This window comes from Crinia signifera, unplaced genomic scaffold, assembly GCF_055691185.1.
Source record: "Crinia signifera unplaced genomic scaffold, ASM5569118v1 HAP2_SCAFFOLD_210, whole genome shotgun sequence".
Taxonomy (NCBI): domain Eukaryota; kingdom Metazoa; phylum Chordata; class Amphibia; order Anura; family Myobatrachidae; genus Crinia; species Crinia signifera.
The window spans coordinates 46,053-118,141 of record NW_028142103.1 but is presented as its reverse complement, the minus strand read 5'-3'; the positions used below and the strand labels follow the sequence as shown (position 1 = coordinate 118,141).

The 72,089-nt window shown below is 48.0% G+C and overlaps 1 long non-coding RNA gene across 4 annotated transcripts; it reads right to left on the bottom strand.

Annotated features, from left to right (window-relative positions):
* Positions 1-13,220: 13,220 nt before the first annotated feature.
* LOC146053815 (uncharacterized) lies at positions 13,221-53,606 on the bottom strand. Of its 4 annotated transcripts, none has more exons than XR_014467831.1 (5): positions 53,490-53,606; positions 49,913-50,048; positions 47,313-47,452; positions 38,891-39,019; positions 13,221-15,846 (listed from the first exon to the last, which is right to left on the bottom strand). It is a non-coding gene; the product is annotated as an uncharacterized LOC146053815 (long non-coding RNA). The 4 variants fall into 4 exon arrangements; XR_014467829.1 differs by lacking the exon at positions 53,490-53,606 and adding an exon at positions 50,280-51,104; XR_014467830.1 differs by lacking the exon at positions 53,490-53,606 and adding an exon at positions 50,546-51,104.
* Between the last annotated feature and the right edge of the window lie 18,483 nt (positions 53,607-72,089).

Here is a 72,089-nt window from a genome sequence, read left to right as displayed (position 1 = left end):
ACCCTCTCTCTCTTCACCCTCTCTCTCCCATTCCCAGCAGTCACCTCTCTGGTCACATCCCCCTGTGTTGCTGTATAATGCCCCAATCCCAGCAGTCACCTCTCCGGTCTCATCCTCTGGTGATACTGTATAATGTCTCATTCCCAGCAGACACCTCTGGTTACATTCTTCTGATGTTACTGTATACTGTCCCATACCCAGCAGTCACCTCTCCGGTCACATCCCCCGGTGTTACTGTATAATGTCCCATTTCCATCCCCCCGTGTTACTGTATAATGTCCCAATCCCAGCAGTCTTCTCTCCTGTCACATCCCCAGGTGTTACTGTATAATGTCCCATTCCCAGCTGTATCCTCTCAGGTCACATCCCCCGATGTTACTGTATCATGTCCCATTTACAGCAGTCACCTCCCCCGGTGTTACTGTATAATTCCACATTCCCAGCAGTCACATCTCTGGTCACATCCCCCGATGTTACTGTATAATGCCTCATTCCCAGCGGGCACCTCTCCGGTGTTACTGTATAATTCCCCATTCCAGCAGTAGTCACCTCTCTGGTCACATCCCTCGGTGCTAATGTATAATGTCCCATTCCCAGCAGTCACCTCTCTGGTCACACCCCCCCCCCCATTGTTACTGTATAATGCCCCATTCCCAGCAGTCACCTCTCCGGTCTCATCCTCTGGTGTTACTGTATAATGACCCATTCCCAGCAGTCACCTCTCCGGTCACATCCCCTATTGTTACTGTATAATGCCCCATTCCCAGCAGTCACCTCTCCGGTCACATCCCCCGGTGTTACTGTATAATGTTCCATTCCCAGCAGTCATCTCTCTGGTCACAACCCCCGATGTTACTGTATAATGTCCCATTCCCAGCAGTCACCTCCCCCGGTGTTACTGTATAATGACTTATTCCCAGCAGTCACCTCTCCGGTCAGCAGCTGGATGATTTTGTTGGTGAGTTTCAGGATCTTATGGTCATTGTCTCTCTCATTTATCAATGAGTGAGGTTAAGGCACAGTCTTGGAATCCTGGGTCCTGATCCCTCTTCTGAACACATAGGGACGGCTGCTGCTGGGTGTCTCACATTCACCGTCCTTCTTCGGTGGCACATAATCCTAATGGTCCACAGCTGTGGCGTCCACTAGTGGCACTGAGGGTGGGTTTCAATAGTGTTCCCCTAGGGCCACCTAAATTTAAATGCTTTTGCGTCTAAATTTAGATGTACCCCTTCACCTTAGTAAATCCAGACGCATTTGCGTCTGGGTTTACAAGCCCCAACACCTTTGCGGCTTGCAAGGCGCCTGTATTCTAACGCTTTAGCGTCTGAATCCAGGCTTTCCGGCTTCTTAGCGGCTATCTATGTGACTCGAGATTCAAACGCAGTTGCGTCTGAATCTCGCGTACAGTTTAGAAGCGCCGGCATCGCTGTGCCGGGGTGTGCACTTTAACATACCCCCGTTGTCAGCGGTGCCCAGGCGCTGCCTATTTCACTGTGGAACTACAAGTGCCACAGTGACATTGACCTGTCAGCGCTGCTGCTGCTGGCCGGCAGCTACGCTGTTTACATACAGCTAGAGCGGCACAAGCTCAGTCAGACAGAGCTAGAGCGGCACGCGCACGGTTAATCAGAGCCTCTGGCAGGCTGCCAAGTTTCATAGCTAGAGCGGCACGCGAGCCTCTGCACTTCCGGCGCCGTGAAACTACACAAGTACCATAGACGCTGTGCGCATGCGCACAGCATCTATTCTACTAGATTGGGGGTCTCCCAACTGCCACCCCCCGCAGCGGGACAATGCCTGCCGTGGGTGGGACAGCGGGACAGGACCCGAAAATCGGGACTGTCCCGCTGTAATCGTGACAGTTGGGAGGTATGGTATAACCATCCAGCAAGCAATCCCGTACATGTACTTGGTGTCACCTGAACGCAGCAGTGATCCCAGCCTATATACAGTATGCCCAGTTTTCCTACATCTGCACTAATGGCTACGTGCAGTTTGCTAGCCTGTACGGTTTGGCGCACCTGTATCTCACCACATTGGCATGCCGGGCACATATTTACCATTACACTCACATGTGTTTATTATCATAGAACATAGCAAAGCGCGCATAGCTACTGCAGCAGAGAGAGAGAACATATGGTATACACACAGAGGCTTTCCATAGATTATAATCTGGTCTATATACACCTGTGTCACACTTTGGGAAAGCAGATAGATAATATACAGTGTATAATAATGCAGACAGCACTGGGGCTGAGATATTACAACCTGAGCCATAGAGTAGCGCTGCTGAGGATACACTGGTATGCCCATACACATAGATATCCCCAGTAGCACCATACAGCAGCCCTGTGGGAGTCACATACATGACCAACATACAGACTGAGCTCCAGTCCTCACCCACAGGTTGCTCAATGCTCAGGGGGTGTTCTGCACATGTGCACTTACCAGCCGCTTCTTCTACGCAGGGGCAGAGCGTCCATGGCGTCCCAGTCAGTGACTGCCTCCATCAGAGCAGCCGGGGCAGAGTGCTCATGTAGGGGGAGCAGCAGTGATGACGATGCAATATGTGCCAGGTGTAGTTCCAGCAGCTGCCAATAGGTGGCGATGGTGCGGCACAGCGTGAATGACGTCACTGCATTGTAGCTACGAGATACACGGACAGTCCGTGTATGAGTGGCTGGTACAGTGGCGTGTACCGTTAGTTCAGCGTCTGGGACAGCCACTCAGGCTGAGCCACCACGGGTTCGAATCCTCCTCCAGTGTCTGCTGTTTCAGGGGCGTGGGGTGTAGCGCCTTCGGATCCGGGAGCAGCCTGAGTTTTTGACTCATCCACTGATACCACAATATTTTCTGCTCAAACTACATAATATTAATAATTAGCCACCATATATAACCAGGAGGAATAACTTTAAGTGGGGGCAGGACGGAGACTGTGTACAGACCAATTACCATTACGGCTGCTCTGATGGAGGCAGTCACTGACTGGGACGCCATGGACGCTCTGCCCCTGCGTAGAATATACAGTTTATTCATTGGCACAAAACAGCAAAATAGGTTAAAATTAAAAAAGTGCATTAAGAAAAAGTGAATAGAAATTGGAGCTGTGTGTCCGTGTCGCTGTACACTTATACAGTGCCCGTGTCAGCAGATTTCCACATACACAATTTTCTTTAATAACTCATGTCGACCTATTCCTGTGTTGACCTTTTTCATGCAGCCTTTTGGATTGTGTCGACCATTTTCAGCGTCAATTTAAACCAGGTCGATCTTTTTCATATGTAGACCTTTTCACTGCAGACCAATAGATCTAATTACTGTCGACTTAATGACCCTCACCCCTGGTCACAGCATCTATAAACTGTTATGTAGGACAGGAGACAAGTCCCGAAAACGAATAGCATTCCTCCCAACTGTCCTGATTACAGTGGTACGGTCCCGCTATTTGGAGCCTGCCCTGATGTCCCTTGAGGGGAGGTGATCATGACTGCTCTGCTTTGTGGGGCAGCCGGTGATTGCTGGATAGGTGCAGTAAGGAGAGACGGGGCTGGGTACGCTGACAAAGAAGATGGAAAACCCGGGGCCTCGATGCCCGGTCCCGCCCCGTTGCACATAGCCCCGCCCCTTTCCAGGGCCAGCTGCATGCAGGTCCCACTGATCTATTGGTAAAAGTTGGAAGGCATGTTTGATGTTCTGTGTATACAATACATTCCTTTTTCTTTTTTAATAGTAGGATCGGCAGCAATTAGCTGTATGCTCTGGCCTTCGTCTGCGGATCTTCACCTCCAATGAAGTGTATGGCCTTTGTCAAACATACATAAAAAAAAAAAAAAAATGATACCCGATCTATTGTCTGCGGGCGCGGCCTGACGGGCAACCCGTACAGACAGACGTGATTCTAGTCTGGCTCTAAACACAGATATTTCTCCATTCCCTGGAGAGAAATTGGCCTCACACCCCTTGCTGAAACAGGTAAGGATCATATGGTCGACCTAAAGATTGTCGACAGTCATTAGGTCAACATACTGCAAGGTTAACATGGGTCAAGGTCAACAGGTCATTTGGTCCAAAAAAGCATTAGGTCGAAATGGTCTAGCTCAACATGGGGTTTTGTACCCGAATGCCGACACAGTCAACATGGACACAGGATTAAGTGCACCGCATCCCCTCGCATGTCTGGCTGTGCTTGGCACTCTATGTTATTCTCCTACCACACCCTAGTGCAGGCATTCCCAACCACGGTCCTCAAGGCACACCAACAATACAGGTTTTAATGATATCCAGGCTTGAGCACAGGTGACTTAATAAGTACCTGTGATTTGGATTAATCCATCTGTGCTGAAGCCTGGATATCACTAAAACCTGCACTGTTGGTGTGTCCTGAGGACCGTGGTTGGGAACGCCTGCCCTAGTGGATGGTAGGGCATGAAATTCCGCCTGTCGGCACATGTCGGCTCAAAAAAAAAACCAAAATTCCAGTGAAAAACCCAGTCGACCTAGACCATGTTGACCTAATGACCTGTCGACCTAGACCCATGTCGACTTTGCAGTATGTCGACCTGATGACTTTCGACCATCTGATACCGCTGATACCGGTTAATAGATAGAGGTTATCAATCCGCACGGCCTGTAATTGGTATAGCTATCTCACCCCTGCATTACTATATTAAGTATCAATTGGTAATGGGGGAGGCGCACCCAGGAATATGTATTAGACTTGGAAGCAAAGAAAGATAAAGTATTCCTACAAGGGGCAATCTAGGTTAGCATATATTAATGTTCTGATTAATGTTATAGGTACATTAATAAAGTGACCCAAGAAACAGAGAATTGGCTAAAACATGATGTTTATTGATTCATTTATTAAGGACAGCGAAATATTAAAAACATAAGTGAAAAGTGATAAATGTGAAATAAAGTGCATTAGAAAAAAAATTAAAATAAGTCTGTTACGTGTGTGTTATCGGTCATAGCATGTGTGTCTGTAATACTGTTATTAATCTCCACGCAAATATCAATTATTGCTCTAATTAGGCAGTCTTGTAAATTCATTATCAAAGGGACATGTGCACGTTTCAAGATGACGGGTGCAGCAAAATTGTTAGGAATAAAGGTGCGTACACACGGGGCAATATGATCGCTAGCAATATATTGCTCAGCAATCATATTGCCCAGTGTGCCGTTTTCATCTGCGACCAGAGATGGTCGCAGATGAAAATTTAAACACTGCTGGGTGAAGAGGCAGGGGATGTCGCTGGTCGGAGGAGCATGCTCCTCCGACCAGCGACCATTCAGGGGCTGAAAACGCGAGCGCGCACCCGGCGATTTATCGCTGGTGCACACTCCAATCACTGGCAATATGGTTGCTCAGCGACCATATTCCCAGCGATTTCAGCCCCTATCGCCCCCGTGTGTACACAGCATAATCGCCCCCGGATGACGTCAGCGAACCGGGACCAGGGCGGTCTTTTTGTATGGGCTTAATGGGCACTTGCTCTGGGGCCCCAGGTGTATAAGGGCCATACTCTGATAGCTGAGGATCCCCTTTTTCCAGGGATACCAGAATTTTGAAAATCGGCCCTGGGGAAATGGAGATATCCAACTTCAAAGCAGCAGTCCACATCTGACCTGTTAATTGCACTTCCCAGTCAGAATTCTCAGGTTCTCTCTGACTAAGGCTGGTTTCACACACTCCGGCTCCTGCCGGACGGTGAAATCCTGCACAGCCAGGGAGCCGTGCCGCACACACTAGTTGTGAATGGACACTATTGTGTCCATTCACACGGGACGGCAACGGCCCGGCCGCACGGTTGCAGCCGAATCCCGCCACTGGAAGGGACGGCTGCCGGGCTGTGGCCATCCCTTCCATGATAAACTAGTGTGTGAGGCACGGCTCCCTGGCCGTGCGGGATTTCACCGTCCGGCAGGAGCCGGAGTGTGTGAAACCAGCCTTAAGGTGCCCATACACGTCTCGATGCGGGCGTGCATTTTGAGCTTAAATAGCAAGCATCGCATGCCTTGTACATGCGTTGTGCATGCAATGCGATGAAAAGCAAGTACAAAAAGTATGTGCAGCACATACTTTTTGTACAGTGCGATGAGATGCCGCGGGAGCGCGCATCTCAAAGCACACATTGCACCCGCCGCATTGGAATGTGTATGGGCACCTTTAGAGTTTTTCTGAGGAGGGTAGAATAAGGAGAGTTATGGTAGACCTACCTTTGTTAACTCCCTTTCCTTGAAGTCCATGGGAACCACAGGGGACATCGGGGTTGTAGGTGGATCCAGGGGGTCCGAGGCACCAATCAGCGAAGCTTTCAATGTTTTCCCAGGATGCCCGGGCCCTCTCCCCTACAGCCCCGCCTCCAGGCTCATCCAGCCAGTTTTAAGTAACAAGCCGTAAGCAGGAAGCGGAGAGAAGAGAAAGACAGGAGGCACACATGCCCATAGACTCGTACAAACCTAAGAGTTAACATGAGCCAAATATGGTCATTACAGGTCACATAATGATAATACCACTCCTAGGGATACCTCAGTAGCAAATTAAAGGGAGGGCGCCCTGTGGTTCCCATGGACTTCAAGGAAAGGGAGTTAACAAAGGTAGGTCTACCATAACTCTCCTTTTCCTTTTCAGGGTCCATGGGTCCCACAGGGGACATCGGGGATGTCACAAGCCGTATATTCAAGGGAGGGTATTTGCCTGAGGTGCCAGAAGAACCCGACGACCAAAGGAAGCATCCTGGGAGGCGAACGTGTCAAAAGCATAAAATCTGGTGAAAGTATGGACAGATGACCACGTTGCAGCCTTGCACAGTTGTTCGGCAGAAGCTCCTCTGCTTGCTGCCCAAGAAGGACCAACCGCTCTGGTAGAATGTGCTTTGATTGATACAGGGATAGGTAACTTTGCCTGTTGATACACTTGATGGATGGCCATACGAATCCAGCGGGCAATGGTCTGCTTAGTGGCAGGCCAGCCTTTTTTGTGAAAACCGTACAGTACAAAAAGAGAGTCGGATTTCCTGACTGCTCTGGTACGTTCCACATATGTAGTCAGAGCCCTGACTACATCCAGAAGACGTTCCTGCTGGGTTAGATTTTCAGATGTAAAGGCCGGAACCACTATTTCCTGATTCAGATGGAACCTGGAAACGACCTTAGGGAGGTGTGACGGTGTGGTTCTCAGGACCGCCCTATCCGCATGGAAGATAAGGAAAGGAGGTTTCCAGGACAGGGCCGAAAGATCAGAAACCCTCCTAGCCGATGAAATCGCGAGGAGAAAGACCGTCTTAATCGTAAGCCACTTAAGATCCACTGAGTGTAAGGGCTCAAAAGGAGGCTTAGTCAATGCCTGCAATACTAACGTAAGGTCCCAAGGCATGGTAGGAGGAGTATATGGCGGCTGCACATGTAGTACTCCTTGAAAGAAAGTGCGGACATCTGGCAGAAGCGCAATTTTCCTTTGGAACCAGACCGACAGGGCTGAAACCTGGACTTTTAATGATGCCAGCCTCAGTCCCATATCTAGGCCTTTCTGCAGGAAAGCCAAGATCCTGGCTATCTTAAAGACTTTAGGATTGTACTTTTTCAAAGTACACCAAGAGAAAAACGTGTGCCAAATCCGGTAGTAGATTCTGGACGACGATGGTTTACGTGCCTGAATCATAGTCCTAGCCACTCTAGAGGAAAACCCTTTCTGTTTCAGTAAGGTAGGTTCAAGCGCCACGCCGTCAAAGACAGGCGCTGAGGATCCGGGTGCAGGCAGGGGCCCTGGGACAACAGATCCTTCCGAGATGGCAACGGAATGTGTGGCAGGTGTGACATTTGTAACAAGTCCACAAACCAAGGCCTGCGTGGCCAGAATGGGGCTATCAAGATCAGATTCCCGCGTTCCACTTTGAATTTCCTGATGATCCTTGGGATCATATTGACTGGAGGGAAAACGTACGGGAGATGAAATCTCCATGGAACTGTGAGAACGTCTGAGAAGTCGGCTAGAGGATCCCTTGTCCTGGAGCCGAACCTCTCCACCTTGCGGTTGTGCCTGGACGCCATGAGATCCACGTCCGGCACGCCCCAACTGTCTGTCAGAGAGGCAAAGACCTCCGGATGGAGAGACCACTCCCCCGGATGAATGTCCTGACGGCTTAGGAAGTCTGCTTCCCAGTTCAGGACACCCGGGATGAAGACAGCTGAAAGTGCCAGTAGATTGAGTTCCGCCCACAAAAGAATCCTGGAAACTTCCCGCAGGGCCGCCACGCTGCGGGTGCCCCCTTGGCGGTTTATGTACGCCACCGTCGTGGCGTTGTCGGACCGGACCTGTACTGGTTTGCCCTGTATCAGGTCCCTTGCTCCGAGAAGCGCGTTGTACGCTGCCCTCAATTCCAGAACGTTTATAGACAGCCTGGATTCCTGCACTGTCCATACGCCTTGCAAGGACTGGGATCCTACTACCGCTCCCCAGCCTCGCAAACTGGCGTCGGTTGTGAGGACTAGCCATTCGGTGAACCAGAATGGTCGGCCTGATGACAGGTGCTGCGGGAGTAGCCACCACTGGAGGGACTCCCTGACTTCCTAAATGAGTTGGAAGGAGGTGGTCCTGATATGCTGGGTCAGACCGTCCCACCTCTTCAAAATGAGACCCTGAAGAGGGCGAGAGTGGAACTGGGCCCACTCGACCATGTCGAAAGTGGACACCATCCGACCTAGAATTTTCATTGCCCAATGAACTGTGACTCGTGGGCTGGCGAGGAACTTGCAAATGTGCTGGTGTAAGGCAGCACCTTTGTCCTCTGGAAGAAAGAGCCGGAGGTCCTTGGTGTCCAGAAGAGCTCCCAGGTGCAGCATGCGTTGCGAAGGAAGCAGGGTGGACTTTTCCCAGTTCAGGAGCCACCCGTGGTCCTGTAAGGTCGTAATTGTCGTCTGCAGGTGCGACAGGAGGATGTCTGGCGACTTCGCCACCAGCAAGAGGTCGTCTAAGTAAGGGAACACCCGAATGCCCTGCTGGTGTAAGAGCGAGGCCATTACTGCCATGACCTTCGTGAATATCCTTGGGGCAGTGGCCAGTCCAAAAGGCAGAGCCCTGAATTGAAAGTGCCTGTGTAGAATGGCGAACCTCAGGTACTTTTGGTGCGCTGGGAGGATGGGGACATGTAGGTATGCATCCCGAATGTCCAGGGACACCATGTAATCCCCAGCCTCCAGCGCCAAGATTATTGATCTCAACGTTTCCATTCTGAACTTGGACACTCTGACTGACTTGTTTAGCGCCTTTAAGTTCAGAATGGGTCTGAATGTCCCGTTTTGTTTTGGGACCAGAAAGAGTGTTGAGTAAAACCCCTGTCCTCTTTGGTGTGTAGGAACGGGGACAATAACCTGAGAACGTAACAGGGACTGCAGAATCCTTTGCAGGTGATCTGCTTTCACAGGATCGTGCGGGAGGCCTGTACAAAAGAACTTCTTGGGAGGTGTCCTTTTGAAAGAAATGGAGTAACCCCGAGACACCACTTCCCTCACCCAGGCGTCCTTTGTCGTGGACAGCCACCGTTGGGAGAAGAGAAGGAGTCTGCCTCCCACCTGGGGCTCTCCCTGTGGGAGGCCCGCCCCGTCATGCGGAAGGCTTGTCAGGCTTGTTTGGGGCCTGTCTGGCAGCCCAGGCCTGCTTTGGTTTTGCCTTACCAGGTTTGCGGGAGGGGGAAGGCTTCGTAAAGGGCTGACCTCTGGCCTTGCCCTGTGGACGAAAGGACCGAAAGGCAGGCCTAGACTTCTGAGGAAGAACCGTTGGGAGGCAAGCAGTTTTGGCCGCCGCCAGAGAGGCTACTATTTTATTAAGTTCCTCTCCGAAAAGAGTTTCACCCTTAAAGGGTAGTAACTCCAGGGTCTTCTTGGACTCTAAGTCCACTTTCCAGGGCCGGAGCCAGAGGATGCGGCGTGCTAGTACAGAACTAGCTGAGGCCTTGGCTGCTAGTGTGCCAGCATCCGACATGGCGTCCATTATATAGTAAGCTGCTTGCTTGATATGGGAGATACACATTTTGGCATCCTCAGATGCATCCACTGTAAGCTCCTCCTCCAAGGTCTGAACCCACGGAAGGATGGCTTTAGCTGCCCAAGTAGCCGCTATAGTAGGCCGTTGAACTGCGCCAGAGTAGGCAAAGGTGGCTTTAAGAGCCTGTTCCAGACGCCTGTCAGTTTGGTCTCCTAGATTGGATCCAGATGACACAGGCAGCACCGATGGCTTTACCAGTCTGGTAACATGGGGATCCACTGAGGGTGGTATTTCCCATGGTTTGCAATCCTCTGGTGGGAGGGGGTATTTGTTTAAGACCCTCCGTGGAATGCTGGCCTTTTTGCCTAACTCCTCCCACTGATTGGTCCTAATTTCAGTTAGGTAATCAGAATGTGGGAACTGGGCCTTAAGAACCTTTTGTTTTTTAAAAACATCTTTTGTTTTAGCGACAGGTTCAGGCTCCTCAGGGTCATACAATAAAACCGCTTTAATGGCATGTATCAGGGCTGCCACATCAGGAGTCTCAGCATGAACGGCAGGAGTGTCCACAGGCATGGGGTCATCCTGAGTATCATCCAAAATGATGTCATCCCCTGTATTATCGACATCATCTCCCCCATCGCCACCATCATCAGAATCAGTGTCATCCCGTGTATCTGCCAGCAACGGGGTCAACGGGGATCTACTGGGCTGTATGGTCTGGGGCAGCAGCTTTTGCATAGCCACCGTAGTCTGTTGCAAGGTCTGCACCGTGGTCGACAGGGCATCCACCCAAGGTGGAGGGGTCTGGACTACAGGGGGAGCAACAGCAGCGGGCAAGCGATCCACAAGAGTACCCAGCAATTGTTGGAAAGCTGCCCATGGGGGTTGTTGTACTGTGGCAGTGGACTGCGCAGGGGATATGCAGTTGACACACAGGCCATCCTGAACAACATCCATATCAGACAGGCCTGCAGCACAGCCCTTGCAGGACAAGAGCTGAGGAGATTCTGTCTGCTGACGCCCTCTTTTAGACATGGTGTACAAAACACACTGACAAGGAGAGCTGACAGTGCACAATAGGATAATTCACTAAGGAAAACCTAGAGTGATATCACTGAGTGTTGTGACCAATGAGTATTGCCTCAATATCAGAGGTGAAGGGACAGATCACTGGACAGAAGCAATGAAAAAAACTAGCACAGGTCACACACACACTATAGTCAGAAAAAGACTACCTCACCCTGTGTCAACCGCTTGACTCTATGGAGAAAAGTGGGAATAAGGGTGGCTGTGAAAGTGGCTACTGAACCTGTAGGCGATTTCACAGGGGAGAAGAGTGCCCGCTCTCTGGAAGTGCTGCTGCAGAAATGGCGCCTGTCCGAGAGAGGGGGGCGGGCACTAAGGTCACGGCTAATAGGGCGGCAGATCTCTGTGAGAATGGCGCCAAAGCCGGGGGAGGGGCTGCAGACCCGACGCCGCCTCCCCTTGCTGGACTTCCCCCACCGGGGATGTTAGCCAATAATGGGGACCCCTCTCCCCGGTCTGCGCTATTCCCCGGTGGTCTAGTGGGGTCCCGGGCCGAGGCCTGTACCCACGCCAGCTACCGCGTGCGTCTCCCACGCTGGCGCGGTACAGCAGCGATTTGCGCTCCAGGCGGAGCCTAACCTGCCCTCTGATCCAGCCACGCTGCCCGGGGTAAACCGACGGCGGTGCTAGGCGTCGCGGTATTCCCCCGCCGAGGTCCTCCGTGACGTGACGTCATTGGATGGAGCCGGCGCCGGGAGGGTGATGCGGCCGCACGCTCCGCCGTCAGTGACTGACGGCGGGGAGCAGCCTCAGCCGCGAAGCGGCTTCTGCCGCCGAGGCGGCAGATTTAAAAAGTAAAAAATAAAAAGTAAAAATAAAATAGCTTTGTGGGGTTACCTCAGTGAGGTAACCCCCGCTGATAGAACAGGTGCGTCTGCTTCCTGCAGGCACCAAATAAAAACTGGCTGGATGAGCCTGGAGGCGGGGCTGTAGGGGAGAGGGCCCGGGCATCCTGGGAAAACATTGAAAGCTTCGCTGATTGGTGCCTCGGACCCCCTGGATCCACCTACAACCCCGATGTCCCCTGTGGGACCCATGGACCCTGAAAAGGAAAGGTAAGGGTCCCAGTGCATTGCTTTGCCCAGGGGCCTACACTGCTGTTACGACGGATTCAGTATGAAATCCCGGCGGTCGGGATCCCGGCATTCAAAATCCCGACGCCGGAATCCCGAACGCCGAAATCCTGACAAGGGGGGCACGTGGATCGCCCCCCCTTGCGGGCTCGCTGCACTCGCCACGCAGCAGGCCCGGTGCCTTGCTACGCTCGGCACGCTAATTTATTCTCCCTCCAGGGGTGTCGTGGACACCCACGGAGGGAGAAAGTGTCGGGATTTCGGCGGTCGGGATTCCGGCATCGGGATTCTGAACGCCAGGATTCCCTCCAACGGGATTTTAACTGCATCCCGTTAAGACAGCCCTGGCTGGGACTGAACCGTTTCAAAGTCCCGGTGCGACCCTGCATTTTGCGATGTGAAAGCTGTATCAGTGTGTCCGGTCATGTACTTTGACTATTCATGATCCAGCACTGAGATTGACTTATTTGTGAAGGCAGGAGAAATATTTTCATGGTCGCCAACCATCGAAGGATTTCTCCTGTAGCAGTGGAATACGAGGGCAAGTGTCTTTGTTACACATCCCCTTGCATTGTAGGGAGGGGAAACGGTGGGAACCGGTATTCGGCAGGACGGCCTCTCTAGCAATCAAGCACATCCCCTGGTGTTACTGTATAATGTCCCATTCCCAGCAGTCACCTCTCCGGTCACATCCCCCGGTGCTCCTGTATAATGCCCCATTCCCAGCAGTCACCTCTCCGGTCACATCCCCAGGTTTTACTGTATAATGCCCCAATCCCAGCAGTCACCTCTCTGGTCACATCCCCAGGTTTTACTGTATAATGCCCCAATCCCAGCAGTCACCTCTCTGGTCACATCCCCCGGTTTTACTGTATAATGCCCCAATCCCAGCAGTCACCTCTCCGTCACATCCGCCAGGGTTACTGTATAATGCCCCATTCCCAGCAGCCACCTCTCCGGTCATATCCCCCGGTGTTACTGTATAATTTCCCATTCCCAGCAGTCACCTCTCTGGTCACATCCCACCGGTGATACTGTATAATTTCCCATTCCCACCAATCACCTCTCAGGTCACATCCCCCTGTGTTACTCTATAATGCCCCATTTCCAGCAGTCACCTTTCTGGTCACATCCAACGGTGTTACTCTATAATGCCCCAATCCCAGCAGTCACCTCTCTGTCACATCCGCCAGGATAACTATATAATGCCCCATTCCCAGCAGTCACCTCTCTGGTCACATCCAACGGTGTTACTCTATAATGCCCCATTCCCAGCAGTCACCTCTCTGGTCACATCCCCCGGTTTTACTGTATAATGTCCCAATCCCAGCAGTCACCTCTCCGTCACAACCGCCAGGGTTACTGTATAATGCCCCATTGCCAGCAGCCACCTCTCCGGTCACATCCCCCGGTGTTACTGTATAATTTCCCATTCCCAGCAGTCACCTCTCTGGTCACATCCCCCGGTTTTACTGTATAATGTCCCAATCCCAGCAGTCACCTCTCTGTCACATCCGCCAGGATTACTCTACAATGCCCCATTCCCAGCAGTCACCTCTCTGGTCACATCCCCCGGTTTTACTGTATAATGTCCCAATCCCAGCAGTCACCTCTCCGTCACATCCGCCAGGATTACTTTATAATGCCCCATTCCCAGCAGCCACCTCTCCGGTCACATCCCCCGGTGTTACTGTATAATTTCCCATTCCCAGCAGTCACCTCTCTGGTCACATCCCCCCGGTGTTACTGTATAATGTCCCATTCCAAGCAATCACCTCTCCAGTCACATCCCCCGGTGTTACTCTATAATGCCCCATTTCCAGCAGTCACCTCTCTGGTCACATCCAACGGTGTTACTCTATAATGCCCCATTCCCAGCAGTCACCTCTCCGGTCACATCCCCCGGTGTTACTGTATAATGTCCCATTTCCAGCAGTCACCTCCAACGGTGTTACTGTATAATTCCCCATTCCAAGCAGTCACCTCTCTGGTCACATCCCCCAGTGTTACTGTATAATGTCCCATACCCAGCAGTCACCTCTCCGGTCACATCCCCCGGTGTTACTGTATAATGTCCCATTTCCAGCAGTCACCTCTCCGGTCACATCCCCCGGTGTTACTGTATAATGCCTCATTCCCAGCAGTCACCTCTCTGGGGTTACTGGATAATGCCTCATTCCTGTATAATGTCCCATACCCAGCAGTCACCTCTCCGGTCCCATCTCCCGGTGTTACTGTATAGTGTCCCATTTCCAGCAGCCACCTCTCCAGTCACTTCCCCCGGGTCACTGTATAATGCCCCATTCCCAGCAGCCACCTCTCCGTTCACATCCCCCGGTTTTACTGTATAATGTCCCATTCCCAGCTGTATCCTCTACGGTCACATCCCCAGGTGTTACTGTATAATGTCCCATTCCCAGCTGTATCCTCTACGGTCACATCCCCCGGTGTTACTGTATCATGTCCCATTTCCAGCAGTCACCTCCCCCGGTGTTACTGTATAATTCCACATTCCCAGTAGTCACCTCTCTGGTCACATCCCCCGATGTTACTGTATAATGCCTCATTCCCAGCGGTCACCTCTCCGGTGTTACTGTGTAATTCCCCATTCCCAGCAGTCACCTCTCCGGTCACATCCCCCGATGCTAATGTATAATGACCCATTCCCAGCAGTCACCTCTCTGGTCACATCCCCTTTGTTACTGTATAATGTCCCATTCCCAGCAGTCTCCTCTCCGGTCACATTCCCCTGTGTTACTGTATAATGCCCCATTCCCAGCAGTCACCTCTCCGGTCTCATCCTCCGGTGTTACTGTATAATGTCCCATTCCCAGCACACACCTCTCTGGTTACATTCTTCTGATGTTACTGTATACTGTCCCATACCCAGCAGTCACCTCTCCGGTCACATCCCCTGGTGTTACTGTATAATGCCTCATTCCCAGCAGTCACCTCTCAGGGGTTACTGGATAATGCCTCATTCCTGTATAATGTCCCATACCCAGCAGTCACCTCTCCGGTCACATCTCTCGGTGTTACTGTATAATGTCCCATTTCCAGCAGCCACCTCTCCAGTCACTTCCCCCGGTGTTACTGTACAATGTCCCAATCCCAACAGTCACCTCTCCTTCACATCCCCCGGTGTTACTGTATAATTTCCCATTCCCAGCAGTCACCTCTCTGGTCACATCCCCCCCGGTGTTACTGTCTAATTTCCCATTCCCAGCAGTCACCTCTCTGGTCACATCCCCCCGGTGTTACTGTATAATGTCCCATACCCCATAATCCTAAGTGAGGAGAAAAATGTTAAATCAACTGCACTGATGGTATAGCAGCTCTCATAAATGCAAAGGTTCTGAGGGGTAAAAAAGAGCGCTGGGATTAGTTTATACGAGTGACACGTGTAAAGTAAAAATTTATTAGTCAAATAATGTTTACACTCCTTTTTTGTCGCGCTTTCCCTACTAACCCTAACCTTACAGAGGCAGCGGTATTCCTCAGCTCAGTTGCTGTCCGCTTCTGGGTGGAATCTTCTGTTGCGGCTTTGGTCCCGGGACGCGGCTTGCTGACGTCAGCGACTGGCGTGTCGGTACTTCGGGCAGCAGCAAGATGGCTTCTCCTCTCCTTAAGTCTCCAACCCGTTTCATGCCTCGCTGGGCACTTTGTCAAGGTGGGGTGACTGATAGAAGTTGCTCCCTGTATGTAAGGAAATGAAGTAGAAATTCACATCCAATTTTAACATTTTGTGTATTTCAAAAATGTAAAGAAATAAAAAGTTTGGACATTTTCCGAGCAACAATCTGGTTGGAACAAATATTTTAACGACATATTGGGTGTCACGAACGGTGAAACGGTGTCAAGGCATGCATTATATGTAATAGTAGAGTGCAAGACTAATAAAAAGACTAATAAAGAGATTACATCGCCATATGTGCCAAAGTGGTTTGTGCAAAAGGCTAGTGAACAGCTAACGAACCCAATACACCAATCATGTCCAAACTATGGCCCGCCAGCTGTTGTGAAACTGCAAGTCCCATCATGCCTTGCCACAGCTTTGCTATTAGGGAATACTAAAACTATGGCAAGGCATGCTGGGATGTGTAGTTTCAAAACAGCTGAAGGGCCACATTTTGGACATGCCTGCAACATAAGCTCAGTGACAAACGAGCTTTAAAATCAAAGTCAATTGTTTGGTGACCCGACTCCCAGGCTGCACCTCACCTGGATTTCTCCTCGCACCCTTCACGCACAGTAGGGCAATAAGCTGCATCTAGTTTATTTAGGGCGCAAAAATGCAGCCGACAAGACCAGGACAAGTGCTGCGAACAATTCATTAGCTCCCACTACATTAGGCAAGAGCTACGGGTGCACAAAACAATTGAATCACCATTATATGTTGTTTAGCACCTTACATAAATTATATATATATTTTTTATTATTATTATTTTAATATGCAGTACAGTAAGACCAGCAACCCTTACCACCAGCATAGCTCTGCTCCAACACTCATGAAGCACCGCCTACATGTTTTGATTGGCCCACAATCCAATCAGTCAAAGAAAATGGATCACCATCAATAGGTAAAAACATTGATGGTCATCCATTGCATAGTATGCCACAATCAATGGGCAGTTGCACTATTGTCATCAATTGCAAAGACGTCCATCCCTAAAGCTGTGCACACACAGTGCAAGTGAGCCTTTGTGCTAAGTTTGCAGTTAAGCACAGATGGCTCAGCATTGTGTGCTGAACAATCTGTCACGGCCAGTGTTCTCTGGTGTGAGAACACTGGCGATGACTAGATTTATAACTGGATGCAAATGTGTAAATCTAGTCAGGCAACAGCGACGCGCGGGACCGCGCAATCGTCATCACCAGAGGGTATACACGTGGAGTGATCCTTTTCTCATTTCTAAGCGATCTAGTCAGATCACTTAGAAATAAGCCTCATATCCCCCTGGGCGGGATGTATTAATGTACATCGCCAGCCGCCGCGATGCTACCGCATATGTATTAACATATGCGGCTAGCATCGGGGTGCGGTGACGGAGACCCCCGCGATACCTGTAATGTGGTGTGCGGGGGTCTCCGTCACATCCTGGCGGCTGTCAGTGTCCCCCTGCCTCTCCTCCTCCTCCCTACAGCCGGATGTCCTCCCGGCTGTGACACCTGCTGGGGGAGGAGTAGATCGATGGAGGATGGGAGGGGGGGTCACAAGGACGGCGGGCGGCGATAGAAGCCCATAGGCATCTATAGGGTATCGCCACCCAGAGGTGGCGATACCCTGCCAGGCGGAGATGGGGCGGACGGGTAATGGTACATAGGAAAATGCGGTAAAACCCCCGTTTTATCACATTTTCCCTTTAGTACATCCCGCCCCCTGTGTGTATGCCCCATTAGGATAGTAGATAATACAGTATACACTTTAGACTACAGTATAACTAATGTGACAATAATCCCTGTATAACCATCCAGCAAGCAATCCCGGCGGGTGACATGTACTTGGTGTCACCTGAACGCAGCAGTGATCCCAGCCTATATACAGTATGCCCAGTTATCCTACATCTGCACTAATGGCTACGTGCAGTTTGCTAGCCTGTACGGTTTGGCGCACCTGTATCTCACCACATTGGCATGCCGGGCACATATTTACCATTACACTCACATGTGTGTATTATCATAGAACATAGCAAAGCGCGCATAGCTACTGCAGCAGAGAGAGAGAACATATAGTATACACACAGAGGCTTCCCATAGATTATAATCTGGTCTATATACACCTGTGTCACACTTTGGGAAAGCAGATAGATAATATACAGTGTATAATAATGCAGACAGCACTGGGGCTGAGATATTACAACCTGAGCCATAGAGTAGCGCTGCTGAGGATACACTGGTATGCCCATACACATAGATATCCCCAGTAGCACCATGCAGCAGCCCTGTGGGAGTCACATACATGACCAACATACAGACTGAGCTCCAGTCCTCACCCACAGGTTGCTCAATGCTCAGGGGGTGTTCTGCACATGTGCACTTACCACATACTTGCCTACTTTTGAAAATTAGTTTCAGGGAGATTATAGATTGCACTGAAAAGCATTGTGCAGAGCACACTTGAGGGGGCGTGTCACAATCTACCCAAGGGGTGTGTCTATCTCCATATATGGGTGTGTCTACTGTGACCAAGTGGTGTGTCCTGCAGCGGCACATAAAAACGAAAGTACAAAGCGCAGTACTGGCTACACACTGATCTCTCAGCTACATTACACGGAAGGGCTACTCCCTGACATCACAGCTACATTACACAGCATGACTGACATCACATAGCAGGGCTACTCATTGACATAACACATGAGGGCTCATGCTGACATTACACAGCAGAGCATAATACTGACATATACATCATTATATAGAGTATATGTGACATACTATACATTTGGTAGACTTGTGGTTTTTTTTTTTTTTAAACAGGGCACCTTGGGGGGGTTTAAACTAGACATCTCCTCTGCAGGTCCCACCCTATTAGAATATGAGACAGGCGGAATCAGGCACAAACAGAGAGAAGTGAAAGAGAGAAAGCGTGTGTGTGCGTGCGCACGAAAGAGAGAGATAGAGAATGTCAGGGGGGGGGGGTAGGTAAATGAAGGAAACGTGAGGAGGAGAATGAGAGAGTGTCAAAGTGTGTGAAAGATAAGAGATAAATAATTTGGCTGTCAGGAAAAGTGAGGGAATGGCAGAAAGAGTGAGAAAGTGTCAAGGATAAAGAGAGGGTGAGAGAGAGAGTTCCCAGGACTGAGAGTTGCTGGAGATGATATAATTGGGGTGAAAGAGAGAGTGAGTGTCACGGACAGAGAAAGGGGCTGAGAGAGAGGGGAGAGAGAAATGGGGTGATAGAGGGTGTCAGAGGGGCATGAGAAGAAGGGGGTGACAGATGATGTCAGGGATATAGAGAAGGGGGATAAGAGAGAAGGTGTCATGGATAGAGAAAGGTGCTGTGAGAGAGGGAAGGAAGAAAGAAAGAAAGAAAGAAAGAAAGAAAGAAAGAAAGAAAGGGGATGAGAGAATGTCAGGAATAGAGAGTGGGTGAGAGAAGGTGTAACGGATAGAGGGCTAAGAGAGAGAGGGGGGAGAAAAAGAGAGGGTGTCAAGGATAGAGAGATGGGGGATTGAGAGAGAGAGAGGGAATAGAGAGAGGGTCTCAGGGATAGAGAGAGGGGGGGGGGTGAGAGTGAGAAGGCGACGGAGATAGAGAGGGGGTGAAAAGGAGAGGAGAGTAGGAGGTGAGAGAAGAGACCGAAAGGGCTGAGAGAGGGTGTCCAGTATAGAGAGGGGGAAGAGAGAAAAGGATGTCAGGGATAGAGGGTGAGATGTACTGTACTAAGCCTTGAAAAGTGATAAAATGGAGAGTGATAAACCACCAGCCAATCAGCTCCTACCTGTCATTTTTCAAACTATGGCATGTAGGAGCTGATTGGCTGGTGGTTTATCACTCTCCATCTTATCACTTTTCAAGCTTAGTACATTTGGCCCAGGGAGGGATGTATTAATATACATCGCCGCCCCTCGCCTGCCAGCCGCCACGATGCTACACATATGTACTAACATATGCGGCTGGCATCGGGTTGCGGTGACGGAGACCCCCGCGATACCTGTGATGTGGTCTGCGGGGGTCTCCGTCACATCCCGGAGGCTGTCAGTGTCCCTCTGCGTCTCCTCCTCCCCCTGCAGCCGGATGTCCTCCCTGCTGTGACACCTGCTGGGGGAGGAGGAGATCGATGGAGGACGGGAGGGGGGGTCGCGCGGACGGCGATAGAAGGGGTATCGCCACCCCTTCCAGTCGTAGATGGGGCAGAAGAGAGCACTAACCAGGCAGCATGGAGGTGACTGTGAGGAACTGCTGCCAAGTTGCGTCCATGTTGGAGTCATGTCCTGGGAAAGGAGACAGCAATGAAGAATGTACATCTAAAATAGACGAACCAGAGGCTCTAACCTCAGTGCCGTGGGTAAAGGGGGATGTGATGAGAGTTAGCAGGAGAGGGATACATTTGTGGAGTGGGTAGGTGGTCAGGGGGATGTGAGGAGAAAGTTAGGAGAGGGGTACCTGTGAGGGAGGGGTGTCAGGAGTGGGATGTGAGCCTGTAAGCATGGTGACTGACACACTGCTTGGGGAGGGGCCACGTGCTGTGTTCTTCCCACAGGACTACCAGCTATCCTTTCAATCCCCATCCCCATTTATTCTAAACTTGCGCATGCGCAATCCACATTGTAAGAGGGGGCAGCTTTGGGGAATACTGGCACTGCGCTTGGGCTAAAAGCAGGAGCCTCCTGCAAAATGCAGGAGGGAAGGCAAGTGTGCCCCCCATATAACACACCGTAGTACATTATAACACCCAGTACATTATACACCCCCACCCCATATTGGACCTAGTACATTCACATATACAACATAGTATATTATACACAGCTCCCCTCCCCCATATTGCACTCAAAACACACAGCACATAACACAATACTAAATTATACACAGACCCCCCACAACCAGTGAGCACACGTTATATTACACACACACCTGACCCCCCCATACACACATTATATACAGCCCCCATTCCCACAGCACTCACTTGGCTGTGTTCTTCCTTCCAGGCAGTGCAGGAAGTCATCACATTACAGGCAGAAGACGAGGAGCCTGTAGCTGGACTAGAGCAGCTGCAGCCTGCAGGACTGACACACACGGAGCCTCAGTGTGGGGGCGGGGCCAGCCTCAGGAAGCCCCGGTTGCTATTTCTCCTTCTCCCAGTGCACAGACAGACAGTCTGGACTTCCTGTCTGTGTGCCCAGCAGCTCGGCCCCCGGCGCTACCAACAACTACCCAGCGGTGCGACTTCCCGATACAGGCCCCACCCCCCGGCCAGTTCAGGACGCGCGCATGCGCAGTCCAAATTCAATGGAGGCTTACAAAAAAACCGGGAGGAAGGAGGGGGATTGCGGGGCAGCGGGAGGCTCATGCAAAAATCGGGAACCTCCCGCTGAATGCGGGAGGGTAGGCAAGCCTGCTGTGACTGCTGACACATATTCACACGCACAATATTTGTTTTCACTTTATTCCTTTAAGAGAGGGCACCAAATTCCAGCTTGTATCCAGGTGACCGGGATGAACTTACACCCCTGCCCAGCGATTTCATCGGTGGCTGGGAGCCGACTTCGGCAAGTGCAGAAAATGTAAACAGTATGCCCCAATAAAACTGCATTTAGAACTACAGTAACATTACCTTTTTAGCAGGTCTGTTAAGGTGCCCATACACAGTGCGATGCGATGGCGCTCCCACAGGCATCGCATCGCACAGTACAAAAAGTATGCGCTGCACATACTTATTGTACTGCTTTCTGATTGCATCACACGCAAAACGCATGTGATGCGATCCAGCCCATAACGGGTGCAATAATCGCGCCGTGTATGTGCGGCACTGCTGAGGTGGTGGGCGGAGAGAGTTCCGGCAGGTCGGGAAAAGACGGGCAGCGTGTGAGCGGTTGTTCAGACGCTGCCCGGCATTAGACTGCCCATGCGCAATCCCGAAATTGGAGTGGAATTGAAATCTCAGACATTTTGGGGACCAATCCCGGGATCCCAGGATTGGCCACCCTAGACTAATGTAAACAAGCGTTACATGGACGTGTGTCATTATATAGGTATAGTAGCCGTCCTTCCGCCCCTCACAGCAGTCATATAAAGCTGCTACGTGTGTACTTCCGGCTATACTGAGCAGACCCACTCACGGACAGGTTAAGGACTATGGGCCAGATGTACTAAGCTTCAAAAGTGATAAAATGGAGAGGGATAAACAGCCAGCCAATCAGCTCCCACCTGCCATGTCACACGCTGTGTTTGAAAAATGTCAGGCGGGAGCTGATTGGCTGGCTGTTTATCGCTCTCCATTTTATCACTTTTGAAGCTTAGTGCATCTGGCCCTATAACCGGTCTGTGTCTGCTGTCACCAAGCTATTCTCCTCTGATTTAACATAACATTAGTTATCTGGCCTCCCTTACTGGACAACCAAGGGGAAAACATCACCAGGCTAATAAAAATGATCACACACACACACACACACACACACTGAATAGGTTTGCATGCATTAGGTGGACCACTGAAGGTCGACAAATTTAAAAGGTCTAAACATGTCACAATTCAATGAATGTGGTTTTGGGCACCTACAGCCTGTGTACATTTCACATTTGTAAACTAATCAGCAGCAATAGTTAGCTTAATTCACCAGAATACAGATCTCCATAGCTGATTATATAAATGCCAGTAACAAATATGGCCGCCTGGCCTCAGTGTGTTGGCAGGATCAGCCATGTTGCTGTCCCAACTGTAGCAATTTGTCAGTTGGTGTACCTGAGACTGAAGAGAGAAGCTGCTTCTGGAAGAGAGAGCTAGTTTGCTGCGACAGCTAGTGTTGTACTCCCAGCAGATTTCTACAGGATCCCGCTATTCAGAGCCCCATAACACCTGAGCTTTACTGGACATTGTTTGTTGTGGTTATTGTGCTTATATTTCAGATCGAGATGAGCAGAAGAGAGTTACCGCGGCTCCAGGAGGACCAGAGGAGATGGAGCCGCCAAGGAGATCAAGGTAAGTGAGCTATTGGGGCAGTTAGTCCAATCTAAGGGGGCAATTTATAACAGCAGGGAGAGAGATAAAGTACCAAACTACCAGCTTCTGTCATTAATAATAATAGGAGTTGTTTGGCTGGTACTTTATCTCTCCCACTTTACCTTTCTACATGCCATGATATCTCTCTGCCTGTGTGGCATGCGGGCGGCAGTTGGGGTTAGCTGCACATGAGCTGTATGTAATACCCTCACTTTGTGGGAGATTCATGAAATCTTGGAGAGAGATACAGGGCACAATCTTTAAATCCATTTTAGACACTTAAAACCTATTGCTTATGATAAATGGTGCTGCAGCAAACCAGCACCCAAATGCCATTTTTCAAAAACATGACAGGAGCGGATTGGCTGGAGCTAAAACTTTTGATAAATGGGCCCCAAAGAGGTCTATGTACTAAGACTTGGAAAGAGATAATGTGGACAGAGATAATCTACCAACACGCCAGCTCCTAACTAACATTTTCAAACACCTCCTGTAACATGGCAGCGAGGAGCTGATTGGCTGGTACTTTATAACCAAACCCTTTATCCCAGGCTTAGTACATAGACCCCAAAGTACCAATAATCAGTCCCTAAATGTCATTTTCAAACCTTCTGTAACATGGCAGTGAGGAGCTGACTGGCGGTACTTCATAACTAGACACTTTATCCCAAGGTTAGTACATAGGCCTCCAAAGCCCCTGGCATTTTCAGGCTGACAGGGAGATGCGGTAAGCTTTAGCGACTGGTAGAGATAAAGTACCTTTACCTTTAGCCCCTAACTGTCATGTTACAAGCTCGGTTTTTGCAATAGTTCAGTCTTTATTCATTGCTATGGGAGGTGCTACCCACAGCTTCAGCTGGGACCTACAACACCTAGCAAGCCTTCTCGTAGGTGCACTAAGGATCCTTTTACTGAATCATAAAATATCACTTTTATTAGTATATAAAATGTAAATAGCATCCTGGGGAAATATTCACTGACCTTCACTCTGATTCCTTCCTAATGCCTGATGTTACTCTGGGTATGGGCTGATTGCACTAAGGTCAACATACATTGGGTCCATCACTGAAGGTTGACACGAGCCAAGGTCGACATAACAGTGGACATTATCACACCACTCAACATTTCATCTGGCATTCCCTCTGTATTTATCTGTAATTTGTCAGCTTCACCGGTTTGGGGATCTCACGTTTAGCACCGATAAATACGGTATATAGAATGTTATTTGCATTATTTTAAAAGCATATAAAGGTGTTTTTCCTGCTTGATATTATATGAACCATTGTCAGTTTGGAATATTTAATTTATGTTTTCATTTGTTACACACTGTTATACTTTTTTGGGTACTTGTTTCCTAGCACGGCGCCCATTGCATCGTATACCATAAGCCTTACAATGGTATGCGATGCGACGCGATGGCACCCGATGTTATACAATTTAAAATCGTATACCATTGTATATGGCATACAATGGCATGGGATACGATTTTAAATTGTATAAGCACCCTAATGGGTGCTTTCAATGTTAAATGGCCCCCTATAAGATTATTAATTGTATAAGCACCGTAATGGGTGCTTACAATGTTAAAAGCACCCCCACTATCAATGCCAACCACACTATCAATGCCATCCCAAAGCATGGCGAGCGCAATACAAGTAAAGTAATACGCTTCGGGCTCAGTGGCTCGCTGCGCTCGCCACACTATATAAAATCAACTCCACGCCGACGTGGATACTGGGGGTATGAAAAGGTCGGAGGACGCGTACCGCCGCCGCTCGCCACGCTTCGGGTTGGCGTTGATAGTGGGTGTGGCATGGGGGTGCAATTAACATTGTAAGCAACCATTAGGGTGCTTATACAATTTAAAATCGCATCGCATGCGGCTATATGGCATGCGATGCGATAGAATGCATAAGATGCCATACGATTGAAAATCGTGGCGCCGTGCTAGGAAACAAGTACCCTTTTTTGTAATCCGTTTGGCTATAGTAATGGGGGGTTGGGATCATTTGGTCTACAGCATGATGGTCGACACCATTAGGTCAACATGGGAAAAGGTCGACATGGTTCTAGGTCGAAAGGTCATTAGTTCGACAGGTGATTAGTTAGACAAGGTCTAGGTCGACAGTCAAAAGGTCGACATGGAGTTTTTCACTGTTTTTTTTTTACCTGAATATCAACACAGTCGACATGGACACAGTTTAAAGTGCACCGCATCTGTCCAACTACTGACCTTTCGCCCTAGAACCATGTCAACCTTTTTCGGTACTTGTGTATTTTGGCGGCGCCCATCGCATCGCATACCATAACGCATACGATGGTATGCGATGCGACGCGATTTGCTTCAATAGTGTGCGATGGCATACAATTTTCAAATTGTATGCCATTGTACATGGCATACAATGCCATACGATGCGATGCGATTAAACATTGTATAAGCACCCTAATGGGTGCTTACAATTTTAAATGCACCCCCACGCCACCCCCCCACTATAAACGTAAACCCGAAGCGTGGCGAGCGCAGCGAGCCCGCGAGGGGCGGCGGTACGCATCCTACGACCTTTTCATACCCCCACTATCCACCTCGGCGTGGAGTTGAGAATAGAATAGTGTGGCGAGCGCAGCGAGCCCCGCGAGGGGACGCGGATACCTGTGAAGCCCACGAAGGGACGCGTTTACCTGTGAAGGTATCCGCGTCCACTCGCCACGCACCATTAGGGTGCTCAAAAGCACCCTTTAGGGTGCTTATACGATTTTTCATCGTATAGGGGGTCAAAATCCAGTACATGGCATGCGATGCGATGCGTTCATCGTACGATGTACATCGGGGGCGCCGCTATAATACACAAGTACCCCTTTTTCTATGTCGACCTAGACCCATGTTGTCGAACATGCTGTAGACCAAATGACCACATGCCAGTAACGGGCTGATACAGCAGCCATATCATTTTTCAAAACTTTATTATTTCGTTTAGCATGACCACTGCTCCGGGAGAGATTCTAATTTATTATACCACTGTAATATATGATATGAATAGCTTATTCTAAAAGGTGCAAACACACGAAATGATGTTGGAAACGATGTTGGAAATGATCCAACATGGTTTCAGATGGTTTCAAATCGTTCAACGTGCGTACACACGAAACGATTTGAAACACTTCACAAAAAATTGGCCTATGATCTTCCTGCATGCTAGGAATATCATAGACCAATCCTAATGATCGGCTGGTGCAAGGAACGATTTGAATAGGCTGTTCCTATTGAGATCGGGATTGTCCACATCTTGCTTCAAATCTTTCAGTGTGTATGCACCTTTACTCTTGTCCATTAGTGGTCATGCCCGAGTTCAATCATGTTTGAGCTGAGCTCTTAAAAAGGTGCCATTGCCTCCTGAACCGCCCATATTGTTTAAGTCATCTGTGTATCAGTAATCATTGCCAGACATTTCAGCAAGATATAACCGGCAATACTCTGCTACCTAGTTACACATATTATTCATATAGTGGTCAGATCGCACAATAGAGCACAAACACTACAATCCGTTAAGGCAGCACGCTCCAGGTAACAGTCAGGCTGCGGCTCTTGCTAGAGCGGTATAGCCCAGTGAGGGCTGACTTTGACACTCCAGCTTTGTTGGACTACACATCCCAGCATGCCCTGCTAGTTTTACCAATTGGCTATGCTAAAACTGATGCAGGGCATGCTGGGATGTGTAGTTCAACAACAGCTGGAATGTCAAGGTTAGCCGTCACTGGTATAGACTGTCAGGGTAGCCCTCTTATAAGGGTTTAGGGATCACAGATCGCAGATCCTGACCACAAAGTGGTTGGGATTGGTAAATCAGGTTCAAGTGGACATGGTGCATTATTAATCACTGACCCATGTGACACAGGCCGACTCCATGGTACACTTATGGTGGTTCTGTATGGTAATCACTGGGTTCTGGTCTGGTACTATCAGGCTCTTTCAGAGGTTCTTAGAGGCCCAAAGAAACACACATTTTTGAGGTCCCCACCATCTTATTCTTAAACAAAAATAATAATAACATTTGTCATGTTAAATTGATTTGAATGCTTACCTTTAATAAAATGTACATATAAATTCTGTATACATATACTGATGTAGTGGATTATTGGCGATTTCAAGTTCTAGTTTAGACACTAGGTATTCATCTAGTTGCCAAAATAGCAAATAGACAAATATAAAAAAAAAAAACCTCACAAAAATAACTCTAGAAATAAGGATTTCCAGTTAGAGGCATGAATAATACCCATGCCACCCCATCCACACATACTATATCTGGTAGGCACTGGCTATTATTGCTCTGTAATGTTATCTTTCTAACAAACGATAATACCCCTTTCACACCAGAAAATGCAGGGAACCACCCAGGAATTCGGCCCAGGGATCATGCCCCGGTTGGCCCCTTTCACACCAGAAAAGTCTCTGCGTTTTCTGGTGTGGGAAGGAGGCAGAGAGGAGGCCGTCAGAAGGCAGGGGTAGCTGGGATGGTGGCGGAGGCCGGTGAATAGTACTCACCCTGGGTTGCTGGTCCTCGGTGCAAGCCGGTGATCCACACAGGTCAGACAGCAGGTGCAGATGACGCAGCTCTCCGGCGGGAGTAAGGGCACCGGAGAGCTGCATCATCTTCATCCACCTCCTGTCCTGTCATCTGCGCCCGCCGCCTGTGTGGATCCCCAGCCTGACCATCTGCACCATGGACCAGTAACCAGGGTTAGTAATCCCTACCCCATTCAAAACGGCCAGGACCTTGGGTTGAACCCGTGAACAACCCTGCTTGGTTGAAATCCTGGCAAATTTTCCCAGGAGTTTGGCCCGGGAACCTAACAAACCAGCGCTACCCGGGAAATTAGGCTGGTGTGAAAGGGGTATTACAAAAACTCACTTGAAATATAACCCTGATATTCTGCCTCTCATCACTGACAAATCATAATTATGAGGTTGTTGATATTCTGCCATCGAAAAAACGGTTCCGCAGTATCCCGGTACGTACAAAGCGCATGCTAAACAGTTTTTTTTCCAACTGCTGTTAATATGCTGAATGATAAACAATGAAATGGGATATGTTTGTGCAGGTACTTGTGTGTCATTTTTTGTTGACAGTGCATTGTTGTAGTGTATTGTTGACACAATAAAGTATTATATTCAGAATGTGATTGCTGTAACTCAATTTGCTGATCAGCAATTGCTTTGAACATGTTATTTATTAATAATACCGTAGTTATTTAATAATTATCTAGTAATTATAGCTACAATATAAAGGTATATCTTTTCAGACGATTCTACGCAGACCGTTTTTGTGGAGAGGCTGCGCTCCGAGCGCCAAAGAAGATCTCGTCAGGAAACCAGTGACGAAACATCTCAAAGGGAGAACAGAGCCCGAAGCCGTTCACCCATTTTTATCCCTGGTCCCAGGGAACTTCATCGAGCCTCTGATCCTCCAGCTGATCATCTTTAGAATTACGCAGACCTCGTAGACGAGCTCAAGAGGGAGTATTTCAATGACAGGATGTTGGAGATGCACGAGCAGATTCCAGAGTCGACCATCTTTGTTGAGATCAACGCGCAAGACTTCCTGTCGTCTGAAATGGTGTTCATCGGTGAGCTTAACCAACCAGCCATGATTGTAGAGGTCAACGGACAGCATATCCTGGCCATGGAGGTAGACAGCGACAGTCGTAACCCCCGAATACCTGCAGATACGTCTCACCAGGGAGAATGTCGCACCCTGGGATTTGGAGATCAGCGCATTTCCATCGTGCACTATTGCTGAGGATGAAGAGCCGCAATTCTGCGTGATCTGTATTATGGAGTTCCAAAATGGAGAGCGGGTGTCAGTTCTGCCCTGTGGCCACAGATTTCATCCGAGCTGCATCTACGTGTGGACGGACTCAAATCCCAGCTGTCCTGTGTGCCGCAGACAGTCCACTCGGTGGCCGGTCCTGTGTCGTATCTCCTGAATACACCGAGAACATGAAGATCTTCTCCACCGTACATCGTGGTAATTCCTTCTATCTCTCTCCTCACAGGTGTTATCCCATTTTGGGTTTTCTTCTCTCTCTTTTCTTTACACTCTTTTCTGTCTATCGCACCATCACAACCGCTCTATCCCATCCCATCAGCTTTCAGCTGCCTCTATTACACTCCACCCACACTCCTGCAGCCTAGGGCTGACACGACTTGGGAGCATTTTGCCACTCGTCACCGTTAGCGGTGAGGGTCCCGAGGGATTTTCCCTGTTATCTCCTGAATACACGGTGACACTATTGGCTCGTGTTCTCCGTGCAGGTTTATCAGGAATTTCAGGTTTTTACCTCGGGCCAAGTCGTCTCACCCCCTCCTACCCCTCACTTAGCATTAGTCATGTTAGTATTTGGTTTTACTACACTCCACACACACTCCTGTGGCCATTTTGGGTTTGCTTCTCGCTCCTCTTTTCTTTACACTCTTTTCTGCTTTCTGCACCATCACAACCGCTCTATCCCATCCCATCAGCTTTCAGCTGCCTCTATTACACACCACCCACACTCCTGCGGGCTAGGGCTGACACAACTTGGGAGCATTTTGCCACTCGTCACCGTTAGCGGTGAGGGTCCCGAGAGATTTTCCCTGTTATCTCCTGAATACACGGTGACAATATTGGCTTGTGTTCCCCGTGCAGGTTTATCAGGAATTTCAGGTTTTTACCTCGGGCCAAGTCGTCTCACCCCCTCCTCCCCCCTCACTTGGTATTAGTCAGGTTGGTAATTATTTTTACTACACCCCACCCACACTCATGCGGCCTAGGGCTGACACGACTTGAGAGCATTTTGCCACTCGTCACTGTTAGCGGTGAGGGTCCCGAGGGATTTTGTCCTGTTTTTGCCTGAATACACGGTGACACTATTGGCTCGTGTTCTCCGTGCAGGTTTATCAGGTTTTTCAGGTTTTTACCTCGGGCCAAGTCATCTCACCCCCTCCCCCCCCCCCTCACTTGGTATTAGTCATGTTGGTATTTGTCTCTTTTACACTTCTCCAACACTCCTGCGGCCGATGGCACAGAAACTCAAATACTAAATTAGCATATTGGGCCCGAATCATAATCCAAAGCTGTAGTGGCACATTCAGTAAAGTACTGATATTTGGTACCCTGCGCATGTGTTGGACCCATACTGCCCATGTACAGTATGTGTCCACAACATTGGTTGAACTATGGCATCAGACAGTCAGTGATTGATAGTCTGATGCTGCTTGGGGATGGCATGGGGATGGAGGTTGTTTGTGAAAGATGGGGCCAGGATCTACTTCGGAGGACTGAGATTTTCAGACCTGATCGGAGCAGATTCCATGGTCGGCTTGCATGACCCAACTGGGTCGGAGCTGGACAAAGTTGTCACAGGAGATCGGATACTGCAGCCCAGGATGCCGTTCCGATCAGTAACGCAGCAGGAGGTGCAATGCCTATCATTGTATATAGGTCTATTCGTCAGGTGGTGTGGGGGTGGGCTAGCGGTTTGGGGTTGGGGCCGCCTGTGTCGACCAGTCAGCTGCTCCATGCACTAGTTTTTATAGTGTAATCCTGCTTGATCGGCAGGGCGGCTCCTTCAACGATCTGCTTCCCCACTTTCTACACCACATCACGAATAGACAAGACTTGGGAGCATTTGCCACTCGTCACCGTTAGCGGTGAGGGTCCCGAGGGATTTTCCCTGTTTTCTCCTGAATACACGGTGACACTATTGGCTCGTGTTCTCCGTGCAGTTTTTTCAGGTTTTTCAGGTTTTCACCTCGGGCCAAGTCATCCCACCCCCTTACTCCCTTGGCATTAGTCAGGTTGTTATTTCGATAGTTCTGGAGATGTGGACATTTTGATTGTAGGCTAGCTAGGGGCTGACTCTTTTAGCCTGGATTCCCCACCCACCCTAGCCCAAACTTTTTTTTTCTTTTTTCTTGCCTGTTGGGGTTGGTCAACCTCTCTGTGGCGGGAAATAACGTCAGTCCAGTGGCTAATGCGCTGCTTTATGGAGGAGCGCTCTCTTTTCAGGGTGTGGTATGACTGTCCAACAATCGGGATCATGACAGTCAGTTTACCGACATCGGAATCCCGACTGCCAGTTAGTGCTCTGACAAGGGGGTGAGCGCAAAGAAGCCCCTTGCAGGCTCGGTGGCTCGCCACAGGTTCTATTCTCCCTCTATGGGGGTCATGGACCCCACAAGGGAGAATAGACCCTGTCAGTTGGGATCCCCCATGTCAGAGCACCGGCAGTCGCAATTCCTATGTTGGTACACTTACCGTCAGGATCCCGATTGCCGGGCAGTCATCCGGCACCCCTCTTTCTAATACACTGATCTAGTGTGACCTACCCTACTGGGGGTCAGGGCCACTGACTGTCTAGTTGGCCTATTGTGGTGTACTGGCCAATTGGCTTATGTCACTGGTAAACTGACCGTTCTTTCTCTCTGCCACCATAGTTATTTAAAATGTTACAAAATAAAAAGGTTGACTGATTTTAATGGCATTACTGTTGTCCGTGTCGTTATTTTAGATAAGTTAGATTTTATCCACTAGCAAATATGGTTAATGTGTGAGGTCACACTCAATCTCACATCTGCCGACAGGAAGTTTCATTAATAATATTACACCATCCAGCCCATACTAATGTTTTATTGCTAGAATCCCCTAATATCTGGGAAATCCTCTTCATTTTTGGAAGTTAATACAATGGGTGAGATTTAATAGGATGAGAGATTCAAAAAGTGAGAGATTTGGTAAGAAATCTCCAGTTTTCTAAAGTGGCAATCATTTACACGGCAAAATCAAACTGGTTTTGCAGTGTAAATGATTGCCGCTTTAAAAAAACCTGGAGATTTCTTACCAAATCTCTCACTTTTTGAATCTCTCATCCTATTAAATCTCACCAATATGTTATCATCAGGTGACATATATAGCATCAGGTGACATATATAGCATCAGGTGACATATATAGCATCAGGTGACATAAGTGGCATCAGGTGACATATATAGTATCAGGTGACATTTTAAATACTTTAGCAGGAACCGATGGATCGGAAAAACAGAACCAAAATCTAGTCCAGGCATTCCCAATCACAGTCCTCAAGGCACACCAACAGTGCAGGTTTTGTAGATATCCAGGCTTGAGCACAGGTGACTTAATTAGTATCTGAGGGATTCTAATTAAACCATCTGTGCTGAAGCCTGGATATCACTAAAACCTGCACTGTTGATGTGCCTTGAGGACCGTGATTGGGAATGCCTGATCTAGTCTAATGCAGGGGTAGCCAACTCCAGTCCTCGAGAGCTACCAACAGTGCGTGTTTTCCAGGTTTCCTCATAGAATCACAAATGAAGTAATTAGCTCCACCTATGGATCTTTTAAAATGTGTCATTGAGTAATGCGTGCACCTGTGCACAAGCTAGGTGCTCTGAAAAATGTGAATTGTTGGTAGCTATTGAGGACTGAAGTTGGCTACCCCTGGTCTAGTGTGTACGCACAATGCTGATGATGTGCACTCACACAACTTGTCAGCAATGTAACATGGAGCCTGCACCCCCACCGTCGCTCGTTGCGGCTGGCATTAACAAAAGTGTGTATGCACTAGCCGATGCCAGCACCCCACCGGGTCCCATCTCGGAGGATGCCGCTGGGTACAGACATCATCCAGTGCGTATACAGCTATATACTGACTTGTGTTATAGTCTAGTAGCTTTACTTCCATGCCTCATAGCAGTCACATAAAGCTGCTCAGCATGTACTGTACTTACTGTAGCAGTCACATAAAGCTGCTCAGCATGTGCTGTACTTACTGTAGCAATCACATAAATCTGCTCAGCATATGCATTACATACTGTAGCAGTCACATAAATCTGCTCAGCATGTACTGTACTTACTGTAGCAGTCAAATAAAGCTTCTCAGCATGTACCGTACTTACTGTAGCTGTCACATAAAGCTTCTTAGCATGTACCGTACTTACTGTAGCCGTCACATAAAGCTGCTCAGCATGTGCTGTACTTACTGTAGCAGTCACATAAAGCTGCTCAGCATGTCCTGTACTTACTATAGCAGTCACATAAAGCTGCTCAGCATGTGCTGTACTTACTGTAGCCGTCACATAAATCTGCTCAGCATGTGCTGTACTTACTGTAGCAGTCACGTAAATCTGCTCAGCATGTACTGTACTTACTGTAGCAGTCACATAAAGCTATTCAGCAAGTACTGTACTTACTGTAGCAGTCACATAAAGCTGCTCAGCATGTGCTGTACTTACTGTAGCAGTCACACAAATCTGCTCAGCATGTACTGTACTTACTGTAGCCGTCACATAAAGCTGAGAGCATATACTGTACTTACTGTAGAAGTCACATAAAGCTGCTCAGCATGTGCTGTACTTACTGTAGCAGTCACATAAAGCTGCTCAGCATGTGTTGTACTTACTGTAGCAGTCACATAAAGCTGCTCAGCATGTGCTGTACTTACTGTAGCAGTCACATAAAGCTGCTCAGCATGTGTTGTACTTACTGTAGCAGTCACATAAAGCTGCTCAGCATGTACTGTACTTACTGTAGCCGTCACATAAAGCTGACAGCATGTACTGTACTTACTGCAGAAGTCACATAAAGCTGCTCAGCATGTGCTGTACTTACTGTAGCAGTCACATAAAGCTGCTCAGCATGTGTTGTACTTACTGTAGCAGTCACATAAAGCTGCTCAGCATGTGCTGTACTTACTGTAGCAGTCACATAAAGCTGCTCAGCATGTACTGTACTTACTGTAGCAGTCACATAAAGCTGCTCAGCATGTGCTGTACTTACTGTAGCAGTCACATAAAGCTGTTCAGCATGTGTTGTACTTACTGTAGCCGTCACATAAAGCTGACAGCATGTACTGTACTTACTGTAGCCGTCACATAAAGCTGACAGCATGTACTGTACTTACTGTAGAAGTCACATAAAGCTGCTCAGCATGTGCTGTACTTACTGTAGCAGTCACATAAAGCTGCTCAGCATGTGTTGTACTTACTGTAGCCGTCACATAAAGCTGACAGCATGTACTGTACTTACTGTAGCCGTCACATAAAGCTGACAGCATGTACTGTACTTACTGTAGAAGTCACATAAAGCTGCTCAGCATGTGCTGTACTTACTGTAGCAGTCACATAAAGCTGCTCAGCATGTACTGTACTTACTGTAGCAGTCACATAAAGCTTCTCAGCATGTACTGTACTTACTGTAGCAGTCACATAAAGCTGCTCAGCATGTGCTGTACTTACTGTAGCAGTCACATAAAGCTATTCAGCAAGTACTGTACTTACTGTAGCAGTCACATAAAGCTGCTCAGCATGTGCTGTACTTACTGTAGCAGTCACACAAATCTGCTCAGCATGTACTGTACTTACTGTAGCCGTCACATAAAGCTGAGAGCATATACTGTACTTACTGTAGAAGTCACATAAAGCTGCTCAGCATGTGCTGTACTTACTGTAGCAGTCACATAAAGCTGCTCAGCATGTGTTGTACTTACTGTAGCAGTCACATAAAGCTGCTCAGCATGTGTTGTACTTACTGTAGAAGTCACATAAAGCTGCTCAGCATGTGCTGTACCTACTGTAGCAGTCACATAAAGCTGCTCAGCATGTGTTGTACTTACTGTAGCAGTCACATAAAGCTGCTCAGCATGTGCTGTACTTACTGTAGCAGTCACATAAAGCTTCTCAGCATGTACTGTACTTACTGTAGCAGTCACATAAAGCTGCTCAGCATGTGCTGTACTTACTGTAGCAGTCACATAAAGCTGTTCAGCATGTGTTGTACTTACTGTAGCCATCACATAAAGCTGACAGCATGTACTGTACTTACTGTAGCCGTCACATAAAGCTGACAGCATGTACTGTACTTACTGTAGAAGTCACATAAAGCTGCTCAGCATGTGCTGTACTTACTGTAGCAGTCACATAAAGCTGCTCAGCATGTGTTGTACTTACTGTAGCCATCACATAAAGCTGACAGCATGTACTGTACTTACTGTAGCCGTCACATAAAGCTGACAGCATGTACTGTACTTACTGTAGAAGTCACATAAAGCTGCTCAGCATGTGCTGTACTTACTGTAGCAGTCACATAAAGCTGCTCAGCATGTGCTGTACTTACTGTAGCAGTCACATAAAGCTGCTCAGCATGTACTGTACTTACAGCTATACTGAGCGGACCGACTCATGGACAGATTAGGTCCTATATATCGGACTGTACCTGCTGTCACCATACTATTTATTCCCTGATTTAGCACATTACAGATATCTGACCTCACTTACTGGATACCCAGGTAAGTCACCAAGCTACGGTCAGGTGCTGCCACGGTGACGGGTCATCACAAATCAGTAAGCGAATATTCAGAATATGTTATTGATTGTTCTGCACAGATAACAAGGCTTCCCCCATGGACATTGGAATGTGGGTAAATGAGAAAAAAAAACAATTGAAAATTTGGTCTATTAAATAACTGAATAATATGTATATTGTCACCGGGAGAGGGTGTAAATCTGACTCATCCGCGCCATTGCTGAATTCCATATGGTAATGCGGGAGTCTCCCGTGTACACTAACAATCCACACGTGAAAGCCTGTCCCGCCCACTGCAGTCATCATTAGTATCTGGGCTCGGACCCACTTCATGTTGGGTACAGAAGATACGTCTGAATCAGTTTCCATCTGAAAGCTACTATGAAGGAAGAAGCCGGCAGACGCATCCACAGTACGGAGCAGTTCCGGGCATCGCATGGTGCACCCAGGCACTACTCAGAAACATCCATAATACAGACAGTGTGTCCCGTGATTGTAAGAGTTTACACACTTCATCCAACATGGGTCAAGGCTGTAACAAACATGTACTGTAACAAGAGTGTAATGTGATTACAAGAACATATGGTTACAAACAGCGTCCCTTTACTTCATACAAGAAAAGTTCCTGTAATACATATAAATACATTATGCAATCATTGTCCTGACTGGCTGATTATCAGTGGATCCGGCCAATGAGTGCATTGGGTAGCTGCAGACATTTTCCAACATTCCAAACTGAGCGCCCATCCTTTCACCTGTTCTGTCACAGGGGAGGCATGGGGAAATGTTCCCTCTACAGGGAAGGAACCCGGATCATGTGGCCATACACTACTATCTCATAGCGTATATCTGCTGGTCTGACAGACATTGCATAGTGTATGCCCAGCATAAGACGGGTATGGGTCATAGGGTCAACACAAGCATTAGGTCCTAATGCAAGCATGTCCAAACTATGGCCCTCCAGCTGTTGTGAAACTACAAGTCCCATCATGCCTTGCCTCAGTTTTGCTTTTAGGGAATGTTAAACTATTGCAAGGCATGCTGGGATGTGTAGTTTCACAACAGCTGGAGGGCCATAGTTTGGACATGCCTGTCCTAATGAATGAAGCATTCTCTGTAGAGTAATAAAGACCTGGTAATATTACAGTCCCGCAGCTCGCTGTCCCTTCCCAGTGATATCTGGGCCTCTTAGCAGCCCGTGGTTCTGTGAGAAAGGACCGGCAAGTGTGTAGTATAAGGAGGACAGTAACGTATCTTTATTGCATTTGACATTTGGGCCGAATAGTGAAGGCCCATACACACTTGACGATTTTCAGCTGAAAATCGCTCAAAACAGCAGTTTTGAGCGATTTTCGGCCGAAAATCGCCCAGTGTGTATGCCCCGGAGATTGCCGACTAGCGATGATGCGCGCTCCCGCATAATCGCTAGGAAAGTGGTTCATCTGCTGGTTTTACCAGCAGATGTGGCGATGATGGATGGTTTTTCATCCATCATCGCCATGTGTGTACGCCTGCCGGGCTGAAAGATTAACCACTTTCAGCCCGGCGGACCGCCGCGCCGCCCCCCGCCCCCGCCTGTCATAATACTCACCCTGTCCAAGTGCTGCTGCGCCGGCTCCATGCATCCTGCTCCGAGTCCCTGCCTGTCTGCTTGTCCCGCCCTCCTGCTCAGTGCTCACCACAGAGCACTTCTCCCTCACCCGGCAACACACTCTGCTGGCCACGCCCCCCCTGCTATGCTTAACACAGAGCACTGAGAGCAGGGGGCACTGCTGGCCACCAATGTTTTATGTTTAAAGCAGTAATATATACATTGCTGGCATATGCCAGCAATGTATATATTGCTGGAACCACTGGGCACCAATGTTACATTTTTAAGGCAGTAATATATACATTGCTGGCATAAGCCAGCAATGTATATATTGCTAGCACCACTGGGCACCAATGTTACATTTTTAAGGCAGTAATATATACATTGCTGGCACATGCCAGCAATGTATATATTGCTAGCACCACTTGCCACCAATGTAATGTTACTTATAAGCCAGTAATATATACATTGCTGGCACAGGCCAGCAATGTATATATTATTGGCACCACTGGGCACCAATGATTATTAATTTGCTTGCTGCCCACAAATAATTATGAATTAGCCAGTAATATATACATTGCTGGCACATGCCAGCAATGTATATTTTAGTGGCATCACTGCCCACCAATGTTACTTACAAGCCAGTAATATATACATTGTTGATACAGGCCAGCAATGTATATATTATGGGCACCACTGCCCACAAGGGTTAAAGGGAGCAGGAACTGGGCGGAACTGCGTTCCATCAGTTTTATTTTGGAGGTGGAATGGTTCCGCCTCCGTCCGCATCGCTAAACAGCTGACAGCCGGGCAGAGCGGTGGGAAATCAGGATGTCTCAGAGAAGGTCCATCCGTCCGTGGCGTAGCTATTTTAAAATTATGTGCCAACTCACGGCTCGTGAGCCAATCAGAGCTCGCGGGACGGCAACAAATGAGGAGCTGCCGGGCCGCGAGCACCGATTGGCTCGCAAGTCATTTGAAATAGCCGCACCACGGATGTTCTGAGACATCCGGGTTTCCCACCGCTCTGCCCTGCTGTCTCCTTTCCCACACAGTGCACACCTCTGGCACTGGGCATGTTACCCCTGGCACTGAGAATGTAAAACCTGGCAATGAGCATGTATGTAAGCGGCACTTATGTGGCATAATAAAAAATGGGCATTACCATGTTTGGCATATTGTGAAATGGGCATTACCGTGTTTGGCATATAGTATAATGGACATTACGGTGTGTGGCATAATGTGTAATTTGCATTACTGTGTGCATTTCTGTGTCCCTGACCCATAAAGCCATGCCCTAAAATTTTTGGCACAAAATGTTCAGTTTTTATTAGGTGTTGGGTTGTTTTGCACTGTGGGGCATCATTTGAATCAGGGGTGGTATTATGTGGCCACATTATTCTTTTCCTGACAGTGTGGCTGTGACATAATTGGGGGGGGGGGGGGGAAGAGTCAGGGAAGCAAATTTTTCCACTTTAGGCACTGCTGCGCACTAATGTATAGTGATAATAGTTATTAATGTAAACACTGCTGGAGCAGACCAGCAATGTATATGAGACCACTGCCACTGGCCATCAATGTATATTTTTATGGCGTTAATGTATACACTGCTGGCGCAGGTCAACAATGTATATGTTACCACCGCCACTGCCCCCCAATGTATATTTTGTTGTGGCGGTAATGTATACATTGCTGGGGAAGGTGAATGGATTTCTCCCTACGTGCACGGTGGCAAATTAAATGGTAGTTGTGCACATGGGCGGGATTTTGCCCAGTCGGAGCAGAGTCAGGTAGCGTTTACCTGTTTGCTGGGCTCCGAATATACACAGCATAGCGATCAGTTCTGAATCAGGCCCCTAGAACAGAAATGCACTGAATAAAATGGCCCCTGCTCCCACCCTTGGAATACAAACCCTGTCCATTATGTAAATAGCCTTTTATATGAAAGATTTTCAGCAAAGTCTTTCACCTCCTGAAAATCTCTTGCTCTTTGGGGAAAATAGCTCAGTGTGTACGCACTACTTTGGTGACAAATATATCTTTCAGAGATTTTGGCAAAGTCTTTTGAAATGAAAATCTTCAAGTGTGTATGGGCCTTAACACTTGGCTCAAACAAAACGTCTACACAAGTACCTACCTCGGGAGGTTTGGAGCAGATGCCGACGTCACCACAGCAGATGGGGAGGAAGGTGTTGAGGGCTGCGGAGATTCTGGGGCTCTTGGAACCCTTCCCATTCGGTACCAGATGCCCATACTGTTCAGCTCCCTATCCAGGAGACATACACAAACACATGAGTATATAACTATATTAGTAAGGCTGACTAATGTGGTAGCTCAACATCCTAACAAAAGAAAAATGGGATATTTATGCCCTGAGGTAACGTACTCATGGGCCTAATATGTTCCTCTGTAATGCAACCAAGCACATAATGGACACATTAAATACAGGGATTGATCTGTATTGGATATACATCTTGATTACCAATGGCATTTCACCATAAAGGAAAGAGTCAAATCACTGAATGTTTTATGAACATCGCTTGGCTATGTCTGGTATATCAGCCACAGAAAGATTATGAATAAACATTGTTCTATAATAATGATGCACGTTCCCCATTTCCAGCTACCCAATGTGTACCCAGCATAATATCACAAGTGTTCCTTCTAAGCTTCTGTTACAGGGTGCTGCACCCTGCCCGTTTTTAAAACCTCAAAATGCTCCCTGCCCTTTTTGTGTGTGGCACTCTGCGCCCTTGCGCTGCCCCCCACCTCGTTGACGTGCCGCTGAGAACTTTCGGTGTGTGCCATCATGTGTAATGGGTATTACGGTGTGTGGTATAATGTGTAATGGCCATTGTGGTGCATGGTATAATGTGTAATGGGTATTACATTGTGTGGTATAATGTATAAGAGGCATTACAGTATATGCCATAATGTGTAAGAGGCATTATGGTGTGTGGTGTAATGTGTAAGAGTCATTACAGTGTGTGCCATAATGTGTGATGTCATTAGGTCATAATATGTAATGGACATAGCTCAGTATGACAATGTGTAATGGGTATTAGGGTGTGTGGTATAATGTATAAGAGGTATTACAGTGTATGCCATAATGTGTAGCTGTCATTATGACAGAAAATGGAATGGACATAGCACAGCATGACAATGTGTAATGGGTATTACGGTGTGGTATAATGTGTAATGGGCATTATGGTGTGTGGTATAATGTGTAATGGGTATTTTGTTGTGTGATATAACGTGTAGTTGTCATTATTACAGAATATGTAATGGACATAGATCAGTATGACAATGTGTAATGGGTGTGTGGCATAATGTGTAATGGGCATTATGGTATTTTGTTTTAATGTGTAATGGGTATTACGGTGTGTGGTATAATGTGTAATGGGCATTATGGTGTGTGGTATAATGTGTAATGGGCATTATGGTGTGTGCGGTATAATGTGTAATGGGTATTACGGTGTGTGGTATAATGTGTTTTCATTGCGACAGAATATGTAATGGCCATAGCAGAATATGACAATGTGTAATGGGCATCATTCTTATAATTTTTGCTGTTTCTGATGTAAATTTCTAGTATAAAATGTGCTCTTTCGATTGAAAAAGTGCTCTGCCTGATGGTCAGCGCCCTGCCCTAAAAAAATCAGAGTGTGAACACTAGTGGGGTATTGCCAGCAGCCACTTTACGGGATATGGTCGTATTGTCGACACCACTTAGGTCGACAGTCATTAGGTCGACACCGTTGGGTCGACAGGTGGCAGGTGGGGTATGGCCAGCAGTCACAGTAACATATACACAGAGGGGTATAGCCAGCAGTTACAGCATCGTATACACAGTAGGGTTAAAGCCAGCAGTCACAGTAACGTATACACAGAGGGGTATGGCCAGCAGTTACAGTATCGCATACACAGTGGGGTTAAAGCCAGCAGTCACAGTAATGTATACACAATGGGGTTACGAGCAGCAGTCACAGTAATGTATACACAGTGGGGTATGGCCAGCAGTCACAGTGGAGTATGGCCAGTAGTCACAGTATGCACAGGAGTCCAGTAGAAAAAAAAAAAACAATTACAGCAGAGTGCGCAGCGGAGCATGCAAAGCGCAGGCTTCCATCCAATATAATGGCGCAGAGCCGCAGTCGCACCGAATTCTGTGGGATGCAATTCTCTGGAGAACCCAAGGCCGGGAAGATGGCACTGAGCCTCGTTGGGGGATGTGAGTGTGGCGGAAACGCCCATTGTTCGGAGCATCTCTTTTATTTGATATGTTTGTTTGGCCCCATCACACACAATGGTGGCCCCCACCGTAATGCCTATCACACATGATGGCCCACACTGTAATGTCCATCACACATGGTGGCCCACACTGTAATGTCCATCACACATGGTGGCCCCCACCGTAATGCCCATCACACATGATGGCCCACACTGTAATGTCCATCACACATGGTGGCCCCCACTGTAATGCCCATCACACATGATGGCCCACACTGTAATGCCCATCACACATGATGGCCCACACTGTAATGCCCATCACACATGATGGCCCCCACTGTAATGCCCATCACATATGATGGCCCACACTGTAATATCCATCACACATGATGGCCCACACTGTAATGCCCATCACACATGATGGCCCCCACCGTAATGCCTATCGCACATGATGGCCCACACTGTAATGCCCATCACACATGATGGTTGTCCACACCGTAATGCCTATCGCACATGATGTCCCACACTGTAATGCCTATCACACATGATAGCCCACACTGTAATGCCCATCACACATGATGACCCACACTGTAATGCCCATCGCACATGATGGCCCCCACTGTAATGCCCATCGCACATGATGACCCACACTGTAATGCCTATCACACATGATGGCACCCACTGTAATGCCCATCGCACATGATGACCCACACTGTAATGCCCATTGCACATGATAGTGGCCCACACTGTAATGCCCATCGCACATGATGACGGTCCACACTGTAATGCCCATCACACACGATGACCCACACTGTAATGCCCATCACACACGATGACCCACACTGTAATGCCCATCACACACGATGATCCACACTGTAATGCCCATCACACATGATGACCCACACTGTAATACCCATCACACACCTTAACAGCGACTACATATGATGGCACATAAGAGCCTCTTACCTACATGCTCATTGCCAGGGGTTTCTTACTCAATGCCAAAGGTTTTATGCTTAGTTGCCAAGAAGGTTTCATGCTCGTTGCCCAGGAGGTATTATATCCTTGTTACCCAGAATGGGAAAAGCAACCCCAGCAAGCCCTCCTGTCTGTGGAGGGAGGGCTTAGCCGGCAGGAAGAGCTGACAGCCACTGCTAGCAGAGAGCAGCTTAGCGTTGTGGCGGGGGGGGGGGGATTTGTCACTTTAAAGAGCTGCCATGCCGCTCACTTCTCAGGACTTCAGCAGTGGTAACAGCATGGGGGACGGTGGCGGGCTACATCTGTAACAACAGACACACAGCTTTCAGCAGAGAGCTCATCAGCGTTTCAGTGCATGCAGGATGTAATGCCTATCACACATGATGGCACCCACTGTAATGCCCATCGCACATGATGACCCACACTGTAATGCCCATCGCACATGATAGTGGCCCACACTGTAATGCCCATCGCACATGATGACGGTCCACACTGTAATGCCCATCACACACGATGACCCACACTGTAATGCCCATCACACACGATGACCCACACTGTAATGCCCATCACACACGATGACCCACACTGTAATGCCCATCACACATGATGACCCACACTGTAATACCCATCACACACCTTAACAGCGACTACATATGATGGCACATAAGAGCTTCTTACCTACATGCTCATTGCCAGGGGTTTCTTACTCAATGCCAAAGGTTTTATGCTTAGTTGCCAAGAAGGTTTCATGCTCGTTGCCCAGGAGGTATTATATCCTTGTTACCCAGAATGGGAAAAGCAACCCCAGCAAGCCCTCCTGTCTGTGGAGGGAGGGCTTAGCCGGCAGGAAGAGCTGACAGCCACTGCTAGCAGAGAGCAGCTTAGCGTTGTGGCGGGGGGGGGGGGATTTGTCACTTTAAAGAGCTGCCATGCCGCTCACTTCTCAGGACTTCAGCAGTGGTAACAGCATGGGGGACGGTGGCGGGCTACATCTGTAACAACAGACACACAGCTTTCAGCAGAGAGCTCATCAGCGTTTCAGTGCATGCAGGGGGGGCGGATGAGAAAGTTTGCAACGGGGTGTCAGCGCACCAGGGCGGCAGCGGAAGGGCGCAAAGTCCCAGACACAAAAAGGGCAGGAACACTAATTTCTGTGTCCTACGGATGACAGAAGGAGGGTGATATGGTCAGATGTATCTGCCTTCACCGTGGTTCGCAACAAGAGGACTAGCGCAGATTTTGACCCAACTTGAATAACTCTGCAGCTCTTAAGGCCCCCATCTGCTAGGGTGGTGAATCGCCTGTGGTACCCCGCCAACTCACCCGGCAGCTGCTACGTTCAGTTCACAAATATTTCTACCCATGCATGTTGCCCCTTCTTTATATAAACACCTCTTTCTACACTTTTATGAAAACTCTTCACTACTGTATACTCTCTCTAGGTCTGTGGGTCCCAACCTCGGTCCTCAGGACCCCCCAACAGTCTGCGTTTTCCAGGTCACCCGGCAGGTGCACTCATTATTCACTGACACATTTTAAAAGATCACAGGTGGAGCAAAGTATTTCACCTGTGATCCTGCATGGAGGCCTGGAAAATGTACACTGTTGGGGAGTCCTGATGACCGAGGTTGAGAACCACTGCTCTTGGGTGTTGGGATTTAAAAAAAGTTTGGGAACCACTGTCCTACGCCATACTAGAAAGATGTACCGAAAAAGTTACTTGCAGCCAATCAAGCAGGTCTGAATCACCCTCTACATTTAGTTTTCTGTACTGTTGCTGGAAGTCTGCATACTTTTATTCAGGCAATGTATGGTTCTATCTATATGATGCTTTGAAATAAAAATCATTCTTTCAAAAAAAAAAACCTTTCAAAAATTCTATAGACTTAATGTTCTATAGAAATATCTCACAAGAAGCATTTAGGCATAGACACGCCCATAGGTTTATTTATTTATTAACAGTTTCTTATATAGCACACACATATTTCACAGCGCTTTACAGAGAATACTTGAACATTCACATCAGTCCCTGCCCCAGTGCTGTGAGGCAGTAATGCTAACCATTACACCATCCGTACTGCTCCATGTGGAGTTAGACACGCCCTTTGGGCACTGTGTGACACGCCCCTTACAAAGGCGCTTGGCGCATCCTACTGTAATTTTCCTGATTGTAGTTTTCAATTGGAGGGAAGTATGTTGTAACCACAAAGAAAAGTGATCTACATCAGATTCATAGACTTGTTTATAGCACCCCTTTTATACCAAAAACGCCAGGTCGCATCCGGGTTTTTGATCCCTGCTTCAAGCCGGGTGTGACCCTGCGTTTGCACCCTTTTACACCACTGTCGCATCCCCCCTGCCGCTTGGAGATTATGTCATCTCCGATCGCCGCCGCCAGGACCCGGAATGCTGCGCTGGGGGCAAGCCCAGCACTAAGGTAATCTGCTGGGCTGCCCCCAGCCCCCGTCCACCCCTTGTCCGGGAGGTGAATGGATGCCGCTCACAGGCATCCATTCACCTCCTCTGCTACTGCTGTCTGCAGGGTATAGCAGACAGCAGTGCAGGCTGCCTGTGACCCCCCCCCCCCCCCCAACCTGCGGACACTGCACCGCGCCCCCCCCCCCCCCCCCCGGGGTGGCCCTTTCGGACCGCACCCGACTCGGCTAAAATGATGCGGAGGGGTTACAATGCCTTTTGTTATATTTATTGTGGCACAAACACTCTGGGAAACTGTATATAGGAAAGTAGTGTATGGCGGCGGATGCTGGGAGTAGTAGTATAAGAACTGATAGTGTTAGCAATATGGTCGTATCGTTCATTAGACCCCACCTACTGTATGTGACTGCCAAAACTGGCTTACGCTCTAGAGCAGGCATGTACAACCTGCGGCCTTCTAGCTCCTGTGAAACTACACATCCCAGCATGCCTTGCCATAGTTTTAGCACTCGCTAATAGCAAAACTATGGCAAGGCATGATGGGACTTGTAGTTTCGCAAACAGCCGGAGGGCCGCAGGTTGGACATGACTGCCCTAGAACAGTGGTTCCCAACCCTGGTCCTCAAGTACCCCCAACAGTGCACATTTTCCAGGTCTCCACACAGAATCACAAGTGATATAATTAGCTCCACCTGTGGATCTTTTAAAATGTGTCTGAATAATGAGTGCACCTGCTGGGTGACCTGGAAAACGTGCACTGTTGGGGGTACTTGAGGACCACGGTTGGGAACCACTGCCCTAGAATGTCATGTGCATGATCTAGGGATCCATCGTCTTGGACAGAGATAAAAGAAGAAGATTAAGAAGCATTTAGAGCAGTTTCTGTTGTTTTACAGCTGCGCTAGCATAATGCCGGGAGATGATTGCTTGGTTCTTTGTCAATATCCTCTCTGGGAGAAGCAACCGCAGGCCGCTTTCAGGGGGTGTGGCGGAACAGACTCAACATTAGACCCCGCCCCCAGCCAACTTATACTGTAATTTGGCTTCTAATTGTGGTTTTACCTAACATTTACTGACTACCGGTACTCTGACAAGGGAGCGAGCGCAAAGAAGCCCCGTGCAGGTTCGGTGGCTCATCGGGCATTTAGCAGTCGGGATTCCAATGTCGGTATAGTGACTGTCGGGGGGCATCCGGCTCTTGTTATCATCTTTGTGCTTAATTCAATCTTATCCTCATGTATGTAACCCGAGAATGGGAGGTTTATCAGCTGCATCATTATTTCTCTTTCCTCCACTAGGTGACACTGGAGAGTTACAGTGGGGAATAGAAGGGCGACCACAGGGAGCTTGGGCACTTTAGAATAAATTAACAGTGACTAACTCCTCCCCTTCTACTTCCTCTCCTAGGCAGTCTTAGCATGTGCCCTGCGGGAGCTGGGCGCATTGTTAGCTCACTCTTGGGCTTTTCTAATTTTTTCTTTATTTTTCCGGATTTTTAAGATCTACACAGGCAGATAGTCCCTGTCCCTATCTGCCTGCGACGAGGGCGCTGTTGAGGGACCGGTTGCAGCTGCTTACAGCTTGCCTCCGGAACCTGGCTGACAGAACCACCGTTCCGGGGTCCCCGGCGCCGCTGCATGCAGCGCGCCTCGCGGACCGCAAGCCTCGGCGCGTACAGCAGCTACAGGGGTAAGTATGCCCCCGGGTCCCTGTTAGCAGGGAACCAGGTGGGATTGCTCTAAAAGCGCGTCTCAGTACTTTGAGAGTACAGCGCGGCTCAGTTCTGTGAGAGTACAGCGCGGTCAGACAGGCAGGTAGCACCCTGCCCTACCTGCCTGCAAGGGGACCACAGTAACAGAGAATCCGGTCGCCGCTGCATGCAGCGTGCCTCGCGGACTTCCTTCAGCCACAAGCATGGCAGGGATACGTATACCCTGGCTCCCCACTAGCGGGGTAGCCAGGTAGATGCATTGGCGGTTTATCCAGCTGCAACTATAGCATAATAATAGAGTACAGTATTTTATTTTCTTTGTATACTCTATTATTATGCTATAGTTGCAGCTGGATACCAGCATTAAGATCTCCAAGGGATCCATTTGCACACTTTTGTACAGTTTGTCAGTAAGACCGCTATCCGGAGTGAAAACTTACATTCACTATCCATTTACCTAAGGGTATGTACATTCTCAGTATTGAAAAAGTAACTACTTAATTGTGTATATACTAAATTAGTAATATGGCCTTTCTCCACCACCTAGAAAGTTACCCCTGAGGAAGTCATTTTTTTTGACGAAACGCCTTGGGAGTTTTTTCCTGATTATATCGATTCGACCAACTGACTGCATACAAGCAAAAATGTTTTTACTTTGTTTTTAAATTAATTGTATTAAATACTGTTGTACAGTGACCAATCGATATATTTTCTTGATCCTTCTGGTGGTGGATCTCCATAAAATAGTGGCGCGTCTTCTATCTTTTTTCTTCTATTCCCCACTTCCCCTGCTAACAGGGGGGACTGACAGAGTGCTGCCCAATCTACTTTATCTAGCGCATTGAAAGGGTACCCCACTCTTTGTTCTATATATATATATATATATATATATATATCTCCGGAAGGGCCGTCACTCTGGACTGAAGTGAGCTAAGATGTGTAGCTTGCCCCGGTGCCAGCTTTCAGAGGGCAGCCACAATGAACTGCCACAGAATACTATGACGAAATGAATGGGCACTCGAGGACTCACAAATGCTGGTGAAATCAAAAGGCCGTGTTTATTCCATAAGTGGTTTTACAGGCGTCAACGTTTCGGGGGCCGGACCCCCGTCGTCAGGACAAAATGCAGACAGGGTGAAGTACAGAATAAAGTGCAAGTGCATGGGTATTTATAAGACATGTTAACAAATAGGCGCTAACTTACCCCCTCCCTGTAGCCGTCCCCCACGAGCATCCACAGGCCGGTTTCCGGAGTACTGCGCACAGCAGTGACGTCACCACGTTCGGCGGCGTCCAGCTGACCGCGCGTCATCACGGTCGTCATCCCGCGGTGACGTGGGTGGGCTGGGAAAGAGATTGCAGCTCACATTAGCATGAATACAAGTATCGTGCTACAGAAGTCATAAAGCAACAAAGGCATCCATACATACACAAAACTTCAGAGGATGCAAGTGAATAAAAAATGCAAAAAAACAAGTGGACATGACCATATTATGACTACATAGTGACATCTAGTGGCTAAAAATGAGAAGACATATATAATAAAAAACGAACATTTAAAAAGGGTATACGTATAAAAAGATAACTGCGTGCGGCCCCGAATTGGAGCCGTACTGGGCAAAAGTCAAAGTGCATATGCTGGGTGAGGTGCAAACCCTATGGCGTGAGTGGTTTAAATGCAGGGAGAAATACTGAGTCCCTGCTGGGTATCTATAATAAGCAAAAACAGCCCTGTGTGGGGTGATGCAGCCAGCATCACTGTATGCGCATAGCACCAGAAGCCAGAAATTGCAACAACAGAATGCCAGCATCTTGTATATTATATGTTATCCTGGTGTGTCACCTGGACACCGATAAGGCTGGGGGACTGGTGTCACACAGTGGGATGACAAGTACCTTTAACAAGGGGGAGAGAAAAGGAAGAAGGAAGACATGATTGTGTGTTAGTGGACCAAAATGGTTACAAAAAATTATGTAGGCCAAGTGTGTCATTAAGGCCTTTAGGGTGTAGTGTGTCCATTTTGTAAATCCACTTGGACTCAAGCTGCAGAAGCTGTTTGGAACGGTTGCCACCCCGTATGTGTACCGGCACGTGGTCTATGATCTTATATTTGATCATTGCCATGTTATGTTTGGCCTTGGCGAAATGCCTGGTCACTGGTTGCTCCCCTGAGCCAGAATGAAGGGCTGCCCGTATGGCACAATCGGTCTTGCCGATGTAATGTATTCCACATGGACAATAAATGATGTAGATAACAAATTTAGTCGTGCACGTGAGGGGCCATCTGATTTAAAAAATTTTTACCCGTATAGAGATGTGCAACTTCGGTGCAAGCTGTCACGAAGCTGCATGTTGTGCAGCCTAGGCACCGGTAACAGCCCATTCTGGTGGGTCTGATTTGTCTAGAAGGGGTGTCAAAATTTGTAATCTCGGTCTTGACCAATAGGTCCTTCAAGTTTGGGCCGCGCTTGTAGCTCGGCATCAGCTTGGTGTCTTTGAACACCGGTAGCTCGGGATCCGAACGCACAATTTCCCACCAGTTTTTTACTCTGCTGGTGGTTTCTCGGCTGGCAGAGCTAAAGTCATTAACCCATGGAATACATGGCTTTATGACTTTAGGTGTTGCACCTGTGATAAGAGTGATGCGCTCACACGCCAGAGCCCTGGCCTTGGCTTTAAGTAGGCCCTGTCTGGGGTAGCCTCTGTCCTCGAACTTCTGCTGCATGATGTCCAGTTGGTGATGGGTTTCAGAGTCGGTATCAGTGATCCTGCATACTTTCAAAAACTGAGTATGGGAGACTCTCCACCGTGTTGCGTGGGTGCGAGCTGTTGTGTCTAAGTATAGTATTGCGATCTGTCGGTTTGACATACAAAGAAGTGTGTGTAAATCCCAAAAATACAAATGTGTAAAAAATAGGCGTATTTCTGCCTACGAATCCATTTTGGTACATTTCCCCCGATGTATACATAGTATATATATATACACGCTATACTGCTGTTCTGTTCTCAAAGACAACATGAAGCATATATATCACTTGTGGAGCCGATATTTATGGTACAACACGCCCCTGTAATTCTCACATTCATAGAGATCCCACAGCACATCTCCCCCATGTGTTAGAGCCTGACATCTCCGATTTACAAACATGATCATTAGCGATCAGTTTGACCATGTTATTATTGTATACAGAGATCCATATGTAACACACCCGTCCGGATCCCTGTGTTAACACCATACAATTGTCACGCTAGATGCGGTGACATCTTCTTCACATCACTTCTTAAACATTGCTCGGGCAGTAGTCCCGTGGCATCTGAAATTTACACTTCAAACTTGCACCATTTTTTAACATTGTTTTACTGTTTTAATGTAGGTTATTTATGTGCCATTTATGTGTTGTTATAGGCAGAAGCCAAACCCGGATCCTGGAGCGGAGGTTGTCATACAGAAGTGGGCGATACGGTGGGGTCACCATAGCAACCCATCTACAACAGAGGGGAGCGTGATGATGCAGTGAGGCTCCGCCCACTGACATCCGCCCGCACCGGAAGCCGCACTGGACGCAACCGGGACGCTCCACGTACGGGAATGGTGAGTTTGCACATGCTGTATGTATTTAAATGTTTGCTGTGTCACCCGCACGCGTTGTACACCTTGACAAAGGGGTATCCAGTCCCCGAAACGTCGGTCACCTCCAATAAACACATTGTTAAGCCCACGGAGTGCCGCTGCCTGCTTGGATAATTCCTTAGATAGATAGATACCAGAAAGAACCCCCACTGGGGGAATAAACAGCACTCACCAGTCTGTAGTTCAATGGAGGTACAACCAGGAGGTAATCCAAAGTTTATTTTCTGCAAGAGAGATCTTCTGACGTTTCGGTCCCCGCTGGTACCTTTATCAAGGCAGCCACTGTGTCAAATAGTCACAACTTAAATCTGTGTCGGAAGGGGGATATATAGCCTTTGAGTATAAAGAAATATAAAAATATATGATACAGCCAGTACAGGATATGGCGGGTGAGCCAGTGACAGGGACTATAGAGAGGTAGGGCAGGGGGATCAGAGGCGGTCCTGCAGCGATGCATAACCCACAACAGAGAGAGCCGGCACCGGGAAGGGTGATCCCTGGAGAGGACAAGGGCCTGTGCAGTGCTGTGAGCTGCTAACCTGTAAGGAGCGGAGGCTGCGCAGCTGTGAGACCAGGAATGGCGCCAGGAGAGCCAGGCTCCTCCAAGTCCCCTACTGCTGCCACCTGCCAGAGGGAAGGGAACCGCGCTGCCCCCACTAGCTGCCAACCACAGAAGGAGCCCCAAACCCGGAGAGAACAGAATGATGTGTGCTGCCGAGGTGTCCTACATAGTGCCTGCCTGTGGAGGAGCCGAGAGGGTGAAGACTAGAACCTCAAGGAAGAAGGTGCTGAGGGGGTAAATTACCTGGGAGCACACCCAGCCGGAGGATTCTCCTGAAGTTGCTCCGAAGAAGATAGAGGACGCAGCAAGTGGAGACCAAGGTGCGCAGGCACCGCGGAGGACACTCGCTCTCGAGGAACCAGGACTGGAGGACATGCAAAGGACCCCTAGCTGGAGACCTGTAGAAGCCCCCTCAGTGGTGCGGAGCTGCCCCTAGAGATGCCTGCCCGAAAGTAAGTTAAGAACACGATGTAACATCAAGGACAGGAGCTGCTCAGAGGACAGGTGACAGCCCAGCGGAGGAGAGGATAGAGGAGGATCCCCAGCCTGATAGGAGCCGGGGGTGGAAGCAGAGGCCGACCCATAACAGCACAACAGGCGGAGCAGAGGACGACCCAGCACCTCCTGCTGCAGGAGCCGAGGACACGGGACACAAGGCAGACGTCAGGCTCATGGCAGATGCTGTGCGGCTGTGGTACAGGTATATGTGCGCTGTTGTGTGTTTATGCTGGGCGTTATGGGTAATAGAGGAGGTTTCTTTTTTAGGATGTCGGTATGTGGTAGACTCGCTAGTTATAGGATGTGTAGTATGCTAGGGTTTGTGGTTATAGTGGATGTATTTGTGTATGCAGGGCACCATTTGCGGATGTACTAAAAGGATGATCACAAAAAGGGATGATCGGGATGATTGCCTGCAGTTCCTATTCGCACCACTAGATGTCACAATTTTTTTTACTTCAACTGAGAATTTGTATGTTGGACACTGGTTGTGTATCCTGGACAGTCGGTAGAATAGGTAATCAGCGCTCAGTATCATTCTGTGGAGTTTTCGTAGCTTCTTAAAAGAAGCTGTAAGCGCTGCACAGGGAGGCCAGGCAGCGTCTCCCCTGTGCACAGTGAGCTGACAGGACGCGCTTCTGTCAGCTCCTGCTGTGCTAGCAGTGTGAGGATTCACTAATGAGAATCCTCACACTGTGCCTACCTAGCTAGTGTAAAAGTTAATAAAATAATAAAAACCCTAACTAACTCTACTCCTTCGGCTGCTCCGGCAGCCCTTTAGAATAGCACCCACTCCAGTGGGCACCTAACACGAACTGAGGAGTCTGGGATGCAGTAGGGGAGGAGCCTACCCTCCAAAAGCTTTAGGATAGGTGCCTGGCTCCTGCGGACCCTCCTACATCCCAATGTGAAGCTGTGTCACCAGGACCATTGAAAGAGAAAAGTATGTGCTGCACATACTTTTTGTACTTGCTTTTCATCGCATTGTATGCACAACGCATGTACAAGGATGAATGCGATGCGTGCTATTTAAGCTCAAAATGCACGCCCGCATCGAGACGTGTATGGGCACCTTAAGTCAGAGAGAACCTGAGAATTCTGACTGGGAAGTGCAATTAACAGGTCAGATGTGGACTGCTGCTTTGAAGTTGGATATCTCCATTTCCCCAGGGCCGATTTTAAAAATTCTGGTATCCCTGGAAAAAGGGGATCCTTAGCTATCAGAGTATGGCCCTTATACACCTGGGGCCCCAGAGCAAGTGCCCATTAAGCCCATACGAAAAGACCGCCCTGGTCCCGGTTCGCTGACGTCATCCGGGGGCGATTATGCTGTGTACACACGGGGGCGATAGGGGCTGAAATAGCTGGGAATATGGTTGCTGAGCGACCATATTGCCAGTGATTGGAGTGTGCACCAGCGATAAATCGCCGGGTGCGCGCTCCCGTTTTCACAAAACGGGACACTGGGCAATATGATTGCTGATATGATTGCTAGCAATATATTGCCAGCGATCATATTGCCCCGTGTGTACGCACCTTTATTCCTAACAATTTTGCTGCACCCGTCATCTTGAAACGTGCACATGTCCCTTTGTTGATGAATTTACAAGACTGCCTAATTAGAGCAATAATTGATATTTGCGTGGAGATTAATAACAGTATTACAGACACACATGCTATGACCGATAACACACACGTAACAGACTTATTTTAATTTTTTTTCTAATGCACTTTATTTCACATTTATCACTTTTCACTTATGTTTTTAATATTTCGCTGTCCTTAATAAATGATTCAATAAACATCATGTTTTAGCCAATTCTCTGTTTCTTGGGTCACTTTATTAATGTACCTATAACATTAATCAGAACATTAATATATGCTAACCTAGATTGCCCCTTGTAGGAATACTTTATCTTTCTTTGCTTCCAAGTCTAATACATATTCCTGGGTGCGCCTCCCCCATTACCAATTGATACTTAATATAGTAATGCAGGGGTGAGATAGCTATACCAATTACAGGCCGTTCGGATTGATAGCCTCTATCTATTAACCTGTATCAGCGATATCAGATGGTCGACAGTCATCAGGTCGACATACTGCAAAGTCGACATGGGTCTAGGTCGACAGGTCATTAGGTCAACATGGTCTAGGTCGACTGGGTTTTTCACTGGATTTTTGGGGGGTTTTTTGAGCCGACATGTGCCGACAGGCGGAATTTCATGCCCTACCATCCACTAGGGCAGGCGTTCCCAACCACGGTCCTCAAGGCACACCAACAGTGCAGGTTTTAGTGATATCCAGGCTTCAGCACAGATGGATTAATCCAAATCACAGGTACTAATTAAGACACCTGTGCTCAAGCCTGGATATCATTAAAACCTGTACTGTTGGTGTGCCTTGAGGACCGTGGTTGGGAACGCCTGCACTAGGGTGTGGTGGGAGAATAACATAGAGTGCCAAGCACAGCCAGACATGCGAGGGGATGCGGTGCACTTAATCCTGTGTCCATGTTGACTGTGTCGGCATTCGGGTAAAAAAAAAAGTACAAAACCCTATGTTGAGCTAGACCATTTTGACCTAATGCTTTTTTGGACCAAATGACCTGTTGACCTTGACCCATGTCGACCTTGCAGTATGTTGACCTAATGACTGTCGACAATCTTTAGGTCGACCATATGATCCTTACCTGTTTCAGCAAGGGGTGTGAGGCCAATTTCTCTCTTTCTCTCCAGGGAATGGAGAAATATCTGTGTTTAGAGCCAGACTAGAATCACGTCTGCCCGCAGACAATAGATCGGGTATCATTTTTTTATTTTTTTTTATGTATGTTTGACAAAGGCCATACACTTCACTGGAGGCGAAGATCCGCAGACGAAGGCCAGAGCATACAGCTAATTGCTGCCGATCCTACTATTAAAAAAGAAAAAGGAATGTATTGTATACACAGAACATCGAACATGCCTTCCAACTTTTACCAATAGATCAGTGGGACCTGCATGCAGCTGGCCCTGGAAAGGGGCGGGGCTATGTGCAACGGGGGCGGGACCGGGCATCGAGGCCCCGGGTTTTCCATCCTCTTTGCCAGCGTACCCAGCCCCGTCTCTCCTTGCTGCGCACGGCACCTATCCAGCAATCACCGGCTGCTCCACAAAGCAGAGCAGCCATGATCACCTCCCCTCAAGGGACATCAGGGCAGGCTCCAAATAGCGGGACCATACCACTGTAATCAGGACAGTTGGGAGGAATGCTATAAATACATTATCATGTAGCGCCTATTATTCCTGTTGTCCGACTCTACCTGTATGACTACATGTGAAGGAAAACACAGAGGCTGCTTCTTTTGCCCAACGTTTGGGAATTTATGATATTTTAGTTTTCGGAACTTGTCTCCTGTCCTACATAACAGTTTATAGACGCTGTGACCAGGGGTGAGGGTCATTAAGTCGACAGTAATTAGATCTTTTGGTCGGCAGTGAAAAGGTCTACATATGAAAAAGATCGACCTGGTTTAAATTGACGCTGAAAACGGTCAACACAATCCAAAAGGCTGCATGAAAAAGGTCAACACAGGAATAGGTCGACATGAGTTATTAAAGAAAATTGTGTATGTGGAAATCTGCTGACACGGGCACTGTATAAGTGTACAGCGACACGGACACACAGCTCCAATTTCTATTCACTTTTTTCTTAATGCACTTTTTTAATTTTAACCTATTTTGCTGTTTTGTGCCAATGAATAAACTGTATATTTAGAACAATTGGTCTGTACACAGACTCCGTCCTGCCCCCACTTAAAGTTATTCCTCCTGGTTATATATGGTGGCTAATTATTAATATTATGTAGTTTGAGCAGAAAATATTGTGGTATCAGTGGATGAGTCAAAAACTCAGGCTGCTCCCGGATCCGAAGGCGCTACACCCCACGCCCCTGAAACAGCAGACACTGGAGGAGGATTCGAACCCGTGGTGGCTCATCACTGCTGCTCCCCCTACATGAGCACTCTGCCGGCTTTTCTGATGGAGGCAGTCACTGACTGGGACGCCATGCCCCTGCGTAGAAGAAGCGGCTGGTAAGTGCACATGTGCAGAACACCCCCTGAGCATTGAGCAACCTGTGGGTGAGGACTGGAGCTTAGTCTGTATGTTGGTCATGTATGTGACTCCCACAGGGCTGCTGCATGGTGCTCCTGGGGATATCTATGTGTATGGGCATACCAGTGTATCCTCAGCAGCGCTACTCTATGGCTCAGGTTGTAATATCTCAGCCCCAGTGCTGTCTGCATTATTATACACTGTAAATTATCTATCTGCTTTCCCAAAGTGTGACACAGGTGTATATAGACCAGATTATAATCTATGGGAAGCCTCTGTGTGTATACCATATGTTCTCTCTCTGCTGCAGTAGCTATGCGCGCTTTGCTATGTTCTATGATAATAAACACATGTGAGTGTAATGGTAAATATGTGCCCGGCATGCCAATGTGGTGAGATACAGGTGAGCCAAACCGTACAGGCTAGCAAACTGCACGTAGCCATTAGTGCAGATGTAGGATAACTGGGCATACTGTATATAGGCTGGGATCACTGCTGCGTTCAGGTGACACCAAGTACATGTCACCCGCCGGGATTGCTTGCTGGATGGTTATACAGGGATTATTGTCACATTAGTTATACTGTCTAAAGTGTATACTGTATTATCTACCATCCTAATGGGGCATACACACAGGGGGCGGGATGTACTAAAGGGAAAATGTGATAAAACGGGGGTTTTACCGCATTTTCCTTTGTACCATTACCCGTCCGCCTTATCTCCGCCTGGCAGGGTATCTCCACCTCTGGGTGGCGATACCCTATAGATGCCTATGGGCTTCTATCGCCGCCCGCCGTCCTTGCGACCCATCCTCCATCGATCTACTCCTCCCTCAGCAGGTGTCACAGCCGGGAGGACATCCGGCTGTAGGGAGGAGGAGGAGAGGCAGGGGGACACTGACAGCCGCCAGGATGTGACGGAGACCCCCGCACACCACATTACAGGTATCGCGGGGGTCTCCGTCACCGCTACCCGATGCTAGCCGCATATGTTAGTACATATGCGGTAGCATCGCGGCGGCTGGCGATTTACATTAATACATCCCGCCCAGGGGGATATGAGGCTTATTTCTAAGTGATCTGACTAGATCGCTTAGAAATGAAAAAAGGATCACTCCACGTGTATACCCTCTGGTGATGACGATTGCGCGGTCCCGCGCGTCGCTGTTGCTTTACTAGATTTACACTGCATCCAGTTATAAATCTAGTCATCGCCAATGTTCTCACACCAGAGAACACTGGCCCTGACAGATTGTTCAGTACACAATGCTGAGCCATCTGTGCTTAACTGCAAATTTAGCACAGAGGCTCACTTGCACTGTGTGTGCACAGCTTTAGGGATGGACGTCTTTGCAATTGATGACAATAGTGCAACTGCCCATTGATTGTGGCACACTATGCAATGGATGACCATCAATGTTTTTACCTATTGATGGTGATCCATTTTCTTTGACTGATTGGATTGTGGGCCAATCAAAACATGTAGGCGGTGCTTCATGAGTGTTGGGGCAGAGCTATGCTGGTGGTAAGGGTTGCTGGTCTTACTGTACTGCATATTAAAATAATAATAATAAAATATATATATAATTTATGTAAGGTGCTAAACAACATATAATGGTGATTCAATTGTTTTGTGCACCCGTAGCTCTTGCCTAATGTAGTGGGAGCTAATGAATTGTTCGCAGCACTTGCCCTGGTCTTGTTGGCTGCATTTTTGCGCCCTAAATAAACTAGATGCAGCTTATTGCCCTACTCTGCGCGAAGGGTGCGAGGAGAAATCCAGGTGACGTGCAGCCTGGGAGTCGGGTCACCAAACAATTGACTTTGATTTTAAAGCTCGTTTGTCACTGAGCGCCCTTTAGCTGTTTTGAAACTACACATCCCAGCATGCCTTGCCATAGTTTTAGTATTCCCTAATAGCAGAACCGTGGCAAGGCATGATGGGACTTGCAGTTTCGCAACAGCTGGCGGGCCATAGTTTGGACATGATTGGTGTATTGGGTTCGTTAGCTGTTCACTAGCCTTTTGCACAAACCACTTTGGCACATATGGAGATGTAATCTCTTTATTAGTCTTTTTATTAGTCTTGCACTCTACTATTACATATAATGCATGCCTTGACACCGTTTCACCGTTCGTGACACCCAAAATGTCGTTAAAATATTTGTTCCAACCAGATTGTTGCTCGGAAAATGTCCAAACTTTTTTTATTTCTTTACATTTTTGAAATACACAAAAAAGGGATTTTTGTAAGAACTTACCGTTCGAATCCCTTTCTCTGATATGGTCCTGGTGACACAGCTCAACACTGGGATGTAGGAGGGTCCGAAGGAGCCAGGCACCTATCCTAAATCTTTTAGAGGGTAGGCTCCTCCCCTACTGCATCCCGGACTCTTCAGTTCAATCTTTCAAAGCCACTGGAATACATTAACTCAGTACAAACGCCTGCACATATTATATGCACATTTTTTAACAATAACTGTTACTTTAACCAATTAAACATGAACATCATGAACACTGGCATACTTACTGAGCGTAAGGGAGGGATCGCTGTGTCACCAGGACCATATCAGAGAAAGGGATTCGAACGGTAAGTTCTTACAAAAATCCCTTTTTCTCTTTCAATGGTCCTGGTGACACAGCTCAACACTGGGACGTTCCAGAGCCGGTCCTTTGTGTGGGTACGCTCAGGTCTGCAGCTCTCATCACTGCTCGCCCGAATGATGCGTCCTCCGACGCGAACTCATGGAACCTATAGAATTTGGCAAAGGTATGAACAGATGACCAAGTGGCAGCCCTGCAAACCTGCTCAGCTGTTGCCCCATGTCGAACCGCCCAAGAGGTGGCAACTGACCTGGTGGTATGCGCATTTATCCTTGCCGGAACAGGCCTTCCAACTTTAGTGTATGCAAAAGCTATCACAGAGCGCAACCACCTAGCAATGGTCTGCTTAGATGCCGGCCAACCAATCTTGTGTATGTCATACAACACTAACAAGGTGTCAGTCTTTCTGACACTCTTAACTCTGTCCACATAAATGCGTAATGCACGCACAACATCCAAATTCCTCAATTTGTCCCTTTTTCTAGAACCCTCTGGGGGTTGAACACAGGTAGAACTATCTCCTGGTTTAGATGGAAAGCAGAGACTACTTTTGGTAAAAACTGAGGTACCGTCCGAAGAACTGCCCTATCCTCATGAAATATCAAGAAAGGAGACTTGCATGACAATGCTCCTACTGTAACTCTGACACCCTCTTCGCTGATGCCACTGCCAACAAGAATACCAGCTTCCATGTGAGAAACTTAAGGTCCGCCGACCTTAATGGTTCAAAAGGTGCCTTCTGAGGCGAGAGAGAGAGAGAGAGGGTGAGGCGAGAGAGAGAGAGAGAGAGAGGCTTAGCCGGCAGGAAGAGCTGACAGCCACTGCTAGCAGAGAGCAGCTTAGCGTTGTGGCGGGGGGGGGGGGGATTTGTCACTTTAAAGAGCTGCCATGCCGCTCACTTCTCAGGACTTCAGCAGTGGTAACAGCATGGGGGACGGTGGCGGGCTACATCTGTAACAACAGACACACAGCTTTCAGCAGAGAGCTCATCAGCGTTTCAGTGCATGCAGGGGGGGCGGATGAGAAAGTTTGCAACGGGGTGTCAGCGCACCAGGGGGGCAGCGGAAGGGCGCAAAGTCCCAGACACAAAAAGGGCAGGAACACTAATTTCTGTGTCCTACGGATGACAGAAGGAGGGTGATATGGTCAGATGTATCTGCCTTCACCGTGGTTCGCAACAAGAAGATTTTGACCCAACTTGAATAACTCTGCAGCTCTTAAGGCCCCCATCTGCTAGGGTGGGGAATCGCCTGTGGTACCCCGCCAACTCACCCGGCAGCTGCTACGTTCAGTTCACAAATATTTCTACCCATGCATGTTGCCCCTTCTTTATATAAACACCTCTTTCTACACTTTTATGAAAACTCTTCACTACTGTATAACCGCAGCTCACCGTTACCAATTCTAAACAGTCTCTTGTTACAGTACATCTTTAGTTGTGACACCTGTCAGTATCACACTGACCCCAGGGGTTAATAAACTGCTTTCTGTTCTACCCTGATACTAGTAAATCCCCTAAACTCCAATACTGCTCTAAAACAAACAGTCATATTTATTGTGGGTTTTATTACTGTTTTAATTCAGCTCATCCTGGAAAAGGATTTGTGGCATTGAGAAAACCTCTGCGAGTATTTATAACAGTGTCTTGAGAATAAAACATTAATCTGGTCATGTAATTATAAATATGGTCAAAATAATAGGCAAAATCAGTGCTGGTGGCTGCCCATCGTAAAATATGTGATAACAGAAGTGAATCACTTGCCTCACCACATAATTACTTTTAAGTACGATATAAACAATCAACTAAATATATATTTTTTTGGCATTTTTCAATAAAGAAACTTTTAGCCTAGTGCTGCTGTGAAAAAAATTCTGATACTCTCTCTAGGTCTGTGGGTCCCAACCTCGGTCCTCAGGACCCTCCAACAGTCTGCGTTTTCCAGGTCACCCGGCAGGTGCACTCATTATTCACTGACACATTTTAAAAGATCACAGGTGGAGCAAAGTATTTCACCTGTGATCCTGCATGGAGGCCTGGAAAATGTACACTGTTGGGGAGTCCTGATGACCGAGGTTGAGAACCACTGCTCTTGGGTGTTGGGATTTAAAAAAAGTTTGGGAACCACTGTCCTACGCCATACTAGAAAGATGTACCGAAAAAGTTACTTGCAGCCAATCAAGCAGGTCTGAATCACCCTCTACATTTAGTTTTCTGTACTGTTGCTGGAAGTCTGCATACTTTTATTCAGGCAATGTATGGTTCTATCTATATGATGCTTTGAAATAAAAATCATTCTTTCAAAAAAAAAAACCTTTCAAAAATTCTATAGACTTAATGTTCTATAGAAATATCTCACAAGAAGCATTTAGGCATAGACACGCCCATAGGTTTATTTATTTATTAACAGTTTCTTATATAGCGCACACATATTTCACAGCGCTTTACAGAGAATACTTGAACATTCACATCAGTCCCTGCCCCAGTGGAGCTTACAATCTAATCCCTACCACACACACACACATTCCAGGGTTAATTTTGTTGGAAGCCAATTAACCTACCAGTATATTTTTGGATTGTGGGAGGAAACTGGAGTACCAGGAGGAAACCCACGCAAGTATGGGGAGAATATACAAACTCCACACAGTTAGAGCCATGGTGGGAATCGAACCCATTACCTCAGTGCTGTGAGGCAGTAATGCTAACCATTACACCATCCGTACTGCTCCATGTGGAGTTAGACACGCCCTTTGGGCACTGTGTGACACGCCCCTTACAAAGGCGCTTGGCGCATCCTACTGTAATTTTCCTGACTGTAGTTTTCAATTGGAGGGAAGTATGTTGTAACCACAAAGAAAAGTGATCTACATCAGATTCATAGACTAGTTAATAGTACCCCTTTTATACCAAAAACGCCAGGTCGCATCCGGGTTTTTGATCCCTGCTTCAAGCCAGGTGTGACCCTGCGTTTGCACCCTTTTACACCACTGTCGCATCCCCCCTGCCGCTTGGAGATTATGTCATCTCCGATCGCCGCCGCCAGGACCCGGAATGCTGCGCTGGGGGCAAGCCCAGCACTAAGGTAATCTGCTGGGCTGCCCACAGCCCCCGTCCACCTCTTGTCCGGGAGGTGAATGGATGCCGCTCACAGGCATCCATTCACCTCCTCTGCTACTGCTGTCTGCAGGGTATAGCAGACAGCAGTGCAGGCTGCCTGTGCCCCCCTTCCCCGTCCAACCTGCGGACAATGCACCGCGCCCCCCCGGGGTGGCCCTTTCGGACCGCACCCGACTCGGCTGAAATGATGCGGAGGGGTTACAATGCCTTTTGTTATATTTATTGTGGCACAAACACTCTGGGAAACTGTATATAGGAAAGTAGTGTATGGCGGCGGATGCTGGGAGTAGTAGTATAAGAACTGATAGTGTTAGCAATATGGTCGTATCGTTCATTAGACCCCACCTACTGTATGTGACTGCCAAAACTGGCTTACGCTCTAGAGCAGGCATGTACAACCTGCGGCCTTCTAGCTCCTGTGAAACTACACATTCCAGCATGTCGCTGAAACAGACACGGCCATTTTCATTGGCAATTGGAATCATTATATAAGGCTTGCTAATGTAATTTAGCAGAGAATTTCACCAACCAATTTTTTTTTTATTTTTTTTTTTGACAGCTGTATCCACCCAGAAAGCTACGAGCTCTCCTTAAACAGAACATTATTCCTGGTTAAAGTACCAACATCGGAGTGTACAAATTGGTTGTTTTTATTCTTGTGCCCTGCCAATTGCAGGGAGAAGGTAATAAACAATGGTAGCCTGGGTGATGCTCACACAAAAAGAATGATTTTGCTTAAACCATCCTGATTCTTAAAATGTCTGTAATTTTTTTAAATAGTCCAGACACCCAGTCGTTTGGCTATGTGCTTTGTACCAAACAGTACTCTCACACAGGTACCAGCTCTGTATGTGTACCCAGTACAGATACAAGCCTTGTACTTTGGTGTACCCAACTTGGCCTCCGAGTGAGGCAGAGACCTGTGTCACATGTAACCTCAGCATAGCATGTGACACAACACAGTAACAGCACAGCAAGAGCTGTAGGCTTTCCTCTGTATGTGTTCACTGTAGCCTGTCCTCAGAGTAAGGCAGTGACCTATGTGTCACTTGTAATCTCAGCATAACATGTGGTACAACACTAACAGCAGAGCAAGAGCTGTGGACACTAACAGCACAGCAAGAGCTGTGGCTGCTGCTGCCCTTGGTATGTGTACACTGTATCTGTACACTGTAGCCTGGCCTCAGAGGAAGGCAGTGGCCTCTGTGTCACCTGTAATGGCAGCCGAGCATGTGTACTGACAGCCCAGCAAGAGATGTGGCTGCTGCTGCTGCCCTCAGTATGTGTACACTGTATCTGTACACTGTAGCCTGGCCTCAGAGTAAAGCTGGCCATACATCAGAAAGATCGATCTTAAGATCGATTGCACTCATGATTGTGTACAATTTCCCTTGAAATCCCCAGCAGTCCTTGGTGGTTTTTGGACACACAATCTACACCAGGGTTGCCGACTTATAAATGCTCCTCTCCGGGAGAAGCCCGGAGAGGAGACTTTCCTTACCCGATCGGGGGGCGGGGCTTGACTGTGACGTCATTAAGCCCCGCCCCCATTACGGATAACAGTCAAAATGACTAATCTCTATGGAGGGGGCGGGGCTAAAATGACGCGATTGTGCCATTTTAGCCCCGCCCCCTCCTCTGAGACCCGCGGATTGCGGCATTTAAATGCCGCGATTCGGGGGGCTCAGGGGGGTCCCCCAGATTCCGGGAGGATTGCCCACCCTTCCGGGGGGCCGGGAGGAGGACCCGATTTTCGGGAGACTCCCGGGAATTCCGGGAGGGTCGGCAACCCTGATCTACACACAATCGATCATATGATCAGTCATACAATCCATCTGCTGCATGATTTTGTACACAAGATGTGCACACAATCTGCATACAATCCATCATACAATCAGTCATACAATCCATCTTATGATTGATTGTATGATTTTGTACACAAGATGTGCACACAATCTGCATACAATCCATCTTACAATCAATTGAGATTGTATGATTGGGTACAATATCTTTCTGATGTATGGCCAGCTTAAGGCAGTGACCTCTGTGTCACCTGTAATGGCAGCATAGCATGTGTACTGACAGCACTGCAAGAGTCTGTGCACTGTATCTTACAATGTAACAAAACTGCAAGAGCTGAAGCTGCCCTTGTCCTCTGTATGACCCTGCTGTCTGCAAACTCTTCCCCCAAATCTGCATGTCCACTCTGACTCTGTAATAATGCTAGGGACACCATCTCTTTCTGTAAGAAATGAGGGGTACAAGGCAAAGAGACACTTGTAAGGCTTGCAAGCAGAGGCTACATAAAAATCTCCCCTTGTGGCCTCTGAGGACAAAGGGGACATCACCTCAGTGATCTGAGGAGGCCAGACAGGGCTATCCCTATGGGATGATAACCCAGGGTTAGATGCTGTCTATCACAGTGTTCTCAGATAACAGTGTAAACTGAGTTGTACCTTTCATGCAGGTTACTCTCTGCAGAGCTCTGGAGATTTCACCTGCCAATATACAGTATATACGTATACACTACACACACACAGAGAGAGAGAGAGAGAGAGAGAGAGAGTAGGTATAGGTAACCAGAGATAGAATCACTGGACAGGAGAGACAGTATAAGGAGATGAGCTGCCACAGGCCATAAACAACACCATGGTATATAACACAGGGGTGCTATGACCTAATTTACATACAGCCCAATACTGTCCTACTATGCTCTATGCACTTATACAGTGCCCGTGTCAGCAGATTTCCACATACACAATTTTCTTTAATAACTCATGTCGACCTATTCCTGTGTTGACCTTTTTCATGCAGCCTTTTGGATTGTGTCGACCGTTTTCAGCATCAATTTAAACCAGGTCGATGTTTTTCATATGTAGACCTTTTCACTGCCGACCAAAAGATCTAATTACTGTCGACTTAATGACCCTCATCCCTGGTCACAGCGTCTATAAACTGTTATGTAGGACAGGAGACAAGTTCCGAAAACTAAAATATCATAAATTCCCAAACGTTGGGCAAAAGAAGCAGCCTCTGTGTTTTCCTTCACATGTAGTCATACAGGTAGAGTCGGACAACAGGAATAATAGGCGCTACATGATAATGTATTTATAGCATTCCTCCCAACTGTCCTGATTACAGTGGTATGGTCCCGCTATTTGGAGCCTGCCCTGATGTCCCTTGAGGGGAGGTGATCATGGCTGCTCTGCTTTGTGGAGCAGCCGGTGATTGCTGGATAGGTGCCGTGCGCAGCAAGGAGAGACGGGGCTGGGTACGCTGGCAAAGAGGATGGAAAACCCGGGGCCTCGATGCCCGGTCCCGCCCCCGTTGCACATAGCCCCGCCCCTTTCCAGGGCCAGCTGCATGCAGGTCCCACTGATCTATTGGTAAAAGTTGGAAGGCATGTTCGATGTTCTGTGTATACAATACATTCCTTTTTCTTTTTTAATAGTAGGATCGGCAGCAATTAGCTGTATGCTCTGGCCTTCGTCTGCGGATCTTCGCCTCCAGTGAAGTGTATGGCCTTTGTCAAACATACATAAAAAAAAATAAAAAAATGATACCCGATCTATTGTCTGCGGGCAGACGTGATTCTAGTCTGGCTCTAAACACAGATATTTCTCCATTCCCAGGAGAGAAATTGGCCTCACACCCCTTGCTGAAACAGGTAAGGATCATATGGTCGACCTAAAGATTGTCGACAGTCATTAGGTCAACATACTGCAAGGTCGACATGGGTCAAGGTCAACAGGTCATTTGGTCCAAAAAAGCATTAGGTCAAAATGGTCTAGCTCTGGGGTAGCCAACCCTAGTCCTCGAGAGCTACCAACAGTGCATGTTTTGCAGGTCTCCTCACAGAATCACAAGTGAGCTAATTAGCTCCATCTGTATCTTTTAAAATGTGCCAGTGATTAATGAGTGCAGCTGTGCAGCAGCTAGGTTGTCTGTAAAATGTGAACTGTTGGTAGCTCTCGAAGGCTAGGGTTGGCTACCACTGGTCTAGCTCAACATGGGGTTTTGTACTTTTTTTTTTACCCGAATGCCGACACAGTCAACATGGACACAGGATTAAGTGCACCGCATCCCCTCGCATGTCTGGCTGTGCTTGGCACTCTATGTTATTCTCCCACCGCACCCTAGTGCAGGCGTTCCCAACCACGGTCCTCAAGGCACACCAACAGTACAGGTTTTAATGATATCCAGGCTTGAGCACAGGTGACTTAATTAGTACCTGTGATTTGGATTAATCCATCTGTGCTGAAGCCTGGATATCACTAAAACCTGCACTGTTGGTGTGCCTTGAGGACCGTGGTTGGGAACGCCTGCCCTAGTGGATGGTAGGGCATGAAATTCCGCCTGTCGGCACATGTCGGCTCAAAAAACCCCCCAAAAATCCAGTGAAAAACCCAGTCGACCTAGACCATGTTGACCTAATGACCTGTCGACCTAGACCCATGTCGACTTTGCAGTATGTCGACCTGATGACTGTCGACCATCTGATATCGCTGATACAGGTTAATAGATAGAGGCTATCAATCCGAACGGCCTGTAATTGGTATAGCTATCTCACCCCTGCATTACTATATTAAGTATCAATTGGTAATGGGGGAGGCGCACCCAGGAATATGTATTAGACTTGGAAGCAAAGAAAGATAAAGTATTCCTACAAGGGGCAATCTAGGTTAGCATATATTAATGTTCTGATTAATGTTATAGGTACATTAATAAAGTGACCCAAGAAACAGAGAATTGGCTAAAACATGATGTTTATTGAATCATTTATTAAGGACAGCGAAATATTAAAAACATAAGTGAAAAGTGATAAATGTGAAATAAAGTGCATTAGGAAAAAAATTAAAATAAGTCTGTTACGTGTGTGTTATCGGTCATAGCATGTGTGTCTGTAATACTGTTATTAATCTCCACGCAAATATCAATTATTGCTCTAATTAGGCAGTCTTGTAAATTCATCAACAAAGGGACATGTGCACGTTTCAAGATGACGGGTGCAGCAAAATTGTTAGGAATAAAGGTGCGTACACACGGGGCAATATGATCGCTGGCAATATATTGCTAGCAATCATATCAGCAATCATATTGCCCAGTGTCCCGTTTTGTGAAAACGGGAGCGCGCACCCGGCGATTTATCACTGGTGCACACTCCAATCACTGGCAATATGGTCGCTCAGCAACCATATTCCCAGCTATTTCAGCCCCTATCGCCCCCGTGTGTACACAGCATAATCGCCCCCGGATGACGTCAGCGAACCGGGACCAGGGCGGTCTTTTCGTATGGGCTTAATGGGCACTTGCTCTGGGGCCCCAGGTGTATAAGGGCCATACTCTGATAGCTGAGGATCCCCTTTTTCCAGGGATACCAGCATTTTTAAAATCGGCCCTGGGGAAATGGAGATATCCAACTTCAAAGCAGCAGTCCACATCTGACCTGTTAATTGCACTTCCCAGTCAGAATTCTCAGGTTCTCTCTGACTTAAGGTGCCCATACACGTCTCGATGCGGGCGTGCATTTTGAGCTTAAATAGCACGCATCGCATTCATCCTTGTACGTGCGTTGTGCATACAATGCGATGAAAAGCAAGTACAAAAAGTATGTGCAGCACATACTTTTCTCTTTCAATGGTCCTGGTGACACAGCTTCACATTGGGATGTAGGAGGGTCCGCAGGAGCCAGGCACCTATCCTAAAGCTTTTGGAGGGTAGGCTCCTCTCCTACTGCATCCCAGACTCCTCAGTTCGTGTTAGGTGCCCACTGGAGTGGGTGCTATTCTAAAGGGCTGCCGGAGCAGCCGAAGGAGTAGAGTTAGTTAGGGTTTTTATTATTTTATTAACTTTTACACTAGCTAGGTAGGCACAGTGTGAGGATTCTCATTAGTGAATCCTCACACTGCTAGCACAGCAGGAGCTGACAGAAGCGCGTCCTGTCAGCTCACTGTGCACAGGGGAGACGCTGCCTGGCCTCCCTGTGCAGCGCTTACAGCTTCTTTTAAGAAGCTACGAAAACTCCACAGAATGATACTGAGCGCTGATTACCTATTCTACCGACTGTCCAGGATACACAACCAGTGTCCAACATACAAATTCTCAGTTGAAGTAAAAAAAATTGTGACATCTAGTGGTGCGAATAGGAACTGCAGGCAATCATCCCGATCATCCCTTTTTGTGATCATCCTTTTAGTACATCCGCAAATGGTGCCCTGCATACACAAATACATCCACTATAACCACAAACCCTAGCATACTACACATCCTATAACTAGCGAGTCTACCACATACCGACATCCTAAAAAAGAAACCTCCTCTATTACCCATAACGCCCAGCATAAACACACAACAGCGCACATATACCTGTACCACAGCCGCACAGCATCTGCCATGAGCCTGACGTCTGCCTTGTGTCCCGTGTCCTCGGCTCCTGCAGCAGGAGGTGCTGGGTCGTCCTCTGCTCCGCCTGTTGTGCTGTTCTGGGTCGGCCTCTGCTTCCACCCCCGGCTCCTATCAGGCTGGGGATCCTCCTCTATCCTCTCCTCCGCTGGGCTGTCACCTGTCCTCTGAGCAGCTCCTGTCCTTGATGTTACATCGTGTTCTGAACTTACTTTCGGGCAGGCATCTCTACGGGCAGCTCCGCACCACTGAGGGGGCTTCTACAGGTCTCCAGCTAGGGGTCCTTTGCATGTCCTCCAGTCCTGGTTCCTCGAGAGCGGGTGTCCTTCGCGGTGCCTGCGCACCTTGGTCTCCACTTGCTGCGTCCTCTATCTTCTTCGGAGCAACTTCAGGAGAATCCTCCGGCTGGGTGTGCTCCCAGGTAATTTACCCCCTCAGCACCTTCTTCCTTGAGGTTCTAGTCTTCACCCTCTCGGCTCCTCCACAGGCAGGCACTATGTAGGACACCTCGGCAGCACACATCATTCTGTTCTCTCCGGGTTTGGGGCTCCTCCTGTGGTTGGCAGCTAGTGGGGGCAGCGCGGTTCCCTTCCCTCTGGCAGGTGGCAGCAGTAGGGGACTTGGAGGAGCCTGGCTCTCCTGGCGCCATTCCTGGTCTCACAGCTGCGCAGCCTCCGCTCCTTACAGGTTAGCAGCTCACAGCACTGCACAGGCCCTTGTCCTCTCCAGGGATCACCCTTCCCGGTGCCGGCTCTCTCTGTTGTGGGTTATGCATCGCTGCAGGACCGCCTCTGATCCCCCTGCCCTACCTCTCTATAGTCCCTCTCACTGGCTCACCCGCCATATCCTGTACTGGCTGTATCATATATTTTTATATTTCTTTATACTCAAAGGCTATATATCCCCCTTCCCACACAGATTTAAGTTGCGACTATTTGACACAGTGGCTGCCTTGATAAAGGTACCAGCGGGGACCGAAACGTCAGAAGATCTCTCTTGCAGAAAATAAACTTTGGATTACCTCCTGGTTGTACCTCCATTGAACTACAGACTGGTGAGTGCTGTTTATTCCCCCAGTGGGGGTTCTTTCTGGTATCTATCTATCTAAGGAATTATCCAAGCAGGCAGCGGCACTCCGTGGGCTTAACAATGTGTTTATTGGAGGTGACCGACGTTTCGGGGACTGGATACCCCTTTGTCAAGGTGTACAACGCGTGCGGGTGACACAGCAAACATTTAAATACATACTGCATGTGCATACTCACCATTCCCGTACGTGGAGCGTCCCGGTTGCGTCCAGTGCGGCTTCCGGTGCGGGCGGATGTCAGTGGGCGGAGCCTCACTGCATCATCACGCTCCCCTCTGTTGTAGATGGGTTGCTATGGTGACCCCACCGTATCGCCCACTTCTGTATGACAACCTCCGCTCCAGGATCCGGGTTTGGCTTCTGCCTATAACAACACATAAATGGCACATAAATAACCTACATTAAAACAGTAAAACAATGTTAAAAAATGGTGCAAGTTTGAAGTGTAAATTTCAGATGCCACGGGACTACTGCCCGAGCAATGTTTAAGAAGTGATGTGAAGAAGATGTCACCGCATCTAGCGTGACAATTGTATGGTGTTAACACAGGGATCCGGACGGGTGTGTTACATATGGATCTCTGTATACAATAATAACATGGTCAAACTGATCGCTAATGATCATGTTTGTAAATCGGAGATGTCAGGCTCTAACACATGGGGGAGATGTGCTGTGGGATCTCTATGAATGTGAGAATTACAGGGGCGTGTTGTACCATAAATATCGGCTCCACAAGTGATATATATGCTTCATGTTGTCTTTGAGAACAGAACAGCAGTATAGCGTGTATATATATACTATGTATACATCGGGGGAAATGTACCAAAATGGATTCGTAAAAAATAGGTGTATTCGTAGGCAGAAATACGCCTATTTTTTACACATTTGTATTTTTGGGATTTACACACACTTCTTTGTATGTCAAACCGACAGATCGCAATACTATACTTAGACACAACAGCTCGCACCCACGCAACACGGTGGAGAGTCTCCCATACTCAGTTTTTGAGAGTATGCAGGATCACTGATACCGACTCTGAAACCCATCACCAACTGGACATCATGCAGCAGAAGTTCGAGGACAGAGGCTACCCCAGACAGGGCCTACTTAAAGCCAAGGCCAGGGCTCTGGCGTGTGAGCGCATCACTCTTATCACAGGTGCAACACCTAAAGTCATAAAGCCATGTATTCCATGGGTTAATGACTTTAGCTCTGCCAGCCGAGAAACCACCAGCAGAGTAAAAAACTGGTGGGAAATTGTGCGTTCGGATCCCGAGCTACCGGTGTTCAAAGACACCAAGCTGATGCCGAGCTACAAGCGCGGCCCAAACTTGAAGGACCTATTGGTCAAGACCGAGATTACAAATTTTGACACCCCTTCTAGACAAATCAGACCCACCAGAATGGGCTGTTACCGGTGCCTAGGCTGCACAACATGCAGCTTCGTGACAGCTTGCACCGAAGTTGCACATCTCTATACGGGTAAATTTTTTTTAAATCAGATGGCCCCTCACGTGCACGACTAAATTTGTTATCTACATCATTTATTGTCCATGTGGAATACATTACATCGGCAAGACCGATTGTGCCATACGGGCAGCCCTTCATTCTGGCTCAGGGGAGCAACCAGTGACCAGGCATTTCGCCAAGGCCAAACATAACATGGCAATGATCAAATATAAGATCATAGACCACGTGCCGGTACACATACGGGGTGGCAACCGTTCCAAACAGCTTCTGCAGCTTGAGTCCAAGTGGATTTACAAAATGGACACACTACACCCTAAAGGCCTTAATGACACACTTGGCCTACATAATTTTTTGTAACCATTTTGGTCCACTAACACACAATCATGTCTTCCTTCTTCCTTTTCTCTCCCCCTTGTTAAAGGTACTTGTCATCCCACTGTGTGACACCAGTCCCCCAGCCTTATCGGTGTCCAGGTGACACACCAGGATAACATATAATATACAAGATGCTGGCATTCTGTTGTTGCAATTTCTGGCTTCTGGTGCTATGCGCATACAGTGATGCTGGCTGCATCACCCCACACAGGGCTGTTTTTGCTTATTATAGATACCCAGCAGGGACTCAGTATTTCTCCCTGCATTTAAACCACTCACGCCATAGGGTTTGCACCTCACCCAGCATATGCACTTTGACTTTTGCCCAGTACGGCTCCAATTCGGGGCCGCACGCAGTTATCTTTTTATACGTATACCCTTTTTAAATGTTCATTTTTTTATTATATATGTCTTCTCATTTTTAGCCACTAGATGTCACTATGTAGTCATAATATGGTCATGTCCACTTGTTTTTTTGCATTTTTTATTCACTTGCATCCTCTGAAGTTTTGTGTATGTATGGATGCCTTTGTTGCTTTATGACTTCTGTAGCACGATACTTGTATTCATGCTAATGTGAGCTGCAATCTCTTTCCCAGCCCACCCACGTCACCGCGGGATGACGACCGTGATGACGCGCGGTCAGCTGGACGCCGCCGAACGTGGTGACGTCACTGCTGTGCGCAGTACTCCGGAAACCGGCCTGTGGATGCTCGTGGGGGACGGCTACAGGGAGGGGGTAAGTTAGCGCCTATTTGTTAACATGTCTTATAAATACCCATGCACTTGCACTTTATTCTGTACTTCACCCTGTCTGCATTTTGTCCTGACGACGGGGGTCCGGCCCCCGAAACGTTGACGCCTGTAAGACCACTTATGGAATAAACACGGCCTTTTGATTTCACCAGCATTTGTGAGTCCTCGAGTGCCCATTCATTTCGTCATAGTATTCTGTGGGCAGTTCATTGTGGCTGCCCTCTGAAAGCTGGCACCGGGGCAAGCTACACATCTCAGCTCACTTCAGTCCAGAGTGACGGCCCTTCCGGATATATATATATATATATATATATATATATATATATATAGAACAAAGAGTGGGGTACCCTTTCAATGTGCTAGATAAAGTAGATTGGGCAGCACTCTGTCAGTCCCCCCTGTTAGCAGGGGAAGTGGGGAATAGAAGAAAAAAGATAGAAGACGCGCCACTATTTTATGGAGATCCACCACCAGAAGGATCAAGAAAATATATCGATTGGTCACTGTACAACAGTATTTAATACAATTAATTTAAAAACAAAGTAAAAACATTTTTGCTTGTATGCAGTCAGTTGGTCGAATCGATATAATCAGGAAAAAACTCCCAAGGCGTTTCGTCAAAAAAAAATGACTTCCTCAGGGGTAACTTTCTAGGTGGTGGAGAAAGGCCATATTACTAATTTAGTATATACACAATTAAGTAGTTACTTTTTCAATACTGAGAATGTACATACCCTTAGGTAAATGGATAGTGAATGTAAGTTTTCACTCCGGATAGCGGTCTTACTGACAAACTGTACAAAAGTGTGCAAATGGATCCCTTGGAGATCTTAATGCTGGTATCCAGCTGCAACTATAGCATAATAATAGAGTATACAAAGAAAATAAAATACTGTACTCTATTATTATGCTATAGTTGCAGCTGGATAAACCGCCAATGCATCTACCTGGCTACCCCGCTAGTGGGGAGCCAGGGTATACCTATCCCTGCCATGCTTGTGGCTGAAGGAAGTCCGCGAGGCACGCTGCATGCAGCGGCGACCGGATTCTCTGTTACTGTGGTCCCCTTGCAGGCAGGTAGGGCAGGGTGCTACCTGCCTGTCTGACCGCGCTGTACTCTCACAGAACTGAGCCGCGCTGTACTCTCAAAGTACTGAGACGCGCTTTTAGAGCAATCCCACCTGGTTCCCTGCTAACAGGGACCCGGGGGCATACTTACCCCTGTAGCTGCTGTACGCGCCGAGGCTTGCGGTCCGCGAGGCGCGCTGCATGCAGCGGCGCCGGGGACCCCGGAACGGTGGTTCTGTCAGCCAGGTTCCGGAGGCAAGCTGCAAGCAGCTGCAACCGGTCCCTCAACAGCGCCCTCGTCGCAGGCAGATAGGGACAG